Source organism: Erinaceus europaeus, chromosome 4 (assembly GCF_950295315.1).
Source record: "Erinaceus europaeus chromosome 4, mEriEur2.1, whole genome shotgun sequence".
Classification (NCBI taxonomy): domain Eukaryota; kingdom Metazoa; phylum Chordata; class Mammalia; order Eulipotyphla; family Erinaceidae; genus Erinaceus; species Erinaceus europaeus.
This window is the reverse complement of record NC_080165.1, coordinates 107,299,213-107,371,301: the sequence shown is the minus strand read 5'-3', so window position 1 is coordinate 107,371,301 and position 72,089 is coordinate 107,299,213. Positions and strand designations below refer to the sequence as shown.

The 72,089-nt window shown below is 37.7% G+C and overlaps 1 protein-coding gene across 1 annotated transcript; it reads right to left on the bottom strand.

The window, feature by feature from the left end:
• Window positions 1-34,028: 34,028 nt before the first annotated feature.
• HIVEP2 (HIVEP zinc finger 2) lies at window positions 34,029-58,581 on the bottom strand. The gene is made up of 6 exons (XM_007525871.3): window positions 53,017-58,581; window positions 52,115-52,269; window positions 47,446-47,621; window positions 43,662-43,763; window positions 41,758-42,653; window positions 34,029-36,475 (listed from the first exon to the last, which is right to left on the bottom strand). Exons 1-6 carry the CDS (start codon window positions 58,183-58,185, stop codon window positions 35,651-35,653), a joined length of 7,323 nt encoding a protein of 2,440 aa, XP_007525933.1. The 5' UTR covers window positions 58,186-58,581; the 3' UTR covers window positions 34,029-35,650.
• Window positions 58,582-72,089: the final 13,508 nt, after the last annotated feature.

Genomic DNA, 72,089 nt, shown 5'->3' with positions numbered 1-72,089 from the left:
GACTGCAGGAACCTCCCACTTCCTCTATAGAACCTATATTTTCCCTCAGTCCTAGAACCTCTAGGGTCCCCACCTCTAGGGTCACTTAACTCTTTTTTCAGCCACCAGGTTCCAGATGCTACCATGATGCCAACCAGACTTCTCTGAGCAGACAACCCCACCATTGTGTCCTGGAGCACCACTTCCCCAAAGCCCCACCCCACTAGGGAAGGAGAGAGACAGGCTGGGAGTATGGATCGATCTGTCACCACCCATGTTCAGAGGGGAAGCAATTACTGAAGTCAGACCTTCCACCTTCTGTACCTCATAATGACCCTGTGTCTATACTCCCAGAGGTATAAAGAATAAGAAAGCTATCAGGGGAGGGGATAGGATATGTAGTTCTGATGGTGGAAATTGTGTGGAGTTGTACCCCTCTTTTAAAAATTTTTTTAATTATCTTTATTTATTGGATAGAGACAGTCAAAAATTAAGCGGGAAGTGGGTGACAGAGAGGGAGAGAGACAGAGAGACACCTGCAGCCCGGCTTCACCACTCGCAAGGCTTTCCCCCTTCAGGTGGGGACTGGGGGCTTGAACCTGTGTCATTACACATTCTAACATGTGCACTCAACCAGGTATGCCACCACCCAGCCCCAGTTGTACCCCTCTTATCCTATGTTTTTGACAGTGTTTCCTTTTTATAAATAAAAATTAAAAATAAACTAAATATCTGTGGCAACAGCTATCTTGTAAATCAGCATTTCCCTGATAAAATGATATAAATAAACTTACAAAATCTATATCATAAAAATTTTTTTAAAAGCAAGAAAAGAAAATGAGAAGGGGCTGGGCAGTAGCATGCCCTGTGCATGTGCAAAGACCCAGGTTCAAGCGCCTCACAAGTGATGGAACTCTTCTGCAGGTCTCATTCTCTCTTGAAAAACCATTTTAAAAAGAAAAATGAAAATGAGAGGAAAGCTGAAAACAAAACTATTAAGATGTATGTAGGGAAGCTTTTAATTTAGGACAGATACACAGTACTGACTCCTCACATAATAGTTGAGGAAATTGTCAGGATTCTTAGCCAGGGTTAGCAGAACTGGAACAACCAGAATGCTGGTTGTTTGGTCAATGTTTACATATTGTGCTCCTCTGAGCACCAAGGATCGTTTGATATCTGTCAAGAGTGACAAAAGAAAGAGAACAAAGAGGTTTTTAGGCATTTCCTCAATTAATTCACTTCAACCATGATTCAGTTTACAATATGGAGTTTATGAGTCTGGTTTTGAGTGGTCTGGGAGTTGGCACACTGGATAGAGCACTGGACTTTCAAGCATGAGGTCCCAAGTTAAATCCCCAGAAGCACATATACCAGAGTGATATCTACTTATTTCTCTCTGCCTATCATCTTAATGAATAAATAAATAAAATATATTTTTTAAAGATTGGTTTTGAAGGAATAACTAGGACCAAAAGAATGTTTGGAAACTACTATCTTAGATCTTGTATCTCAGAAAATCATCACTGAAAAATTTCTGAAAAGTTTCCCCAATAATGGAGTCATTTGTTAAAGTTTCCAAGGATAATTTTGGTCATACTATAGAAAATGAGTTAAATGTAGATAGAAAGGGGTAAAAACTTTAGAATATTTCTTTGTAAGTGACATATATTTATGTATTTTATTACTTTCCAAAGTAATGACAAATAATTTGCCTAAATAGGACAAATAATAGAATAATAAAGATAAGTTTTACAACAAGTCCTTTTCAAAAGCTTGATATATATGTTTCAAGCTTTGGTTGTAGCCTGCATGAATTCCACAAATGTGTACTATTATGTTTCAAATGTGTGAATGATTTATCATTAGTAAAATTAAAATGCACCTGATGTCCTTGAATTTATCATAATTTCAGTCTTAACAATAGGCTGCCAGTCAATAGTGTTCTCATATTATAATATTTTTTCACTTAAAAAAAGGACTTTTAGCAGTGAAAATTTAAGGAAATTTAAGGGAATATGCCTTATGTAATAAATTTAGCTGTGCTGTTTAATATACAACAAAAGAGAGACTTTTGAGTATTTCTAGTTTATTTCTGGATCCCACAAAGCTTTTAAATATTATGATTTGAAGTCAACAAAACCTTCTGAACACAAGGAGGAGGACCTAGTGACAATAGATTGATATCCCCTACATTGTTTTTATATCTACAAATTCACTGAAAAAAATATTTTGAGAATATAGGGAGAAACAATGAAGACCTCTTAAACGATACCACAACTCTTAGAAATTGACACCCTATGAACATTTGAGTGCATGAACTTGTGTTGATACATTTTTCTAGTTTTGATGGTAAATGAAAGGATTTTCAAGAATTAAAATGAAAAGAATTGTTCCAAACTGGATTAACTGGGACTCCTCAAGTGAAGGCAAGCCCAGAACACCTGCCAACAGTTAAAGATTATGACCTACAGTTGTAACAAATTGCATAAGACTAACTTGGCAGCATTCCAGGTAACACCTCACTGAGAATTGCTACCAGGAAATTGCTATTTAAATGCCAAGGAAAAAAATAGATCTGAGTTGCAAGTTGCAGTCCCCTTTCTCGAGTACACAGTTTTATTTTTCATCCCTGTGTATGTGTGATATTTTGTATTTTAAGGTCCAAATTTTAAGCTGTTTAATAGCACTATCTTAGAATAAATACTAAAATCCCTTACCTCATGCAATTTTCAACATATTGCCTTCTGGAGAGGGGGAATAATGACAGTAGACAGGGAACAAAGCTGCAGTGGGAAAGCAAATATGAAATCACATTCCCATAGCCTGAGGATTTAAAACAATTTTCTCTAATTTCCATGTTCTTTCCTTTACCTCAATTTCCTCCCCATATGTGTAAACCTCAACTGACTTTCTCAAGTTATCAAAGGTCAGCATTTCAGTATCTATTGCACACCTAAAGAATCCTTTTTTCCCCTTTCTTGATAAGTGCATCATAGACCTTAATGGTGCCATAAGCAGAGGATATCAACAGCCATGCATACCATCTGGGGATTTGGTAAAGCAAAAGCTAGAGCTTGAACCATCTTAAATAAATCATGTTTACTGTGCTTCCTATTCCTGTAGTGCAGGAAGTGTTGATTCCACAGGCGTCCCCTGTGCTCCCAGAGATCAGGAAGGTTCTGCACTGTTTAGAGTTTTAGATAGGTCCTGGAATTTTGCATGTAATGTAAAATAAATATTCCAAGCCTAGGCAGACAGGAAGTTGTCCTTCATGAGCCATCACCCATTGGGAAATGTGGATAATTGATATTCCTCTCTAGACTTGATATAGTCTTTGTGTGCATGCATAGACAAACTTACATCTAAGATATTGCTACAGGAATTTATTCATGGGAGCAATGCCTATAGTAAATAAAGCAGATCAAACTGTGCTTGCTAAGTCTGCATAATAAAGCAGCCTGATATTTGACAGCTTGGAGTCTGGCTAGAGGTTCAAATGAATCAGTAGATAAATTATTAATCATTTTTGTGACTTGAAACACATCCCTACCCAGAAGCAAAGTAGGGTATAAGCAATAAGGTAGAGCCTGATAATAAGAGTTTTAATGCTTGTATTCTAGAATCTTTTGTTTGGTTGGTTGTCTATTAGGGGAGGGAATCTGAGGATATAGGCAGGTACATTTGGAAAAGATGGCATAAATAATCAGAAATGGGTAGATATAAACACTGAAATGCTTCTAAAATAATGTTCAATAGGGAAAAAAAAAAAAGGAGAAAGATGTTTCATTAAGAATGCAATGAAGGGGGCTGGGCAGTGGCACACCTGTTACAGTGTGTACATTATAATGTTCGAAGACCGGGATTCAAGTCCTCAGTCCCCATCTGCAGGAGGAAGCTTTACAAGTACTGAAGCAGTGCTGCAGATGTTTCTCTCTCTCCCCTCTCCCTCCCCATTATATCTCAATTTCTCTCTGTCACTATCCAAAATAAAACAAATAACAATAAAAAAGAATGTTTAGTATACAAACTGTATGTTTGTTAACATGAATTAAAGGACACATAAAGAAATAAGGGCCAGGAGAGAACTCACCCAGCACCTCATGGGAGAAAACACATCAAGAAACACACCCTACAAAGAGTGAAACAGTACTCAGATGTTTCTCTCTTAAATAAAAAGAATGAAAAAGTCAACCCAAGAGTGGTGAAATTATACATGTCAGGCCCCAGCACTGTTAAAATAAATAAGCAAATGAACAAGCAGCTGGGGAAGTAGCTCATTAGCAGAACACAAGGCTTACATTCATAAATTCATATTTGATCCTCAGCATCACATATGCTAGAGTGATGCCCTAATCATCTCTCATTAGTGAATTATTATTTTTTTAATTTTAGATAGTAACAGAGAGACAAAAAGACAGAGAGAGTGAAAGAGAACATAGAACCAAAGCTTCCTTCAGTGCAGTGTGGGCCTGGCTCAAACCTGAGTTCCAAACACAGCAAAGCAGTGTATGACCCAAGTAATGTATTTTGCTGACCAATTCTTTTTTTTTTTTTGGTGGGGGGGAGCAAAATTTTATTTTTTTTATTATTTAGATTTTTAAAATTATTTATAAAATGAAAACACTGACAAGAGCATAGAATAAAAGGGGTACAATTCCCGTCACCAGAGATCTATATCCCATCCCCTCCCCTGATAGCTTTCCTATTCTTTAACCCTCTGGGAGTATGGACCCAGGGTCATTATGGGGTGCAGAAGGTGGAAGGTCTGGCTTCTGTAATTGCTTCCCTGCTGAACATTGGTGCTGGTGGGTCAATCCATATTCCCAGCCTGTCTCTCTCTTTCCCTGGTGGGGTGGGGCTCTGGGGAAGTGGGGCTCCAGGACACATTGGTGGGGTTTCTTCCAGATAGTTATGACCATTTAGAATGAATGAAAGGAAGAATGAAAGGAAGGTATGCAGGGCTAGCGTGGGGGTGCTTCTTCCCTGGGTGCATGCTCTCTGGATTGGAGAGAACTCAACCCGACTCAACCTGGGCTACTACTCACTCATCACTCAGTGACATGGGAGATAGATGACTCAGGAACTTGTGGCAGTATGGTAATGCAAAAGTATCTGTTGATCAGAGAGCCAATGCTTTGATAGGATAAAACCAGAAGTGGAAAGTTAGAAACAGAAATGGCTAGGAAAGGGGATGGAGAAAGGCAAAAGCTCACTGGGAAGGTAGAAGCTTCCTTAGCAACTGTTGCAAGGGTTTTAACTGGTGGGATTAATGTTATCCTGCTAGCAGGGTGGGTCTCGAGGTAGAAAGAAGATAGATCAATGGGGTGGGTGGGGATCTTTCAGGCAAAACAATGATTATGCAAATAGGCCATAGTATCAGCAATGCAGGATGGAGCAGGGGTGGGCTGGCTTAATGCCTGACAAGGGTACTCTGTGTGGCCAACTTGATTAAGGAAGCTGGCTACCAGCTCACCTAGTAGAGCACACACCTTACCATTGGTAAGATTGGGACTTAAACCTTGGCACTACATGGGAGAGCAATACCAGGGGAAGTTTTATGAATGGTGCAGTTATTATGGTGCTTCCTTTCTATCCATTTCTCTCTCCCTCTGTCTCTATCAAAAATGAAATGATAAAAGTTACTGAACAAAATGTTAGGAGTAAGTCAATAAGAAATAAAGGATATAAAGACAATCTTGTATTTTTCAAACTAAGTTTTCTGTAAATTTGAAATTATTATTAAGTGAAGTTTTCTTAAAAACTTTTTACTGTCCTGCCAAATTTCTAAAGAAGTTTTCAATGCACTGAAAATGAATCCAGCTTTCTTGACTTCTCCTGCAGGGGTATAGCTGTCTCTGTTCTCTCCTCACTGTAGTCAGGCCTACTTAATCCCCATGAAGACTTCCACTTAGCTTACATGTGCTCTGCTCCTAGAACAGAACAACTTCATTTAGATATGAACTAGGTGGGCCAGTCGGTGGCACACCTGGTTAAGCACATATAGTACTAAGACAAGGACCTGCATAAGGATTCAGGTTCAAGAACCCACTCCCCACCTGCAAGGAGGACACTTCACAAGCAGGGAAGCAGGTTTGCATGTATCTGTCTTTCTCTCTCCATCTCTGTCTCCTTTCTCTCAATTTAATTCTGTCCTATCCAATAAAATGGAAAAATGACTACCAGGAGCAGTGGATTTATAGTGTCTGCACTGAGCCCCAGTGATAATCCTGGAAGCAAAGTACAAATCAAAAACAAAAAACAGATATGGATTTAGGAAGTGTGGGCAACTTCTATATTCTCTTTACTAATGTATATATGATATCTTAAATATTGCTTATCATGTGGTAAATTCTACATAAATATTTTTGAATCAATGAAGAAATAGTTAACTGTCACACTGTCCAAACCTTTGAAATTAAAATAATCTATTGGCTATTTGCCTCTCACTTATGTATGATTGCATATTTACATGTGCATAAAGACTTCTAGTTTGTAGCAAGAATTTTTTATGATAAATATTATGATGTTATAGGTAAGCATCAAATATTGATAGTTATTATAGAGAAGTACTAGTGGGTTAAGAGAAGCACTCTCTCTAATACTTCTAATGACTTCTAAATTGAATCAAACTCACCTAGTTATGGTGGAAAACAAATAAAATTACATAGCAGAAATAAGAAAAATTTTGGTAGTTGGTTCTTGGATTTCAAATGTCTAGTATGATACCTAAAAATGGCAAAGAATTCATAACTGCTTAACATATGTAAGAAATAGCCTATCATAGTTCCTAAGTAATTCAGGGAAAGTAAAAAAGGGTAAGGTTGGTTTTGCAACTCCATACATTAAAACACATTCTTTCTTTAAATAAAAGTAGAGTTCCTGATAATAATGGGTAAGCTTTTCCCAGAGGAATAGGAACAACTTTAGAAATAACAGTTACAGAATCTGCCTCAGGATAGTTGCCACCTTCTTAACATTTTTTGTTTTGCCTTTTTTTTTTTTTTTTTGTATTTTTGACACCTCTGGTTCAAATGATGACTCATATGGTATGATGACTCATACCATATGTTTCTACACAAGACATCCACTCTTTCTGTGTTTGTTAGGGCTAAGCACCAAAAAAGCACAATAAAGCAATTCCTGCCTATCAAAAATAAGAATGAAATTTCATTTACAGCAAAATTTAACCGGTTGAAAAAAATTTTGACAGGATTGGCAAACAGCTAGCCTAGTAGAGTGTACACTTATCATGCTTTGAGGACCAGGTTCAATCCCCTGAAACCCATCTGCAGGAGGGAAGCTTCACAAATTGTAAAGCAGTGCTATATGTCTCTTTCCTCTCTATCTCTCCATCCCTATTACCCTCTGTATCTCACCATCCATAAAAGATAAAGAAAGAAAGAAAGAAAAAAAGAAAGAAAGAAAGAAAGAAAGAAAGAAAGAAAGAAAGGAAGGGAGAAAGAAAGAAAGAAAGAAAGAAAGAAAGAAAGAAAGAAAGAACCATGAGCAATGGTAGAGCTGTGCAAGCATCAAGTTCCAGCAATAACCCTAGTGAGAAAATATGGGGCCTGGCAGTGGTACACCAGGTTAAGTGGCTAGTACAAAATAATAATAATAACAATGACAACAGTAATTAATATTGAAAGTATTTACTCTACCATGCAGTAATGGCCAGATTTTTTTTTTGATTTTTTTATTGGAGGGATTAATGTTTTATAGTCAACAGTAAAACACAGTAGTTTGTACATATATGGCATTTTTCTCAGTTTTCCACATAACAATTCAACCCCCTCTAGGCCCTCCTCTGCCATAAAGTTCCAGGACCCGAACCCTCCTCTCCACCCCGAGAGTCTTTTACTTTGGTGGAATATACAAAACCCAGTCCAATTTCTGCTTTGTGTTTTCTTATTTTTCAACTTCTTTTTTTAATTATTATTAGTGATTTAGTAATGATCAACAAGATTGGAAGGTAAGAGGGGTACAATTCATACAACTCCCACCACCCGAGATCCATATCCCATTGGAAGCTTCCCTATACTTACCTATTCTCTGGGAGTATGGAACGAAGATCTCTATGGGGTACAGAAGGTGAGAGGTCTGACTTCTGTAATTGCTTCACCATTGGACATGGGCATTGACAGGTCCATCCATATGTCCTGTCTCTACCTTTCGCTAGTGGGGTGGGGCTCTGGGGAGGTAGGGTCCCAGGATACATTGGTGAGGTCGTCTCTCCCAGGGAAGTCAGGATGGTGTCGTGGTAATATTTTTCAACTTCTGTCTGTGAAGTTGAGATCATCCATATTCATCCTTCTCTTTCTGACTTATCTCACAAAACATGATTCCTTCAAGCCCCATCCAAGATGAGGTAAATAAAGTGAAATCACCATTTTTAATATCTGAGTAGAATTCCATTGTGTATATATGCCACAACATAATCTGTTGTTGGACATCTAGGTTGCTTCCAGGTTTTGGCAATTATAAATTGTGCTGCTATGAACATAGGTATACCCAAATCTTTTGCGATAGGTGTAATTGGCTCCTTCAGATATATCCCCAGGAAAGGGATTGTAGAGTCATAGGGAATGTACACTTCTAGCCTTTTGAGAGTTCTCCAGACTGCTCTTCACAGGGGTTGGACCTATTTACATTCTCATTAGCAGTGCAGGAGGGTTCTTTTATCCCCACAACCTCTCCAGCATTTGTTGCTGCTACCTTTTCTGATGTATGACATTCTCATAGCAGTGAAGTGATATCTCATTGTCTTCATTTGCATTTCTTTGACAGTCAGTGATTTGGAGCATTTTTTCATATGTATGTTGGCCTTTTGGACCTCTTCTATGGTGAATAGTCTGTTCATATCCTCTCCCCATTTTTGGATGGGGTCCTTTGCTTTTCCTGTTGCTGAATTTGGTGAGCTCTTTATATATTTTGGTTATTAGCCTCTTGTCTGATGTATGGCATGTAAAGATCTTCTCCCATTTAGTAAGGGGTCTCTTGGTTTGGGTGGTGGTTTCTTTTGCTGTACAGAAACTTTTTGATTTGGTGTAGTCCCATTAGTTCATTTTTGTTTTAATCATCCAGTTGGATTTGTGTCATTGAAAATGTATTTATAATTTAGATGGAAAAGGGTACTACCAATATTTTCCTCTAATATTGCTCTAGTATCTGATAGTTTCTGGTCTAACATCCAAGTCCTTGATCCATTTGGAGTTTACTTTTGTTTCTGGTGACATTAAGTGATTCAATTTCATTCTTTTTCAAACCAATTTTCCCAACACCATTTGTTGTAGAGAGTCTCCTTTTCCAATTTAATAGTCTGGGCACCTATGTCAAAGATTAGATGTCCATAGGTGTGGGGGGCTTACTTCTGGGCTCTCAATTCTATTCCATTGGTCAGTGTGTCTATTTACTTTCCAGTATCATAATGGCCAGATTTATACATTCACAATTTACCCTAATTTCATAGTTAACCATATAAAGAGTTTAGTCATTTTTTAAAATGTTTACTTATTGATTGATTCATTTATTTGAGTGAGAGAAATACCGAGAAAAAGACCGTAACACTCTTCAGCCCTGGTTTATGGTGGTGTGCAGAACTAAACCTGGGACCTCAGAGTACTCAAGTATGAAAGTCTTTTGTGTAACTACTAATAACTATTATGCTGTTTCTCTAACCCAAGTGTCTAGTATTTTTCTGAAAAAATTTGTTCCTGTTTATTAAACATTTTTCCTGGTTTATATCTTACTATTTTCAGCCACTACATTCCAGATACTACTACAATCCTATGCTGACTCCCTAGGCAGATGTCCTTTTTAATATGTCCCAGAACCTAACCTCTCTAGAACCTTACCTACTAGTGAAAGACAGAGACAGGCTGGAGTACAGAATGGACAGCCAACATCCATGTCTAGCAGAGAAGCAATTACAGAAGCCAGAATTTCTTCCTTCTGCATATCAGAAAGAATTTTGGTCCATACTCCTAGAGGAAGGAAATGTTAGGAGATGACCAGAGGGTCTCAAACCACAGTTTCACAGAAAGTAGGAACCTCTGCATACTGTCACTAGGAGGGAAGAGAATCTGGAGAACATATATAGGCCCTGGGTCAGAATGATGGGGTAAACAGTTAATTTATTCATTGATTTTCTTCAAGTTTGGCATCTACTCACTGCCCCAATCAATCCAGCTTTCTAGCCCTATTCTCAGCTCTGACACCATCTTCCCAGACAATATGTTTTTAAAGTTTTTATTTATAAAATGGAAATATTGACAAGACCATAGGATAAGAGGGGTACAGTTCCACACAGTTCCCACCACCAGAACTCTGTACCCCATCCACTTCTTGATAGCTTTCCAGTTCTTTATCCCACTGGGAGTATGGACCCAGGATCATTATGGGGTTCAGAAGGTGGAAGGTCTGGCTTCTGTAATTGTTTCCCTGTTGAACATAGGTGTTGCAGGTTGATTCATACTTGCAGCCTGTCTCTCTCTTTCCCTAGTGGGGCGGGGCTCTGGGGAGGCAGGGCTCCAGGACACATTGGTGAAGTCCTCTGCCTAGTGAAGTTAAGTTGACATCATGGTAACACCTAAATCTGGTGACTGAAAAGAGTTTAATGTATAAAGCAGAACAAATTGTTGACTAATCATGAACCCAAAGACAAGAATGTTGGAGATAAAAATTTGGGTTCTCCATTTTGGAAGAAGCTAGTAGGACTATTTCAGGTATATTTCAAGGGGTCCATGACTTTACTAGTTTTTGCCTAAGTCTGACAGCTAACATGTAGGTGAACCCAAGATATTGTCTGAGAAGATGGTGTCATAGTTGGGAAAAGGACTAGAAAGCTGGATAAGGGAAGAGAGTAACTCCCAAATATGGGAAATATATCTATATTTAATATTTTATTTTATTTATTTATTCCCTTTTGTTGCCCTTGTTGTTTTATTGTTGTAGTTATTATTGTTGTTGTCGTTGTTGGATAGGACAGAGAGAAATGGAGAGAGGAGGGGAAGACAGAGAGGAGGAGAGAAAGATAGACACCTGCAAGCCTGCTTCACCGCCTGTGAAGCGACTCCCCTGCAGGTGGGGAGCCAGGGTTTGAACCGGGATCCTTATGCCGTTCCTTGTGCTTTGCGCCACCTGCGCTTAACCCGCGGAAATATATCTAAATACTGTTAAATATAAACCCCATCAATTTTATCTGGGGCCCATATTCAGTACAGGAGCCTGTGTAACCTTTGAATCCCTGTAGGTCTGAACTCACATTCTGTGGTAACAGCTAGGAACATTCCAGGCTGCACTAGTTTCAGGACCAGTCTTCCTCGAGTGATAGTGTATGTTGTGCAACCTCCCTTCGGAGAATGTCTACCATTGTTGATCCACATTGAGGGCAAGGTCCTATAGGGGCCCACAAAGGAGTCCATTATGTCATTCTTGATGTAGGTGACCAGTGACAGTAGAGAGAGGGATCTGTTAGAGGTCTATGGTAATCCCAGGACTCCCTGATGAAGGCCCCAGGTGGTCTGGTAGTGACCAAAGAGTCACCAGATGATATTTTTGTCTAACTCCATGTTAGCTAACAAACTCTAGCAAAAATTACAGAAGTCATGGAACATACCTAAAATAGACTCCCATCTTCCTTCCACCCTAAGTTACCTATTCTCATCTGCTCATTTTTGATCCCTGCATTATATCTTACTGCTTTTCAGCTACCAGTTTGCAGGTGCTGTCATGATTTCATCCTGACTTTCCTGGGCAGATGACAACATCATTGTGTCCTGTAACCTCACTTCTCCAGAACCCTACACAACTAGAGAAAGATGGAAACAGGGTGGGGGTATGGATGACCTGCCAGTGTCCATGTCCAAATGGAGAAGTAACTAAAGAAGCCAGAACTCACACCTTCAGCACCCCCAAAATAACTTTAGGCCATACTCTCAGCAGGAGAGAAATGAAAGGGGAAAGATGAAGAGAGGGCTCTGAACACCAACTCATCAGGACCAGGAGATAAGGAAAAAAGGAACGACATTCAGAAATAGTAATAGGTATAGGTGTGTTGGAAAGGAAGAAGGCAAGACCATGGGGGAAAAAATGGGCAAATAGATACAAAAATAGACAGTTAAAGAAATAATATTTAGCCTATATCTGTGACTTTGGGAGTACTACTGTAGGTTCCAATAAAGGGAATGAGGATACCAAACTCTGACTGTGGAGACAGTGCAGAATTATACCCCTGTTATAATTTTTTAAATCATTATTAAGTGATACATATAGTCAATCCAGATCTATACCTTGGGAGAATTTTACCATTGGAGGGTGATGGTAAGAGTGGTGTGGATTTATACACCTATTATCTTATAATCTTGTGCATCACTGTTAAATCTATAGTTTTCTTTCTTTTTTTTTTTTTTAGGAAATAAGTTTTTTTCTTTTTTTAATATTTTATTTTCCCTTTTGTTGCCCTTGTTGTTTTATTGTTGTTACTGATGTCATCGTTAGATAGAACAGAGAGAAATGGAGAAAGGAGGGGAATACAGAGAGGGGGAGAGAGAGACACCTGCAGACCTGCTTCACCACTTGCAAAGCGACTCCCCTGCAGGTGGGGAACCGGGGACTCGACAGGGGTCATTATGCCAGTCATTGCTTTTTGCGCCATATGCACTTAACCCGTTGTGCTACCGCCCAACTCCCAAATCTAGTTTTCTAAGTTCCATGCATTTTATTGAAACTGAAGTCTCTAAGAAATTCTCTTTGGATGTGATATTTTGTATGTTCAATATTTTGTGTTATGTACTTGCAAGTATGCATGGCAAGGACAAAGTCAGCTTAAATGTTAAAACTATTTAACAATTTTTTTCCAGATAGTGGCAGAGATGCAGAGTAAATGAAAGAGGCCACAGCACCAAAGATTCCTTCAGTGCAATGACCCTAGATAGCATACATTGCAAAGAAGCACACTATTCAAGTGAGCTTTTTAGTTGGCCCTCATTATTAATTTTTAACTTGAAATTGCCATTGTATAATGGTTTATGAATGTACATACGTGTTATTCTTAATCTCTTCAATGACAGAAAATCATTGACACCAGTTAATAGTTCCTAGTCTTACAAGAAACCTATATCTATTTAATCTCTTAAAACTGAGATACAATTTGTATACGGTAGATTTTTACATTTTAATGTACAATTCCATGATTTTTTGATAAAGTGTGAGTTGAATAAGAACCACCATCACAATCAAGATAGAAACAGACTCTTCCTTCTCTCCTCTCTCTCTGTCACTCCTCTCTCTGTCTTACACACACACACACACACACACACACACACACACACACTTCACTTTCCTCATGTTCCATTATGATTAAACCTCCTTTACACTTCTAGTTCCTGGAACCCTTTGGTCAGTCTTATCTTTGTATATGAACAGATTTATCAAATCTCAAACTTGTATCCCAAAAGAAGCAAGTCTTTGTTAGAATTCAAGTATCAAACAGAAGTTTTTATCTATGAAAAATAAGAAAAATTAAGTTACTGATACCCTTGCCTTTTATGATGGTTTCAGAATTGTCTGTTTATAATGCTACCAACAGACAGAAATCTTATTTAATAAAAAAATGATAGCTTATGTTACAGCCAGTAAGTAAAAATACCATTTTGGTGCCCATGTGAGAAAATGTCATTTTCATAGCAGTATTTAAATTATTAATTAGCTTATATTAAACTTCTAAAGTGATAGCTAATATCAGAGCATCATCAGACACTTGAAAACAACTCAAATTTGTGACTTTTAAAAATGTTATTATCTTTATTTATTGGATAGACAGTCTGAAATTGAGACAAAGGAGGAGAGAGACAGAGACACCTGCTTCACCAACACAAAGCTTTCCCCCTGAAGGTGGGAACCGGGGGGGCTTGAACCTGTATCCTTACGTATTGTAACATATGCACTCAACCAGGTGTATCACTCCCTGGCCCCACAACCCTAATTTGAATTCTGACTAATTGCTAGTAGTTTCCAAGAGTTCTAGTTTATAAAGAACCTGAAGCTTAACTGGACATATGAGGGGGCCCAGCACTGGGCACCTGGTTAAATGCACATATCACCATGTATGAGGACCCGGGTTTGAGACCTCACTCCCCACCTTCAGGGATGACACTTCAAGAGCAGTGAAGCAGGTCTTCAGGTGTCTATCTTTCTCTCTCCCTCTTGACCTTCCCTTCCTTTCTCAATTTCTGTGTCCTGTCAAATAAAATAAAATAAATTAAAATTTTAAAAAGGAAAAATGGCTGAAGGGAGCCATAGATATGATTTGTAGTGCTAGTTCTGAGCCCCAGCAATAACCCTAGTGGCAATAAAAAAGGACATATTAGTTATTAAAAAACTGTCTTATAAATTAAACATTTGGGGACTGGGTAGTGATGCACCTAGTTGAGCACACACACTACAGTGCACAAGGGCCCAGGTTCAAGCCTTTGATCTCAACTTGCAGGAGGAAAGCTCCACATGCTATGAAGCATAACTCCAGGTGTTTCTCTTTTTCTCTATTCCTCCCCTTGCCCCTGTCTATCCAAAAATAATTAAACAAAATAAACATTTGAAATGCATTATATTAAGTAATTCTTTTGATATTTTATTGGGAGGATTAATGGTTTTCAGTAAATGCAATTGTTGGTACATGTGTAAAATTTCTCAGTTTTCTGCAAAACTGCCTAGGTTCTCCTCCACCATATTGCACCAGGATATGAACCCCCACCCCATGCTCAAGTCCTTTACTTTTTTTTTTAAACTTTTTATTTAAGAAAGGATTAATGAACAAAAACATATGGTAGGAGGGGTATAACTCCACACAATTCCCACCACCCAATCCCCATAACCCACCCCCTCCCATGGTAGCTTTCCCATTCTCTAGCCCTCTGGGAGCATGGACCCAGGGTCGTTGAGGGTTGCAGAAGGTAGAAGGTCTGGCTTCTGTAATTGCTTCCCCGCTGAACATGGGCGTTGACTGGTCGGTTCATACTCCCAGTCTGCCTCTCTCTTTCCCTAGTAGGGTGTGTCTCTGGGGAAGCTAAGCTCCAGGACACATTGGTGGGGTCTTCAATCCAGGGAAGCCTGGCCAGCATCCTGGTGGCATCTGGAACCTGGTGATTGAATAGAGAGTTAACATATGAAGCCAAACAATTTGTTGAGCAATCATGGATCCCAGGCTTGGAATAGTGGAGAGGAAGTGTTAGGGAGGTACTCACTGCAAACTCTAGTGTACTTCTGCTTTCAGGTATATATTTTGCAGTAGTTTATGGATATGTGTGCACATAAGCTCTCTCTCACAGAAACTGGTGTATATCTAGATTATGGGACTTTGTTAGAAAGTGAACTACCTGATATGAAATTAGAGTGTACTATAAAAGGAAAGGTCTCACCCGAGTAATGAAGTTGAAGGGTTGTCATTCCACACGTGAAGTCTCTGGATACAGTCTGAGCTGAAGCATGTTGAGGTGGCAATCGTTGCTTTGGTTAGGTTGTGATCGGCGGATGCAATATTATTTGGTTTGGATTGGGAGATGCATACGGGAAAGTGGGCCCTATCCAAGGGTTCCAGGACTGGGGGAAGTAGGGGCTCTATAGTGAAGATGTGAGGTTCCTGCTGTCTTAGGGTTCAAAAAGACAATCTATAGTTAATATTATCATCTTGTGAAATACACCAAACCCAGTCCAAGTTCTGCTTTGTGTTTCCCCTTTCTGTTCTTATTTTTCAATTCTGTCTATGAGTGAGATTACCCTATATTTATCTTCCTATTTCTGGCTTACTTCGTTTAACATGATTCCTTCAAGAGTCCATAATCACATACTTGTTATCCCTATGCTATGAGATGAAACTGAGTTTTAAAGGGAATTAAATAACTTAGAGTTAATAAAGGGAGAGGATGAAATTGGGATTTGAATGAGTTGTGTGACACACACAAAAAAAGTAATCTTGTTTATTATTTCAAATTCAGAAGTACTGTTACCCAGTCTCTCTCTTTTGTTTTCTGGGAGGGAAACTGTGCTACATTTCCCAGCATACTTTGAAGTAAAATATGACCCAGTGACAGAGTTCTACTGCTAAAACCTGGGGGAAGTGATTTGCATAATTTTTAGTCCTGGATCATATAGCAGTCTCTTGTACAATCTATCTTGTGGGGTTTTTTTTCTTTCTAGATTAATTAATGGAGACTAGAAACCTTCTGCTGAAGATGGTGAAGTTATAAAATAAATGAGAATTAACTCCCCAAATCAAGGGACAATGGGCTCATTAGAATGAAATACCTAGTAGTAAATTTTTACTCTTTAGGTATCAAAAAGAAAAAATCGTGAAATTATGTGTATACTTCTATAACCATGTAAAATGAATCCCTTTAAAAAGGGTTCTGGTATGTTCACTGGCTACAATGCATATTTTACCATGCACAGGAACCTGTGTTATAAGTGCTATCTATAATGACTCTTCTCTTCCGGTCTTCTCTCTCTCTCTCTCTCTCTCTCATAGAAAATAAAAAATATCCCCACAGGAAGCAGTGGAATCATTCAGTCATAAAGTTTCCACTAAAATAAACATTATGACAGCAAGAAAGAAAAAGTAAAGACCATCCATAACTCAATGATTATATAAAAACTTGCAGCACATCACACCCAACTTACAAATTAGCTTACCAAATCCTTCACCTAAATCAACACTTCTAGGAATGTTACCTAATGACCTGGAAATAGTTCCCTCAGCAAGGAATAGATTTCTTGTGTACCAAACTATTGAAAAATGGGAATTATTTGCTTCAGCAGTTAAGCTCCCTCAATTTACCCAAGACTGCATTAAGATGAAACAAAGTTATTGGGGAGGGGATGGGACATGGAGATTGGGTGGTAGGAATTGTGTGGAGTTGTACCCCCCATCCTATGATTTTGTTAATGTCTCCTTTCTTAAATAAATAAATAAATAAATAAATAAATAAATAAAAATTTAAAAAGATGAAATGAAGTGCAGGCTTGAATTCATGTAATCAGATCCTCTGAGAAGAGACTGGAAGAATCCATATACTTCATGTTACCATTCCTTTCCTAGTCTTGAGTTAGAGGCAACTGTGGACTAAGACAAGCAGTAAGAATTTGATTTTAAACAAACATGCCTTGAAAACTCACTGGATATCCAATTTTAATTTAAAGAAATATTCCATCTGATTTTATCTAGGAAAATGGTCTGTTACTGTTCCTTCCAGGAATAGAATATCTTGTATCTTATAAACACTCACAAGCATTTCTTCCAATACCAATTCTAAATGCCACTTTTTCAAAAACATTCTCAAGTCTAGAGTCCACTCAAATGTGGAAGTTAAACCACTTCTTCTGGAAAAAAAAGTGGAATGGAGAAAAATGCAATGCCTTATCCTGGGGGCTCATTCTATGCTTTCCAAGGTCTACGTAACTTAGAGACTTTTTTTTACGGTTTTTATTTAGAGAATGGAAACACTGACAATACCATAGAATAAGAGAAGTACAATTTCACACAGTTCCCACCACCAGAACTCCATATCCCATTCCCTCCCCTGATAGCTTTCCTATTCTTTAACCCTCTAGAAGCATAGACCCAGGGTCATTATGGGATGCAGAAGGTGAAAGGTCTGGCTTCTGTAATTGCTTCCCTGCTGAACGTGGGCATTGACATGTTGATCCATACTCCCAGCCTGTCTTTCTCTTTCCCTAGTGGGGCAAGGATCTGGGGAAGTGGGGCTCCAGGACATATGATGGGGTCCTCTGCCCAGTGAAGTTAGGTGCATCAAAGTAGCATATGGAACCTGGTGGATGAAATAGAGTTAAGATAGAAAGCAGAGCAAATTGTTGACTAATCATGAACCTAAAGGCAAGAATATTGCAGATGGAAATTTGGGGTCTCTGTTTTGGAATTAGCTCATAGGTCTATTTTAGGTATATTCCAAGGCGTCCATGACTTTACTAGTTTTTGCTTGTGCCTGTGTCTTGGGGGATGGTGTTATAGTTGGAAAAAGGACTAGAAATCTGCATCAGGGAAAAAAGTATCTCCCAAATATGGGGACAGTATATAAATATTGTTAACTGTAAACTCCATCGACCTCATCTGGGGCCCATAGCACAGGAGCCTATGTAACCTCTGCATCCTTATAGGTCTGAGCTCACATTCTGTGGTCACAGCTAGGAACATTCCAGGCTGCACCAATTTCAGGACCCATCATCCTCAGGTGATAGGCTGAGTATGCTATCCAACCTCCCTTCAGAGAATGGAACATTCCCTGCCATTATTGATTCACATTAAGGGCCAGGTTCAATAGGGGCCTACGGGGGCGTCCATTATGTTTTTCCTGATGGAGATGACAGTGATGAGAGTGATCTTCTAGAGGTCTAGGCCCATCATGACTGTGGGAATCCTGGGACTCCCCAACTAGGGTCTCAGGTGATGGGGTGGCCTGGTAGTAACTAAAGAGTCATCATTAAAGTATGCCAGTCTCCTGCCCTTCTTCAGCTTTTGTAGTCCTTACTTTGTCTGGCAAGGTTAGCTTTGGGGTGGTTGAGGGATGTGTAATAGAAGGTAGGTGAGAAGGTTATCTTGGTCTAAGTAGAAACTTTTTTATTAGGTACTTCGTAGTGTCTTTTTTAGGTTTTTCTGCTTGCTTGCTGCATTTATTGACTCATTGCAAACTACTGTGCACTTTTGCTTTAAGATATATGTTTTCCCCAACTTCTGGATATATATGGTTGTTTTTTTTTTAACAACTGAAGAAACAAGGTATTTTACAGAAAGTAAAAAAATGAAAGTCAGTAGAAACTATCTTGAATATGTCTCTATCTCAAATGTTGTGTGATGACTAGTGTGTATAAACAAACAAAAAATCAGGATAAACTTCTTAGGATAAATTGAGAAAGAAGTAAATTGGCATTCTAAAAGACTATGACTTCTGCTCATTCTTCCCATCTTTTCCACCAGTAAGTACTTGTTTATGTTGCTGTTTATAGTTACTGTTTGGCCTCAAAACCTATATTTTAATTCTAAAATCTCACTCATGGATGAAGAATGTACAAAGGAGGTTTCTGTGGTGATGTTTGCATTTCAAAATTAAGGGTGCAGCAGAGTAATCTCTTTAACATCACATGAAAAGGAGGATGATTAATAGGAAGAGAAGTTCTTAGGAGAACAAGCTTAGAAGTATCTATTTTGGAATTTTCCATAGAATTTGTTTTTTGTTTGCTTTTCCAATTCAGAAATGGAGGACAGACATGTTAATTTATTATTGTTTCCAATGTTATAAGAACAAATAGGTTTTTTTTTTGTCTATGCTATTTGTTCTTTTTGAAGACTCCATTATTGGCTGTTTCAGTTTTGTTATATTGTGCTTAATTCTAGAAATGAAATGAACAGAAAAAGCTGTCTTACTCAGGTGATTAGTTAATTTTTATGTGAGAAAATTATTTTAAAACATTATGTTTTCTTTTAAAAGTTTCAAATTCACACATTTCTACTCTTTTCAATGTAGTATAGTATATATTATATTGCATAGTAAATGTAGTATAGCATAGTACACCATCTTTTGAGCATGAATCTTGGATTAGAAATTAAATCATATAACTTAGATAAAATGCAACCACAATGTATTGCTTAAATTTCAATTTAATTTTATTTAATAAAGAATAAAAATTTAAAGACTCAAATGGAGTACAGAAACACTTTTAATTTTTCTTTCATTTTTTAATCTCTCACAATTGTACCATTCATATTAAGACTTAACAAAAAAATTGGCAACTCATCTCTTAAATTTTTCCAAAGGATAAATGTAAGCACTTTCTTCAAAGGGGCACACCAGGATAAATAATGTAATTTCAATAATTAATAAAAACTGCATATGCTGATTGGGTATTAAATTTGGCTGCATATAACTAAACACATGATAGCAAAAATACACAAATATATAGAGAGAATCTTGTGTGTTTGGTTTGGATTGCGAAGGGAATGAAAAATTGTGCTCACTCTTATGAGTCAATCAGGTAGAGATCAAACTGAAGGCTTTTGAATGTAAATGTAAAGTGGTATTTGCATATTTTTTAAATTTTGAAATCAGGGTTTTATTTTATTTTTTAATATTTATTTATTTATTTTCCCTTTTGTTGCCCTTGTTGTTTTATTGTTGTAGTTGTTATTGTTGTTATTATTGATGTCGTTTTTAGATAGGACAGAGAGAAATGGAGACAGAAGGGGGAGAGAAAGATAGACACCTGCAGACCTGCTTCACCGCCTGTGAATTGATTCCCAGCAGGTGGGGAGCCAGGGGCTCTAACCCTGATCCTTACACCAGTCCTTGTGCTTCGCGCCACCTGAGCTTAACCCGCTGAGCTACCACCCGACTCCTGAATATTTGTTTTATAAGTTCATTTTTATTTATTAAATAAACACAATAGTGAGGTTTGCATGTGCTACAATAGTATGATAAAAATAGCAATGATCTTAGTGACTGATTCACTTAGATATGAACCTGATAATCTTAGTAAGAATTAATGCAACATATTAATAGAGAAATAATAGTAGCATTCTTAGCAAAATATAGATGTTTTTATATGCCAGTGTTGATTTTCAGACCCTATTCAAAGCAGAATATAAGACATGTCAAGTGTTCTGAGGTATATTCTCAGGTAGAAGATTCCAAATATTTAGATTTTATGATTTTGAGGATGAACTTTTTAGAATAAGCAAATCGATTATCTGTCTAATGAAATTCTGTTCATCTTCATCTACTTCTAGCTTCAAGAGGAAGTGGCTCTAAACAGGGACTTTATCACATTTACATGCCAGGGTATTTGGAAGTTTATGGAGGCTTTTTTTCCATCACATTATTTATATTTATTTATTTTGCCACCAAAGTTATCACTGAGACTAAGTGCCTGCAAAAAAAAATCCACTATTCTCAGTTGCCACTTAAAAAAAATTATTAGTGATTTAATACTGACCAGCAGGATTGTGGAATAAGAGTGGTGCAATTCCACACAATTTCCACAGAGTTCCACATCCCATCCCCCTCCATTGGAAGCTTCCTTATTTTTTATCCCTCTGGGAGTATGGACCAAAGATCTTTATGGGGAGCAGAAGGTGGAAGGTCTGACTCTGTAATTGCTTCTCCACTGGACATGAGCATTGAAAGGTTAATCCATACTCCCATCCTGTTTCTATCTTTCCCTAGGGGGGCAGAGCTGTCTACCCAGGGAAGTCTGGCTGGCATCATGGTAACATCTGCAACTTTGTGGCTGAAAAGCATTAAAATATAAAGCAGAACAAATTGTTTAATAATCAGGGACCCGAAGGTAAGAGTACAGCAGATAAAATTTGGGGTCTTCATATTGGAAGAAGCTAGGAAGTCTATTTTAGGTATAATTTAAGGGGCCCATGACTTTATCAATATTTTCCTGAACCCAATAGCTAATTTGCAGGTGGGCTGAAAGTATTTTTCCATCCCCCCTTTTTATGTGATAGGACAGAGATAAATTGTGAGGGGATAGGGAGATAGGCAGAGAGACACCTGCAACACTGCTTTACTAGTCATGAAGCTTTCCTCTATAGGTAGGGACAAGAGGCTTTACCCTGGGTCCTTGTGTATGGTAATGTGTACACTGTGTACATTACATATGCTAATGCTCTGCCCCTCCAACATTTTATAATAGGTTTAATCCTTCCTGCAATAAGTTGTGTGTCCTAGTTAGCTTTCTTTCTTTCTTAATTTCTTTCTTTCCTTCTTTCTTTCTTTCCTTTTTTCTTCCTTCCTTCCTTTCTTTCTTTCTTACTTTCTTTCTTTCTTTTTCTTCTTCCTTCCTTATCCTGAAATTAAGATACTTTATTACATTTCTTCATCGACCCTTTTTTCAGTTGAACATTGTTTTATGTGCAATATCATTAGTTCCACAAGGATAATCAAGAGTCACAGATATATTTTGGGGAAAATCCTTGATGGTGACTATTTTTCCTCTATGAGGGAATAATTCATGGCATGTGTGTCCAAGAGTTTAGCTACCTAGATCAAAGAGAAGTGGCAAAAAGGAGACTTCTTCACCCAGGTTTCTCACTTAAGAAACTATAGCTCAGAAATATTTCATTCATTTCTTTACTTTCTCAACTCCTTTCATTACTATGGTAGAAGAATCTAATGTCTCTTATGACTTGAATACAAAAGCCCTGGGTTTGGAGTTTGGGTAGAGTGTATAGGTTTCCAAACCCCTTGGTTGACTCTCTTTTCTACTTCCCTCTTGTCTATTTAAATGTGGTAAGAAAAAAAGAATCCCAAGGGGTTCAAGAACAGACAACTTTTTCCCAGACATTTCCATTTCCTATTCAGGCAATGTAGGTCAAGCCAGGACCCATCTAAGTGCCCCATTGAGTCCAGTTATGTCTCTTTCACAATGGAGTCGCTGGAGAGTTAGACTGAAACAGGAGGTGTGAGATCCATCAGTTTTTTAAAAATTATTCACAATCTCCTAATATTTTTTTTTAATTTTTTATTTAAGAAAGGATTAATGAACAAAAACATAAGGTAGGAGGGGTACAACTCCACACAATTCCCACCACCCAATCTCCATAACCCACCCCCTCCCATGATAGCTTTCCCATTCTTTAGCCCTCTGGGAGCATGGACCCAGGGTCGTTGAGGGTTGCAGAAGGTAGAAGGTCTGGCTTCTGTAATTGCTTCCCCGCTGAACATGGGCGTTGACTGGTCGGTCCATACTCCCAGTCTGCCTCTCTCTTTCCCTAGTAAGGTGTGTCTCTGGGAAGCTGAGCTCCAGGACACATTGGTGGGGTCTTCAATCCAGGGAAGCCTGGCCAGCATCCTGGTGGCATCTGGAACCTGGTGATTGAAAAGAGAGTTAACATACGAAGCCAAACAATTTGTTGAGCAATCATGGATCCCAAGCTTGGAATAGTGGAGAGGAACTGTTAGGGAGGTACTCACTGCAAACTCTAGTGTACTTCTGCTTTCAGGTATATATTTTGAGGTAGTTTATGGATACGTGTGCACATAAGCTCTCTTTCACAGAAACTGGTGTATATCTAGGTTATGGGACTTTGTTAGAAAGTGAACTACCTGATATGAAATTAGAGTGTACTATAAAAGGAAAGGTCTCACCCGAGTAATGAAGCTGAAGGGTTGTCATTCCACACGTGAAGTCTCTGGACACAGTCTGAGCTGAAGCATGTTGAGGTGGCAATCGTTGCATTGGTTAGGTTGTGATCGGTGGATGCAATATTATTTGGTTTGGATTGGGAGATGCATACGGGAAAGTGGGCCCTATCCAAGGGTTCCAGGACTGGGGGAAGTAGAGGCTCTATAGTGAAGATGTGAGGTTCCTGCTGTCTTAGGGTTCAAAAAGACAATCGATAGTTAATGTTATCATCACATTATTTGTTAATTGGGTTAACTTTGAAAAGTCCTTTTGTTATGGTTTGCTGTACAGTATCCAGTATCTTGTATATAGCTGTGCTATTGGATGCTTCTAATCTACTTGGTCTAGGCTTTTGAGAGAGTCTGCATATCAAATACACAGCCTATATATTAAAAGGATTCAGTTTGTGTTTTGAGAAACTTTGAGACGTACAATTGATTTCCCCCTCTCATATTAATTAACTACTGATTTATATGTCTACATTTTGCTAGGAGTGTACATAAACACCATTCCCACCACCAAAGGACTGTGACCCATCCCTCCTGCCCACTCCCACCCCCCACTGGCCTAGGAAGCTGCATGTCTACCCCTCACCACTGGGTTTTTACTTTAGTGCCCTACTTACAATTTGATCAGGTCCTGCTTTTAGCTTCCCTTTCAGATCTTCTTAATCACCTTCTGTTGATGAGTGGGATCATCCCATACTCATCTTTATCTTTCTGACTTATCTCACTTAACATAATTCCTTCTAGCTCTGTCCAAGATGAGTCAGAGAAGGTGGGTTCATTGTTTTTGATAGCTGCATAGTATTCCATTGTGTATATATAACACAGCTTTCTCAGCCACTCATCTGGTGGTGGGCACCTGGGTTGCTTCCAGGTTTTAGCTATTATGAATTGTGCTGCTATGAACATAGGAGTGCACACCTCTTTTGGTTGGGTGTTATGGAGTCCTTGGGGTATAACCCCAGGAGAGGAATTACTGGATCATATGGAAGGTCCATGTCTAGCCTTGTGAGAGTTTTCCAGACTGCTCTCCACAGAGGCTGTACCAATTTACATTCCCACCAGCAATGTAAAAGGGTTCCTCTGTCCCCACATCCTCTCCAGCATTTGTTGCTGCTGTCCTTTTTGATGTATGCCATTCTTACAGGAGTGAGGTGGTATCGTAGTGTTGTCTTAATTTGCATTTCTCTGACAATCAGCCACCTGGAGCAGTTTTTCATATGTTTGTTAGCCTTTTGTATCTCCTGTGAGGTGAATGTTTTGTTCATATCCTCTGCCCATTTTTCGATGGGGTCATTTGCTTTTTTGGTGCTAAGTTTGCTGAGCTCTTTATATATTTTGGTGATTAGTTTCTTGTCTGATGTCTGGCATGTGAAGATCTTCTCCCATTCTGTGAGAGGTCTCTCTGTTTGTTTAATAGTTTCTTTGGATGTGCAGAAGCTTTTCAATTTGATGTAGTCCCATTGGTTTGTTTCTGCTTTAGTCTTCCTTGCAATTGGGTTTGATTCATCAAAGATGTCCTTGAGGTGTAGGTGGGAAAGTGTTTTACCAATGTTTTCCTCTAAGTATTTGATTGTTTCTGGTCTGACATCTAGGTCTTTGATCCATTTGGAGTTGATTTTTGTTTCTGGTGAGATAAAGTGGTTCAATTTCATTCTTCTGCATGTTTCAACCCAGTTTGCCCAGCACCATTTATTGAAGAGAGCCTCCTTTTTCCACTTAATCCTTTGGGCCCCCTTATCAAAGATTATATGCCCATAGGTGTTGGGATTTATTTCTGGGCTTTCAATTCTGTTCCACTGGTCTGTGTGCCTATTTTTGTTCCAGTACCATGCTGTTTTGATGATGATGGCTTTATAATATAGTTTAAGGTCTGGGAGTGTGATGCCTCCATTTCTGTTTCTTTTCCTTAAGATGGTTTTAGCAATTCTAGGTGTTTTCAGGTTCCAGATAAATGATTGTAGTGTTTGTTCTATTCTCTTAAAGAAGCTTGGTGGAACTTTGATGGGTTTTGCATTAAATTTGTATATGGCTCTGGGGAGAATATTCATTTTGATGATATTTATTCTTCCAATCCATGAGCATGGGATATCTTTCCATTTCTTGGTATCAGTTTCTATTTCCTTGAGTAGCGACTCATAGTTTTCAGCATCCAAGTCTTTCACTTCTTTGGTCAACTTTATTCCTAGGTATTTGATTGATTTTGCTGAAACAGTAAATGGGAGTGATTTCTGGATGTCTTCTTCTTCAGATTTAGTGTTTGCATAAAGAAATGCCACTGATTTTTGTACATTGATTTTGTAGCCTGATACCTTGCTATATTGCCTAATAACTTCCAGTAATTTTCTACTGGATTCTTCAGGTATTTCTATGTATACTATCATATCATCTGCAAATAGTGAGAGCTTGACTTCTTCCCTTCCAATCTGTATTCCTTTGATTTCTTTCTCTTGCCTGATTGCTATGGCAAGAACTGCCAATACTATGTTGAAGAGTAACGGGTACAGTGGACAGCCCTGTCTAGTCCCTGATCTGAGGGGGAATGCTTTCAGCTTCTGTCCATTGAGTATGATGTTGGCTGTAGGTTTGCTATATATAGACTCCACTATCTTGAGGAATTTCCCATCTATTCCCATTTTTTTAGAGTTTTGAGCATGAATGGTTGTTGGATTTTGTCAAAGGCTTTCTCTGCATCTATTGAGATAATCATGTGGTTTTTGGCTTTGCTTTTATTGATGTGGTGAATGACATTGATTGACTTATGGATGTTGAACCAGCCTTGCATTCCTGGGATGAATCCCACTTGGTCATGATGAACAATCTTTTTGATATGTTGCTGTATCTGGTTGGCCAAGATCTTGTTTAATATTTTGGCATCTATGTTCATCAGAGATATTGATCTGTAGTTTTCCATTTTTGTTCTGTCCCTATCAGCTTTTGGTATCAGGGTGATGTTGGCTTCATAAAAGGTGGAAGGGAGTATTCCTGTTTCTTCAATCTATGGTATAGCTTAAGAACTATGGGCATTAACTGTTTCCTGAAAGTTTTGTAGAATTCGTTTGTGAAGCCATCTGGTCCAGGACTTTTGTTGTTGGGGAGATTCTTAATAATGGTTTCAATTTCTTTGTCTGTGATTTAGATTTTGTAGTTCTTCTTGGTTCAGTTTTGGAAGTGCATAGGTTTCTAGGAATTGTTCCATTTCTTCCAGATTCTCTAGCTTGGTGGCATATAGTTCTTTATAGAAGTTTTGCAGGATTCTCTGGATTTCTGTGGTGTCAGTTGTGATATCTCCTGCATCGTTTACAATTCTATTAATTTGAGTCTTCTCTCTTTTTTGTTTGGTGAGTCTGGCTAGGGGTTTGTCAATTTTGTTTAATCTTTCAAAGAACCAACATTTGGCTTCATTGATCTTTTGTATGGCTCTTTTATTTTCGATGTTGTTTATTTCTGCTCTAACTTTAGTGATTTCTGTCCTTCTGGTTGCTTTAGGGTTCCTTTGTTCCTCTTCCTCTAAGTCCTTGAGGTGTGCAGTAAAGTCGTTCATTTGAGCTTCTTCTTGGTGTTTAATATGTGATTGTATGGCTATAAGTTTCCCTCTCAGTACTGCTTTAGCTGTGTCCGAAATATTTTGATAGGTTGTGTCTTCATTTTCATTAGTTTCCAGGAACATTTGAATTTCCTGTTTGAGTGAGACTCTGACCCAGTGGTTCTTAAGGAGCATGTTGTTTAGTTTCCAAATTCTGTGTCTTTTAATAATTTTCCGTTTGTTGTTAAACCCATCAGTTTTTGAAGATGTGGTGTATTCTCCAATTTACATTTTTAGTAAGGATTTCTATCAACAGGAAAAGAAGTTAGCTATTGTGACTTTTTTTGGATCCACACAATGATCCCAATTCAAGCCCCTGGCTCCCCACTTGCGTGGGAGGGGGGGAGGGGTGGCTTCACAAGCAGTGAAGCAGTTCTGCAAATATCGTTTTCTCCCCCTCTCTATCATCCCCTTCTCTCTCAGTTTCTCTGTTCTATCCTATAAAATGGAAAAAATAGCCTTCAGGAGCAGTGGATTTGTAGTGTCAGTACCAAGCCCCAGTGGTAACCCCGGAAGAAAAAAAAAACAGATAAAAATATATTAACAAAATTCTTAATGGATATTTGATGTCAATACTGAATACAAATTTTATAATGGTATATGTTTTGCTCTATTGTTGTCCACTGCTAGTTTCAAGAACAGAGTCTGCATTGTGATAGGGTCCCAAAATTTGTCAAATAAAAGAATGCAGGTAGAATTATGTGGTTGAACTTATACCAAGTGTAGCCATGCTACAAACTGTGTTGCATAATTCAGGAAACACTACCTTTGTGGGTTGTGAAATTTAAAAATAAGTGTAATTAAATAAAATTTAAAATATAGTCTCTTGATCGTACTCACAGTTTAAGCTCTCAATCAACACAAATAGCTAGAGGTGATTGTATTATAAAGTACAATTATACATTCTGCTTATCATTGTAGAAAGTTCTAAAATACAACAGTCTGTTCTTCTACTTGCCAGCTATATAAACCTAAACAAATTACTTTCTTTCATTTTATGCACATAAAATGAGTAAACAGACAAAAACACTTAATTCGGGACTAGCACATATTTTTTTTCTGATAATAATCATAAAGCACAAAATACATTTTCATTGGGGTACTATATTAAAATGCAAGGGGCTTTATTCCTGGTCCAAGTACAATGTGTATAATTTTTTCCTATATGGCACAGAGTAAGAATAAGTTGACTCAAGTAAAACAATTTTAAGTCAACATCTGTTCTTAAATCATATTCCCAGAATTGAAGTACTATGTGACGTTATTACTATTATTTTTGTTATCACTGACGTTTCACCAGTATGAGTTTTTTTTAAAGACAGAAAAATGGAGGGGGGAAAGATACTACAATAATGTAGCTTCCTTTAGTTCATTAGGGTTATGTACATGATCAAACCTGGATTATGTACATGATGAATCAGGTGTGCTATTTGGTAAGCTATGAGGTATGCTATCTTATAATCAGACCCAGTACCCATGACTGATTCTCTCTAAGAATAAATATGTTCAAAATTTCCATGGGCTTTGTCACATATGTGTGGATCCAGATTCCAAATGACTTTGTTAGGCAGATCAAGATTTCAAAATACACCCCCAACTCTTCATCTGCACTATTCCAGCTTTTAGGTCCATGATTGGTCAACAATTTGGTTGGTTTTGTATGTTAACTCTCTTTTCAACCACCAGATTCCAGATGCCAGCATGATGCTGACAGACAACCCCACCTATTTGTCCTGGAGCTACGCTTCCCCAGAGCCCTTCCCCACTAGGGAGACAAGCTGGGAGTATGGATCAACCTGTCAATGCCCATGTTCAGCGGGGAAGCAATTACAAAAGCCAGACCTTCAACTTCTGCATCCCACAATGACCTTGGGTCCATATTCCCAGAGCGTTATAGAATAGGAAAGCTATCAGGGGAGGGGATGGGATACAGAGTTCTGGTGGTGGGAATTGTGTGACGTTGTACCCTTCTTATCCTATGGTTTAGTCAATGTTTTCATTTTATAAATAAAAAATAAAAAAAAAGATTTCGAAATACTTTGATATATGAGTATAGCTAATGCTTATAGTTAACCAAGTAACTCTACACTTGTTCCCATTGGATAACTCCTATCATATCTTCTTAAATGTTTTTTTTCATAACACATATCTCCATGATATGTGTCAGCACACACTACCAACTTAAGGCCTGCTCCACTACTGTGTACTGGGTCTCCAGTGTCGTCTCTACTAGCTCCCATTTCTTCTCCTCTTTCCTAGGCATTTTTAATAGAACAGTTATAAATTTTATAATATCTTACTACTAGCATGATTCTTAATGAATCACTAAAATGTATCGCTAGCATTCTATTTTTGCTTAAATGAAATGTTTTTCATGTCAAATCATAATTATTAAATTTTTATTTCAAAAAGATAATAAAACTTGGAATGTACTTGAAACATAAACCATTCCAGGGTTTTATAGTGTAATTCTAAATACTCATTTAACTATTTAGTGAATAAAAATGACTGCTCATTTTTTTGGAAAATTTTATTGCTGGTTTGCAAGATATGCGGAATATAGCTCCTCCTTAATTTTACCACCAAATTTTTATGCCTCTGGCTCCACCCCCCACCAAATACCACCATAGTTCTCCTGAGGTCTTAGGAATAGATTGATTTCTGTTTTTTCACAAGTAATTGAGTTTCAATTCTCTATATTCTGCATACGTGAGACCATCTAGTAGTAGTCGTTTACTTCCTTACTTATTTTACTCAGCACAGTCACTTCCATTTCCATCCGTTTTGCCCCAAAGGACACGTCTTGCATGCCAATTCATTTTATTAATTTCTAAATATGATCCTATTTGTTGCTAAATGATGGGAGTATACACATATAACGATCAATAGATACTCTTAGAAAATTTGGGGTTGGCATTTTTTAAATTCCAAATAAAAGATTGTCTATTGGACCAGAAAAGTCATTTAGCATGTAGATAAGAAGAGATGAAATATTTACTGTTAAGAAATTCTAGTTAGCATCTACTATTCTTAGAAAAGAACATTAGTTTACAGCTATTATTGCCTACTGTTGTTAAGAGCTTTAGTTTACATCTCTTAGAGTTTTAAAGAGGCTTTTAATTTGATCTTTAAACATTTGTCTTTAAAAATCAAGTTTAGCTTCCATCTACTAGTTAAAAAATAAACTTTGTGGACTTGGACACAGCCACTGGCGTGAGCTCCAACAAAGCAGCAGCCTGTGACTGGGGATTCTCTGGATAGGGTAGGACACTGGGCCATCAGCAGGAGGGTGAATAAGGGATCCTAAGGGTGATACCACTCTTGGGTTAGGAAACAGAGGACAGGAGGAAAAAGAAAGAAAATCTTTTGATTATTTCTGAAGCTCACCTTCCCCCCACCCCCCCCCCAGAACCTGCCCCCAGGGGTGGGACAGCCATTCCTACCAGGCTCCCCAGAGCCCTTCCCCAATAATAAAGAGAAAGACAGGCTGGGAGTATGGATCGATCTGTCAACGCCCATGTTCAGCGGGGAAGCAATTACAGAAGCCAGACCTTCAACCTTCTGCATCTCACAAGGTCCATACTCTCAGAAGGTTAAAGAATAGGAAAGTTATCAGGGGAGGGGTTGGAGTACAGAATTCTGGTGGTGGGAATTGTGTGAAGTTGTACCCCTCTTATCCTATCATCTAGTCAATGTTTCCTTTTTATAAATAAATTTTTTAAAAAAATAAAGTAGCTATAAACAGCATCAGATATGAGGTTAATATGCAAAATGCATAAATAAGTCATAAAACTCAACAAAAACATATAAAACTGGATTCAAAAAGGATATGACTAGATATTTTCTCCAGAGAAGACATCCAGGTACATGGCCATCAAACAAGTGATAAGATGTTTCTCTCTCATTATAAGGGAAATATAATTCAAAAGAATAATGAGATACTACCTCATGAAATATTACCTAACTTTCTACATCCCACAATGATCTTGGGTCCATATTCGCAGAGGCTTAAAGAATAGAAAGCTACCAGTGGATGGGATGGTGTACGGAGTTCTAGTGGCTGGAATTGTGCGAAGCTGTTACCCCTCTTATCCTATGGTTTTGTCAATGTTTCCTTTTTTTAAATAAAAAAATAGACAAATAAGCATAAAAATGAAAAATCAAGAAATATTTAAACAATAAAACAAAAGTCTGTCATTTACAACAGCATGTGTAGACCTAAGGGTGAGGGGTGAAGTAAGTCAGAAGGAGAGTGACAACAAACATTGTTATATAAGATACATATATATATATATATATATCATATAAGAGGAAATTGACCTCTCTTCTCCACCATTGGAGAAAGTGATTTGATAAACACCTTCTCCTCTAATAAGCCAATAGATATTTTAAAATAAAGTTTACATTTTTTGTTTCCTTAAAATTTGTGTACTATTGATTTTTTTTTAAAGTCAAGTTTATTTTTAAGAAGCAAAAACAGTCCTTTTTCCTCTTTTTCAGTCTGGGTGAGTGACTGCATGCAACCCAGGTTCAAGGTCCTAGACCACATACATAGGAGGTACAATGGTAAAAGAGGGTGGTGCTCTGATACTGCGGAGTCTCTTCCTCTTTCTCTAATCTCTCTCTCTCTAAAAAAAAGTGGCTATGAACAATGAAGTCATGTATATGTGAGGTCCTGGACAGACAGACAGATACACACACACACACACACACACACACACACACACCACACAATCGCCTAAAATAATGCCCTTTAACAGTTGCTATACCTGTTACTCAAAGAAAAAGCTGCCTGACCAAACTTGAGTTTCAGAAGTCTCTATATACTAAAAAACAAACAAACAAACAAAACAATGGGGAACATTTTCATGCTCTATAAGTTGCCAAGAGGCTGATAGAGAGGGACAAGGGGCTATACTTTGGCAAAGCTGATACAACTGTATTTAGCAACATGTTCTAACCTAACAGATAAACAGAGAAATGGAGGAAGAGAGAGAGAGATACTAAAGCACAAACCATCACCCCATGCAGTGCAGGTCAGACTAGAACATGGCACATATCAAAGTAAGTGCCTTCTGAAGTGAGTTATCTTGTCAGTCTCCCTCCTGCCCTTTGGAAGTCACCAAACTGTCTCTTCAAGCTTATGTATGCCCTGAGTGATTCTGTCCAATTAAACTCTTGAATTATGACTAAGGGACAATAATTTACAAGCCAATTTCTGACTAGGATTTTCTTCAAGACTGAATTTATTCTGAATTGCTTAAAGGAACTCATTCCATCACCTGCATCTAATACAGGCACACTTTATTTGTTGCTTGGTGTACCATCTTTCCATTGTCCAAGTGAAAAACTCACTCACGACTAGCAAGATAGCTCACCTAGGAAGGTGTCTCATTTGCCATGCACATTAACCAGGTTTGAGCCCAATCTCCATTGCACTGGAGGAAGCTTCTTCCTGGCATCTTTCCCTCTATCTTTTTATCCTCTCTATCTGAAAATATACTAGAACAGTGAAGTCTTGGAAATGACAATAACAACTTCAATCATTTTTTTCCCTCTATCTTTCATCCTTACCTCTTAGTCATTAGTTATTATCAATTCCTTTTCATTAAACAAAACATTCTTTCTTTCTCTGGATTGTTGTCCTTGTTTGCATTGAAATGACACAATTCACAATTTTCCCAAAGGTTCCTCAGTCTCTATTCTCTTTTCCTCAAATCCATTATCTTCACTGCTGCCACAGTGATTGCTTTCTAAATGACAAAACTAATAAAAGCACTTTCTTGCTTGGATTCTTTCTTGGTTCCTCATACTTACAGAGCCAGCTGAGCTTCTTAGGTGGTGATTAGAAAATGGACTTTGATGGATTTTCTAGCTTAACCATTTACCACCTGCCCTTGGATGCCAGCTACACCTTGCTTTTTACCCATCATTCTCTAAATACCCCGGATTATTTAGTATCACTTTTTGTGCATTTCTTTTTTTCTTTTCTTTTTTTCCCCCTCTGTCTTCTTCCTTCCTTTCTTTTCTGCCCTTCTTTTACTAGAGTATAAGCTCCACACAGGCAAGGATTTTAGCTGTTTAGCGCAGTACTGTATACTTGTCACATAGATCCTGGCTGCTTGTGCTGGCCTTTAATTCACCTTAGTAAAACATATTTTAGAAAGACAGTCTGGCTCATAAAAAAAAAAAATAGAAAATTTTCTAGGACCTGGGCAGTAGCACAGTGGGTTGAGTGCACATGGCATGTAGTGCAAGGCCCAGCACAGGAATCCCTGTTCCAGCCCCCAACTCCCCATTTACAAGGGGGTCACTTCACAGGTGGTAAAGCAGGCCTGCAGGTGTCTATCTTTCTCTCCCCGTCTTCCTCTCCTGTCTCGATTTCTCTGTCCTGCCCAGTAACAACAGCAATAACAACAACAAGGGCAACAAAGTGGGGGTAAAGGATGGCCTCCAGGAGCAGCAGATTTGTAGTGCAGGCAGGAACCCCAGTGATAGCGAAGGAGGCAAAAAAAAAGAAAGAAAAATTTCAAATTCACCAATTTGAGATTTTTATAAAAGAAATGCTGATAAATTTTTACCTCCAGTGAGATTATTTTCAATATTGAAAAATTCTGGGGCCAGGTGGTGGCGCACCTGGTTAAGGTAATGTATTACAACACACAAGGACCCAGGTTCGAGCCTCTGGTCCCCACCTGCAGGGGGAAAGCTTTACGAGTGGTGAAGCAGGGCTGTAGGTGTCTCTCTGTCTCTCTCCCTCTCTATCTATCCCTTCCCTCTTGATTTCTGGCTGTCTCTATCCAATAAATAAAGATAATAAATTAAAAAAAATTCTATGCTTTTATAATCACAAAAAACCAGTTCATTATGTTTTATGTTTATTTTAGTTCAGTTTGCCTTCAGTCACCTTGGGGAAAAAAGTTTCCCCAGTGAAAATACCAATTATATGTGCACACTGAGAGGGAGGCAAAATAGAAAATGGTAAAACTTTCTTTGACTCTTTCCTGATACAATGGATGCAGTCCACACTCGTGCTCATGTTAACAATACTATGTCTGGTACTCACCTTGGGGGCCATTTTCTGTTCTAATCGGATGACTTTCTTTTCACTGTTAAAAGTATTTGTACTCAGCTCACCTTGGGATAGGCAAATCCTGGCAATAAAAGGCCCACATCGTATGATGGTAGTATCAAAACTTCTCTAGACACAAAATTTGGAAATTAAAATGTAAAATAACACATAAAAAATAGACACCTCAGCATATCATTGTATATTTATTTCTCTTTTTAAAGAACACTCCTTAATGTAATTCAATATACAAACTTGTTTTCACAGAATTATAATCCACTATATAGCACAAACATAACCCAGATTATGTGTGAGTGCACATACATGTACGTGTGTGTGTACATGATGTCCCTCCCCCCATTTCTTTCATTCTCTGGACCTACAAAGGCTCTGCCCACCTTCAACACTAGCCAAAGTCCATTCTGAATGTTATATGCAAAAGACATTATCCTCTCACAAGCTCTTCTCCCTGGAAAGTTTCTTTTCCTCGTTCCCCCTGAGATAGCCAGGAGTATGACACTTAACCCTCTTCAAAAGGGCAAAGTGAACCTCCCGGAAGCTGATGCCAACCCTGTTACCATGTGGACTGACTAACAGGAAGGGCTAGTGAGCTGGTCTCCATATACTCCTTCCCAAGTTCCATACATAAACCTAAACACAACCCCTTTGTAGTAGCCTTAGTTCTAATCACCATCTTGTGCAGCAAGAACCAGGGAAATTTCTAAGCCCAAATATTCATCAAGGGCAGTGCACAGCACTGCCTGCCAAGCCACCGGGCCGGCCGATAACCAAGCTCTGCAAAGTCCCATGTGCTTTGTCACTTTAATTTTTAAAGACACCCTAGCATAGGTCTGTGGCAACCTAGTGTCTAACTGAGTTACATAAAACTGTACCAGTGATGCACTTGTACATATTTACATGGGGCGGAATGTTTTCCCATATTTTTAGATGAGTATATAGATCAACATGTTCACATAAGACCAAATACTTTTAATATTATTTATAGCTGATTTATAAAGCTTTGAAAAAACTCACAATAGCACATTGTTTAGTTTAATGCTTTACGGTACTATCAGTTTAAAATCACAATCAGCAATTAAGTTATAGTCAATCCAGCAAACAAGAGACAAAAAAATTTACAAGAGTTAAGAACTGACTGGTACATCCTTGATCTTTTTTAAACTAATGCATAAGTGCAGAATAAGATACTCTAGTTTAAATATCTGGTTTACAATATACATTTTTGTTCTATGACGCAACAGTAAATCCCATGCTTCACATAGAAAAGCAATCCACAACATTAAGAAAAAATGTACAATTTATGAAACAAAGTAAATAAATATTAGTATTACAGAATAAGAGCTGTACATAAAAGCTGTTCAGTTTTTAATCATATAAAAATATGTTTTAGTGCAACCTCACATATATAGATGCTGTTTTGCTTTACATCATTTAGATCCAAGTGTCCAAAAAAGGAAAGAAATTACATTTATTACAAAGCAGATACACAAATTCTAAAATATGTACAAATTACTGCTAAAAAATGCTTATAAGAATATAAGCAAAGTAAAGAAAAGGCACAAACATCTGTACAATTTTAAAAGTACCAGACCCAATAGGTTAATTTCAAATTTCATTTTGGTCAGGCTCATGATGACTTGTTAATTTACCTAACTCTTTTGATATAACAAAAGTATATATAATAGCAAACTACTATAACTTAGGACAGGCATGCTATAAACTTGGTTACCTCTATTTCTAGAAAGAAAAACAAAATGGGAAGATATGGAAAAGAAAGTCTCCATGCATTTTTGATCAATGTAGCTGACTCTTTTCTGCTGAAGGCTCTTTGCTTTCCTCTGTGCCTGAAAGTAATTCTTGGCTGCTGTGTAAGCCTGACTGTTTGTCATCCATACAACTCTTACTGTAAAATGTGGAGTGAGCTAATGTAGTCTGTGATGTACCAAAATTGTCCTTTTCACCATCATGTAAGTCAGGGTGGGTAGCTGAGGTACAGGGATGACCTGGCTCAGGTCCACTAAAGTGCCTAATACTAGCATGTGCACTTTCCAAGGGTTTCTGGGGGGGGTCCTGCACCCGAGAGGACTGGTCTGCCCCAAGTAGAGCAGCCTCTTCTGTGGCAATCCGAAGAGAGGCAATGGCTTTTGTACAAGTCTGTATGTTTTCTTCTTGTTCCCTCTCTGTCGAATTTAGACTGTCTTCTGAAGTGCTCTGTTTCATCAATAGCCGAGGAGAGGAAGGTGCACTATGTGGAACAGATGACTGCAAAATATGAGGCGAACACTTCTCATGCTGTTTAGAAAGAACATAGGGATCTTTAGCAAAGGATTCCCCTGAAGATCCTCTCTTCTCAGAGCCCTCCATTGGCAGAGGCAAAGTGGGTGGAGGATGTAAACTGGAAGGGGCCGGTGGCGGCATGGAGTGAACCATTTGGATCCCACCAACTGGCACCATAGGGATAGGAGCTCGCACTTGTTGCTGGGAGTGGAGTGGAAGATGACTGAAGACATAGTCAGTAGGACCCTCAGGGAAAAGGCTGGAGCCTGGATGTTCATAAGCACCTTCTTGGTCTCCATAGAGACTGAAGTATGGAACCTGAGGTAATCCTCTTCTTAAATTCTACAAAGGGAAACAGAGTGCAGGATTTAGGATCCACTACTCTTTATGTGTTGGTATGCTTCTAATTCTGCTTCTAAAAACCCCTTCTGTTTCATTTGGTTTAATCCCCCCTGCTTAACACTATTCTATTTACATAACTAAGCACCAGCATGCCTGCATGGCATTGGTTTAATCCCCACTGGTTCATGATGTCTTTTTGCTCCATCCCCTCTTGTAGTACACCCTGATTTGCACCAGTCACTTTTCACTCCACCCTCTCTGCGTCACATCCTGTTTCCACCCTACTTGGCGAGTATATATAGGATTGTCTTTTTAGTTTAGTTTTTAGTTTAGTTTTAGCATAGCTTGGTTTAGATTGTGCTGCATCCTGCATGAATAAAGAGATACTATGTACAGCTCAACCATGAGTCCCGGGTCGTCTGTCTCTGCTCGCAAAGCCAGCCCGACATTCAGTCAAGCCATTTCATCAACTCATATACTCAAAACACTTCAAAACTACTGAATTCCTTTGTCATAGTTTTAATTTTTCAAAAATTTCTCTGTTACTTATTATAATCCACTAATAAAGCTGTTGGTCTGTGAAAAGTTCCTTTAGTTTTTAAACACCACTGTAATAAAATATTTAATGAGTTTTCCTCTAGATATAGACATATTTTAGCTCTACTGCCTTTGTAAGATACAATGAAAAGAAAATGATGGATAGATACCACAGAAAGTGTACCAAGTAATAAGAGATTTTTAAATTCAAAAGAAAGTACAACAATTACCATCTGCTTACATAGTAGGCAGATTCCTAATATTTTTCTTAAATTACATCCATGGGAACTAATTTCTCCCACAGAACAGATGACAAAATAGTGGTGCTACAGAAACTGGTTCCTCCAATGTATAAGACATTGGCATAAAAGAATGCATATCTGTTTAAGACACTCCAGATAAAGGAACAAGTTCTTCATCAAACAACAAATCAAGTTCAGTTTTTGTAAGGACATCGTCACATAAGTAGTTAGTATTAAGTAATTTCAAATAGCAACAACACATATTCATTCAACAATATGGAATTTGGAGGAGCAAAGATGTTTGTGCTTTAATTTCTCTATATTGCTATTTCTATCCAACTATCTTTTTGTCAATTAATAAATTAAAGGTACTTCAAATTTTGATCCAGAATTCCAGAATTCTGACATACTTCAAATTTTGGGATAGGTTCCCAATTCCAAATATGGATAATTTATCCTCTGTAATTGCTTTTTCCCCCTAACAAAACACAAATTTAAAACTGAACCAATGACATTGTCAGGTTTTAATGAGATTACTGGGCTTCAATTTCTGGAACCCATTCTTTTAGAAGATGATCATTAAAAAGGGAGTTTGTTCACTGAATTTTAACTTAAAAAATTAAAAGCAAAGAGGTAGAAAACTGTAAAAGCATAATTGCAATAGAGGTGAGGAACAAAAACAAAATTTTTAATTCACTGCAATACAATTTTAGTTCTAAAATTTGAGGTGTGCTGTGCGCCATTAATGGCTAATTCTATTTAGATTAAGAACCCACTCTGAGAAAGACACATTATGGAACTTTTCTGCTACTGTAGGAGAAAACTTGCAATCACCAATACATAATCACAAGGACCACATGAACTATTTGAAGAGAGTGTTCTATGGCATGAAATACATTGAAGTGATAAAAGAATTCCCTCAAACACAAAGTAAATTTGGATTGATTTGACATATTTTACCAAAGCAAGAAGGAAGGAGGGTTTAAGGAGGGCTGGAGGGATAAGGGACTTTGAAGTCCTGGTGTATGAAATAGAAAAGAACGTAAGTTGAGGTGACAGTGCTTTGCATACATCTATCATGGCAAGATTAAAAATTAGAATTAATTTTGAAATTACTTTAATTTTTGTATACATCTATCATGACTAGATTAGAAATCCACACTTTCTTCATCTTCCTAATAAGCTCCCAATATAATTTTTCTATGTTAGATTTTAGTTTATCTGCAACTCCACTGGGCCTTATCATTGAAATATGGTGAACCAACTCCTATTTCACATTTTATTGTTGTTGCTGCTGTTATCCCTTGGGATTCACTTCTCTGAGTCCACTCCCCCCAACCTCTACACAAACACAGAGAGGGAAAGACAGAATAAGAGAGATAGAGGGAATGAGGGACACCACAGAACCAAAGCTTCTCCCAGTCAGTACACTTTTCTTTGTCTCTTTATTATGAACCTACCAAATCTTTGAAAATTGAAAAGTTTTTATTTAAAAAAACAATGAAGCCAAAAACCATAAAATTTTCATTGTGTCTATATACTATAATTCACTAGCCCCCTAGTAAAGTATAATTAAACAAAAATAAAAAACAAAAATATTTTTATTCTCGTCCTTGAAACATACATAATAAACAATGAAATTTTTTAAAAATCCTACTGAATGAATAAAAACATCCATCACCTCTCAAAATTAACCAAACTTAGTGCAAAATACTAAGGTAGTATATCCCAGAGATTGCATATTGTTGCACCCCCCCCCCCAAAAAAAAATGCCTCCCCCAGTCTGGTCTCTGGGATCTATCAGACTGAATCAAGATAATGAATGTGCCATTCTAGGTTCAAGATCCTTACCAGATCTGGTCACTATGAGCCCTTGGTCAATGTTAAACAACAAGACAAAGTACCACTAATATAATTTTTATTTGTTTAGGCATTTTCCACAGGTTTTTTTTTTATTATTGATGGTATGGTGGATGTTTTTATTTATTTTTATTTTTTAATTGTATTATCTATTATTGGGTAGAGACACAGAGAAGTTGAGAGGTGAAGGGGAAATAGAGAGGGAGAGACTGACAGACACCTGCATCTTTGCTTCACTACTTTTGAAGCTTTCCCCCTGCAGGTGGGGACCAGGGGCTTGAACCTGGATCCTTGCACACTGTAATGTGTGCACTTAACCAGGTGCGCCACCACCTGCCCCACCCCCCACATAGTGTTTTCATACATTATTTAGGAAACATAAAGCACTAGCTAATAAGGAAATCAGGAGAAAAACATATTGTCAGTTCTATTTGGCTCTTGTACTACACACCTCACTCACATATTATGGACAGATGAAAACCCTGTATCCTTCAAAAAAGGTGTAATAAAACACAAAATGGGAAGTGTTTGAGATCAACTGCTTCTGCTTTGAAGAGGAGTGCCCTATTATTCCCTCATGTACATAAGAAAAGCATCACAAGAAAAGAGAATGAGACTGGGTAAAATTTTGATTAAAGGTTTGAGATTTGAGTTTCATAAGTGGTAAAATTTAATAAATCTATTAAATATTCAACTGAACCATGAGGTAAAAAAAACATATTAATACCAACTCAGTCATTAATAAAAAAACAAACTCCTTCCAACAATAACTTTCTTAAAATATATTTGAAAATTCTATGAACTGCCTTAATTCACTCTTTCAATTCTTTTGATCAAATTGCTTTTATGATGATTTATGTCTATGTTTTGTTGGGCCTTGTGCATGAGTGATATAACTCCCCTGGGCCAATTTTCCCTTTGCTGCTTTTTTTTTTTCAGAAAGTGAGGGAGGTTGAGAGAGAAAATGAGAGAGGCAGGAGAGAAAGAATGACAGATATAGAGTGAAGAGAGTCACCAGAGCACCACTGTCATCCATGAGACTGTCCTACTGCCCTCTATGGTACTCCCCTGTGGTATCAGGCTTCAACCCCAGAGCACAATGTGGGATCTACTAAGTGAGATACCTTTAGTCCCCCCTCTATCATCTTTTAATAACAATAATGTATTAGTATAAAGAACTTAATTTTTGTGACTGCAACTGTCTGAATATGTTTATCCTCTCATAAATTAGCATAAAATATTCTACCCAATCCCCTTTAAAAAGATATTCATGAAAAAAAAAGGTCTAGCTAACACTAAACAAACATATTGAAGGACCTGATTTTGTTATAGCTATTTTTCCTAATGTCTCAGTATCAAAGAACATACTGGTGAGGTTAAGTGAGAACTTTTGTCTCAGTCCACCTGGCCAATGCTAAAACAAGAGATCCTGATATTATATACTGTCAGCATCATGGGTCTTTACTTAAGAAGGTATTTATATACCAGCTGCAATATTCAGGTATATGAGGGACTTATAGCTCTCTATGCTGCATTGGAATAAATTTAAGAAGAACACTTTCTTTTCCCCACTTTTTACAACAATCTATGGAACTGATTATCTTTTATTTTCAGCTTGGCAAACAATATATCCTGATGGTAACCATGTTTCTTTAGTGCTAAATTATGAAGGCTAGGTCAGTGGCAAGTTTAGCAAAAAAGGTTTTAGGGCAGGTGGGTGACAGGGAGCTTTCCTGAAGTTCCCTTGGTTTTTACTTGGGATGGTGAAAAGATATGGAGGAAGATGTTTCCACAGCAGTGAGAAGACAGAACTATGAGGTGATCATGTTTCCTTTGACTATGAAATCAGTGTTGATCCAAGTGACAGGAATTCAGAGGAAACTAAAAAAATTCTACTCACACTGAAATAGACATGAGGTTTATGATGCCAAGGTATAAGATGGGTACTTTTCTATGGATTTGTATTCAACCTATTGCCTAATTATAATCTATGGTTGCTGTGAGTGTTATCTTAATTTACAATGAGGCTATACTATAGCAATCTCCTCTGACATTTTATCTCTTAGTTCTCCCAACTGCCCAATCTTGGGCGTACTAGCTCACTGAAAAGTGCACTCAGTAGCAAGGGGTAGTGGTAACAGCAAATGAAGCATTCGACTTACAAACATATCTGGGTGGTGGGGGGGGGACTATCCCAGTCCTTCAGTAATTTCACAGATCCATCACTGTGAGCGAAGTAGTGAATTTATTATATATATATATATATATATATATATATATATATATTAAGAAAAAACACTTAAATCAAATCTAATGATTGACTCAGAATCTTTACTGCAAAATGAGTGATATAACTGACACCTAAATGTTCTTGAAAATATCTGTCTATACAGTAATACTACTCCAAAGATTTCACTTTTGCTATTTGTTGGAAGGTTTTAGATGATGTCTAGAGCTAGTTAAACTCAGAAAACATTTAGAAAGGCCTTGTGACGGACAATAGCATATGATAAGAATTCCAGGAACGAATTCACTCCTCTCCATGATACACATGCTATAATGTTAAATGGTACACTGCTGTGTTTTCAAGAAGCTCCAATGTACTTTGACATATATTAGAAAGAGAGAGTTAATGATACTTACAGGAGGCCCCAATACAATTGGCTCTGCTTGCAAATACTGCCCCATGGACAATGGCGGGTTGTGGTATAAAGCCCTTCTAGGAGATGGTGCTCTAATGCTGGTCATGTATCTTCTCTCTCTTCTGGGAGAGAGGTCTCTTCTTGCTGAGATATCTTTTCCAGGTGATACTGGCCTTCTTGGGGACAGATGCCTTCTTGGCGAAATATCTCTTTGTGACATCTCTCTTCTCAATGCAGCTTCCTTTCTTGGTGAAAGATGTCTCAAGGGTGAGAGATCTCTCCTAGGTGATAAGTGTCTTCTGGGTGATAAATCTCCTTTGGGTATCAGATACCTCTTTGGTGAATTATCCTGACAGGGTGAAGAATCATATCCTGGTGAGGAATGGCGGCTTGAAGGTGAGAAGTCCCTTGGAGAGGAGTTTGGTTCCGAAGACAGCATGTATTCTTCATCCATACAACTAGGTATGTCTAACTTGTCTTTGTCTGGTTCCGAATCTGTACTTTTACTCTGGAATAACCTCTGGTATTCTGTCATCTGGGTATCTTCACAGGAATTACTTGGTGTCATAAGCTGAGTAACCTGAATACTTGGCAAAGTAACCAAATAGCTGATCAATGAAGAATGACCCAAAGAAGTATCTGAAGGAACTCCATGGGGTACAGTGCCAACATTCACAGGCAAGGAAGAGAATCTAGGAGGCTGTGGACTAGTGCTTCTTGATCTTGTTTTTGGTGTCAAATCTCCCTGGTCATCAAAGTCATCATCATCTTCATCATCATCATCATTATCATCTCCATCCTCACCATCTGACTCTTCAGCATCTGAGAACTGGTGATCAGTTGAAATGCTGGACATGCTATGTTTCTCAGCTCCTTTGTGCAAATCTTCCATTGTTTCTGAGAGAATTGAAAAAAGATATTGGTAGTTAAGACTCAAATATCAAGGTTTGGAACTAGAGTAAGTCTAATATCTTTCCAAAAGTCTTCCTTAAGTCACCACCATGCCCCTCACTACCCCCAACCCTGAATTTTCCATTTCTGAATACCTTTAACACTCATCAGGCACTTATCTCTATGACTCTGCACTGATTTCTGCCCTTTTATGTACCTATCTGGTTTCATCCCCACTCTACAAGAAGGATTCCAGAGTAGAACCTTATATCTCAAGCCATCACAATACTCAGAAAATCCTCAACAAATGAATATGTAGAGTTAATGAGGATGCTGGAGGAGAAGGAAACTCAATAAGCTGCTTCTACAGGTAAATCAGTATATGGTACATTTTCAGGGGTTTGGCTTACCCTCAGATTTTCTACTCAGTTTAATGATTTTTGTTTGTTTGTTTTTTTCTACTAGACCTTACTTTTAGAGGTAGGGCCTCATGCATGAAGTATAATGGCTCCAGGCCATATTTTCATTCAGAGAGAGAGACATCAAGGCACTGGAGTTTTCTCTAATGTTATGGCATCCTCTGTGTGGTAGCAGGGTTCAAACCTGGGCTGAGCACATGGCACAGTGAACTATTTCTCTAGCTCTAGGCTTTCTCTCAACAGGAAAAATAACATTCTAAAGTCAAATTTTATTTTTTTCATCAAATTTAGATCATGTCTCATTAAATAATATCACATAGAAATATAGACGGACAGCACAGTGCAAGTACAGTTAGATTTCCTTTATGAGAAGTTTATGATAGAACACTTCAAAGTAAGGCCCTTTTCCCAACTTTAGTCTGAAATGCACTAATTTCCTCTCAGTAGGTCTCAAGTAATTCAATGTGTCAGACTTCTTTTTTTCTGTATTTAGGTTTTAATTTAAAAAATGTGATCACTTTTAATTTACTTATTATTATTTTGACCACAAAGTTCCAACATGCATAGTGAGGAAGTTAACTAAATATTGAAATACCTGCTTCCTCAGTTTCTGTATCATCCACTGATGTCATTGAGACACCCAACTCCAGGCATTTTTTCATGTGTGCTTTAGATTTCATATGCTTTGTTAGGTTTCCTAGAAAACACAGTAAAAAAAAAAAAACCCAAAAACTCAGAAATTAATTGGTTACCAAACTGTGGTTATTGCTCCAAAATTCAGAGTCAAATGCATAACAAAGGTTTATCTCTACCCACCCACCCCCCCTCAATTTAAGAGGAAAATCTGGTTTCTGAAGATAATTTAGATGTGGGGTTATCTCAGGTGCTCTTCATGCTAGAAGATTTAAAAGTAGTTTGCTAGTTAGAAGGGAAGCCTAGACATTCCTAGTGGAAAAGAGATCTGATAATATCAGTGGTCCAAATTGCCCAGCACCCTAGGATTCTATATAAACATAGTGACACAAGGTAGACTACATTTTAAAAACCTTTAAAATGAGATATTATCATCAACATATACACTGGGTCCTGTATCATCTGGCACTGATCAGGTATAGATAAAATTTGCAGTATTCCTCCTTGACAGTAGACCAAAAAAAAAAAAATTGAAGTTACATTAAGGATAACCTTGTAAATTAATCTAAAGATCCACAAAACAAACAAACAAACAAACAAAAACCTTAGCTATCTACTTATAAGGAGCATTATTCTCTATATTTAGCATCTGTTTGTCACAGGTTAGCAAACTTTATGATAAAACTTTCTGAAGTTGTACAGCTCTAATATTTCCTTTTTACTTATAATTCCTATGATCCAAGAAAAAAATTATGTCAAGTATAAAGATATAGATCACATATAATTACATTTGCATGTGTGTGTATGTACACTTGCATTTCTCTAGGTTTATACAGTTTCTATATGGAATGTGAGAAATTATTATGAAAACACAAATCCAATTAATTTTGATTTGGGATCTAGGACAATAAACGTATATATTATTCTATACAACTTTTTAAGAGACCCATGAAGTCATTCATTTGTAAGGGTCATATGGCTTACTATTATTTCACAATAATAAAACCTAATACTTTTGCATATTATTTATATACTATAAATTTTATATGTAACTTGGGAAGTCTAAATACAGACACATCTCTATGTCTCTGCTTCTCTCTTAAAAATTATGTCTGCGGGGCCGGGCGATGGCATACCTGGCTAAGAGCACATGTTACAGTGCACAAGGACCCGGGTTCGAGCTCCTGTTCCCCACCTGCAGAGGGAAAGCTTTGCAAGTTTTGAAGCAGTGCTGCAGGTCTCTCTCTGTCTCTCCCTCTCTATCACCCCCTTCCCTCTAGATTTCTGGCTGTCTCTATCCAATAAATAAAATAAAAGTAATTTTAAAAAACTAAAAAAAAGAACCCTTATAAGAAAAATTATGTCTGCAATTTTTCTATACATCCTAACTTTTTACAGTAGATCATCAAAAATTCTAAAATCTGCAAATTAAATTTTAATTTAATTTCTGCAAAGATACAAGTAATTTGCTTATGCAGATGGGTGTAGATATTAGATTTGTTAAGATGATTTATTTCAATGTCAATATGATTTGTTTTATATTTTTCTGCGTACCTGCTTTAAGCAGGAGGGTAGGCTTCAAGCTCTTTCAAAAATTGTAGTTAGAAATATGACTTTGAAACAACTCATTCCGGGTTTGGTTTATTGTAATCTTGACCTTCTGAGAGGTTACAGTAAGGAGAGGAATGGCATTTTTTTTTTTTTTTTTGCCTCCAGGGTTATTGCTGGGGCTTGGTGCCTGCACTGTGCTCTTATTGTGTATTGTTGTTGTTATTATTGTTGTTGTTGTCATTGTTGGATAGAACAGAGAGAAATCGAGAGAAGACGGGAAGACAGAGAGGGGGAGAGATAGATAGACACCTGCACACCTGCTTCACCACCTGTGAAGTGACCCCCCTGCAGGTGGGGAGCCAGGGGCTCAAACCAGGATCCCTACCCCAGTCCTTGAGCTTCGTGCCACGTGAGCTTAACACATTATGCCGCAGCCCAGCCCCTGAAAAGACCCTAAAGGAGAGGCACAGGTCTAGAAGAACTGGTCCTACAAATTGCGACTAAGGGACAGACATTTTGGACAGAAATAAAAACTGATGCAAGGTTTCCCAGGATTTTAAGATTCTGAATATTTGTGAATTTTTCAAAAAAGTGGCATGGAGTCCAAGAATAAATCATTTCCTGCTAAAACTCCAGTACGGTGGTTCATAGTCAGATTTAGTGATCTCTTTTTTGTGTGTGTAGTGTTTTTTCACCCAGCATTTATAGTTATATCCACAGTTAACTCCTATGGCCAAGGATGACACATCAGCTACCAAGTTTGGCATATTTGCTGTAAAAATACAGATAATATTTTCTTATCTTATGGGGGGTCTCTTTTAATGAAACATTTCTTACTTTTTAAAAATTGAATGACTTTTAATAGATAATTTCTTTATTTGTTGGATAGAGACAGCGAGAAACTAAGAGGGGAAGAGAAGATGGGGAAGGAGAGAAAAAGACACCTACAACTGCTTCATTGCTTATGAAGTTTCCCTACTTCATAACATCAGGCCAGGGGTATGAATGTGGGTCCTTGATCATGGTAAATAACACATGAGTCCTACCAAGTGCCCTACCTCCTGGCCGCTAGTGAAATTCTTTATAAAACAGTTGGCTGTACAAAAGTGGATAGTGTTTAAAAGATCTGACGGCAGTCTCTTTTGAAATGCAAGTAAACACTCACCCACCCCACCTCACCAGTGTTTTTTTTTTTTTCTGGTTTCAAAGGAGTAAGCATGGAAACATACTTCAAACTACATATTATACTTCTAAAAAATCAACAACACAATAGAATTTTGATTACAAAAAAATAGGTACACATTTCTCTACCAAAGATAACTTTATTTCATATTTATTTTTCTAGAAGAAAAGTGGAGTAGACTAAGTGACATGTAAATTTAAAATTAAAACATTGGAAAAATATGAAACAAGTAGAAAAATGAATGTCTTCATAAGTCAAACCACCTCTAATTTACTACTGTTTTTATTCTGAGAACACTGGGTTTATGAATATTTTCATGATTTTGTAAAATGTAAAAATGTAATCAAAGAAATCTTCCTGTGTAAAATATTTTTATATAAACCAATGTTAAAACATTCTTAAAAAACAGAAAAACTATCAGCTCAAGGCAAGTCCTAGTTTTATGAAATTAACAGTCATGGCCTGAGAGTAAGACATTGACTCTGTGCTGATAAACACACAGAACACAAGCTATCAAACAACTATGCATAATTAATGCAACAATGGATGGAGGAACCCACCTGGGAGTCTGTGGATCTCTACATTATTTATAATCTTGAAACCAACCATAGGCACATGGTTTCTTCCCTGCTGCTGTCTTACTTTACTAATGCCACTACAGCATACATTTTCTCCCTGCAGTATTTCAATCCTAGTGCAAAGATTATCTAGACCACATAACATTTCCAACATGAAGTAATAGCTACTCAGGCAATTCTTAGCCACTTCCTTTGGAGACAATTGGCCTGGACCTAAGTCTATACCACTTACTTGAGTCATAAAAGGAGCCTCACTGTCTCATGTACAGCCTTTGATCACTTAGTAGCAGAGGGGGAGAGAAATATATTTCATCGGGTCATATTTTTATAAACAAAACCATCTATTGTCAATTAGAGTTAGTTATAAAATGATATAGAGAACTCAAAATAGTCATGAAAATGTTTGTTCTTTGAAGAAAAATTTTGGCTTGTACCTTTTGTTTTGAAGGCAAAGTTACATAGTTTGCATACATAAGGCCGTACATCAGTATGAGTGCGGATATGCTTTTTGAGCATACTTGGCTTCTTACAGCGAATTCCACATTCTTCACAAATGTACTTTCCACGTCCACGTCCTCTGACATACACATAATCTTCATTTGATTTATACCTGTTAAAAGCAAAGGAAGGATCCAGTGAAATTTCATAATATTTGAGTCATGTCATTCTAACAAATCTAATCCTAGTCATTTGAAGGAAAATTTGAATGAAGTTATTTTACAATTACTTAGTTTTACATCTACAAAGTCTGTGATGTTTGTGCAGTAAATGCCTAAAGAATTAGAAAATATTTGTGGCATAGTAAGAAAAAATGTAATTATTTCTTCATGGAGTTCAAAATGGAATTGGCTGTTTTACTAAGTATAAATATATGGATTTGGCATAGACATTCAAATGGACTTACAGAAGCCTCAAAATGTCACAGAACTGTCCTTTACTAACTTTCAATTCTAAAAAAATTTTTGCCCAACACACTTCCAAAAAATTATTTCAACATATTCAAAACATCATGCAATATTTGTTAACATTATCTAAGATGTGAATGCACATATCTAGCCCTTTAAATTTGCTAAAGTAAATATGATCGATAACATTGCCAATTTCTCTTCTACTTTCATAGTATTGGCACAAGAGTGCAGAGAAATTTATAACTTATGCAGGTTGAGTACCACCAACTGCTGTCTACAGATTTGATTTGTTTTTCCTAAAGACAATGAATCTGCACTACGGTAGTACCTAAATTTTAGGTAGATGGTACTTTTTTTTTTTTTTTAATGAAAGCTAGGGATTCCATTTTCAATTAGAATTACATTTGTTTGTACAATGAGTTCACTGAGAGGTTTGGAAGAATTTTTGAGGTTATCTAGTTTAGTCAAAGCAATCTTAAGGTGTTCATTGTAATAATCTGCAGAAGAAACCTACTCAGTGACTAACCACCATATTTTGTTTAAATACAATTAAGCATGATAGACCATAGAGCAGAATAGCATTCTACTGAATAATTCAGTGGATATAATCTCACATATAACATCCAGGTTAGAATTATGGACCTAATTTCATTCTTGGAAAGATAATTCTTTTTTTTTTTTTTTTTTTGTATCCAGGGTTATTGCTGGGGCTTGGTGCCTGCACTACGAATCCACTGCTCTTGGAGACTATTTTTTCCCTTTTGTTGCCCTTTGTTGTTTATCATTGTTGTTGTAGATAGGACAGAGAGAAATCAAGAGTGGACGGGAAGGCAGAGAGGGGGAGAGAAAGATAAGACACCTGCAGATCTGCTTCAACACTTGTGAAGTGACCCCCCTGCAGGTGGGGAGCTGGGGGCTCAAACCATGATCCTTATGCCAGTCCTTGCACTTTCTGCCATGTGCGCCTAACCAGCTGTGCAACCACCCGCTCCCTGAAAAGATAATTCTTTTGAGAGGTTCTTTTATGATTTCAGGAGGCAAACTGAAACATTCAAAAAGCATAGCAAAGATATTTTGTCCTAGCTAGCCCATCAACATGAATAACAGCAAGATCAACTTCAATTATCTAATCTACTAGAAGATTTTTAAGGGGAAAAAAAAAATCCATCTACATATCTAAATACCAACTCTGTGTGAGTGCTACTAAATCTGAACAGTGCAGACATTTTTTTCACTACCAAGCCAGGTAAGAATCAAGTAGTATCACAGACTGAGTAATCAATTTTGTATACCTTGAGCTGCTTTAAACGTTTTCCTTGTTCACAATAACCAACATACTGAATTGAATAAGACAAATAACTTTATAGAGAGTTTGTTTTCTCCAAGAAAGGTTACATTAAACTCACTGAAGCACATTATCTCAACTGATAAAAAAAATGTGATCTTCAAATAAAACAATTTTATTTTATTTATTTATTTTTTTACTGACACCAGGTCTATCACTGGAGTTCAGCACTAAGAAGTCACTGCTCCTAGTGGCCATTTTTCCTTCTTTTCCCTTTCCCTTTCCTCTTCTCATACTCCTTCCCCTTCTCCACCTTCCACCTCCCCCTCCCCTCCCCTCCCCTCTCCTCTCCCTTTCCCTCCTCTCTTCTTTTCTCCCTCCTTTCCCTTCCCTTTCCTTCCCTTCCCTTTCCTTCCCTTCCCTTCCCTTCCTTCCCCTTTTCCTCACCTCCCCTCCCTTTTTATTTTATTGAATAAGAGAGAGAAATTGAGAAGGGAGCAGGACATAAGGAGGAAGAGAGAAATATAGACCCCCGCAGACCTGCTTTACCATATCCACCTTGCCGGTAGGGAGTAGGAGCTCAAACCTGGGTCCTGTGCCTGATAATCTGGCTTAACTAAGTGTATCACCACCTGGTTCAACAACTTCAACAACTTTATTTTTTATTGTCATAGCTAATTAACTTGCTTCCATAATAAAAATACAGCCAAATTCTATAGCAAATATAACCATATATTTGTATAGAAAAAAACATACCCTTGAATCAATTTAACCTGGGTGTAAATGGATTTTAGACAACTAAAAGACATATCTTATTAAATTGATAAATTTAAATATAAAGCAAATGCATACACTTAAGAATTTGGCCAGTGATACTCTTTCTTGTAAGTGAGCATTTAGTAATCACCAAAATAGAAAGTGGTAAGTACAGAATTTGGAATGAACACCTGGCCTCTACCAGAAAGAATGTGGTCACAATTTACATGACTCATATGAAAGGAGGAAGAAATGAAATGTAGGTACAGTCCTTTTGGATCATCAAAATACATCAATAAAATGTTCACATACGCTTTTTCACTTGTGTCCTTCGTTAGTGGAGATGGATTCCCCAAAGCATACAGAAACCGTGAAGGTCTAATCTAGTACAAGAGCACTGCTATGAAGGACTGCTGAATATAAGAATGTTGATTCAGTCACAGGGACCTTTCAGTCTCTGAGGAAAGATGAAACCTGTATTTCTCTCATTTATGTTAAAAAACAAAACAAAACACAGATAATTTCACAATAAAATTGGTTTTAGTGGAGAAAGTACTAGACATCCATCCAAAGGGATACAAACCTAAAAGGAAATCAACTTTAATTCCTCATCTCCAATTGGTCAATCTATGTGAGAAATCAATATTCCATATTACTAAACAGAAAACATTTTATAATCAGACAGGTAACATCATTTTGTCTGCCAGATCTAATCAGAGTACGTGAATGCTTCTGGAAATGTGTGCATTCCAGATCTGTACATAATGTCCTTCTTCCTTAATGTGGTTAAAACACACACACACACACACACACACACACACACACACACACACACACATATATATGATTTTTAAAAAAATCCTATAGAGGTCTGGGTTAAGTGCACATAGTACTAAGAGCAAGGACCAGCACAAGAATCAAGCCTCAGCTCCCCACCTGCAGGGGAAATGCTTCATAAGCAGTAAAGCAGCTCTGCAGGTGTCTATATTTCTCTCTCCCTCTCTACTGACCCATTCTCTCTCAGTTCTATTGAATAAAATAGGAAAAAATGGCTATCAGGAGCAGTGGATTCCAGCACCATGCCCCAGAAATAACTCTAGAGGGGAAAAAAAAAAACCTGTGTGACTTCTATGTGACTGTCTTGAGGATATTTTTCATTTCTTTCTTTTTTATTTCTATTGAGGTCTGAAACTAGGCATTAAACATAAGTTCAGTTTTTCCTAACTATATAGGTAACAAAATTCATTGAACCATTTTACTTGAATTTCTACATCTTAGAATTTAACATTTAAAAATACATTTCTGGGAGTCGGGCTGTAGCGCAGCGGGTTAAGCACAGGTGGCGCAAAGCACAAGGACCGGCATAAGGATCCCAGTTCGAACCCCGGCTCCTCACCTGCAGGGGAGTTGCTTCACAGGCGGTGAAGCAGGTCTGCAGGTGTCTATCTTTCTCTCCTCCTCTCTGTCTTCCCCTCCTCTCTCCATTTCTCTCTGTCCTATCCAACAACAACAACAACAATAATAACTACAACAATAAAACAACAAGGGCAACAAAAGGGAATAAATAAATAAAATAAATATAAAAAAAATACATTTCTAAGTACAGATAAATTGTCACAGATAAGAGGAGTCTGGAGAGATAAAACAACTACAAGCAGTCCTGACTTAGAGCCTGAAGCAGAAAAAGGACATTGATGGAATTTGTATAATTTCATTAAAGCCTGGCTTAGTTTATAGTAAAACAAATTCACTAGTTCCTATAAATATATGTATGTGCATGACTGAGCTTTTGTAAGCACAGAATAAAAATGTTCATTAATAAAATAACAAATGTCCATAGAGTAATATTTAAGAATGGACAAACTTAGATGACATCAAGAGTCTGCCAATTTATTTGAGTTCATACTGAATTAGAGTCATGGAAATTTAAGGCAGAGGCTCATACCAGATATAATAGGGAAATTTTCACTAAAGGGAAGTCATGAAAGCAAGGGCAGGAACTCATTACCTATTATCTGCTAGACTTCACAAATATGAACAGAAAAGAAATTCAATTTATGCTTCCAACCAGAGTAAATATTTTTCCCATTTACTCAGTACAATTCACTCTGACTTATAAATGAACATTTTATATTTGCATTTAAGTTTCCTTACCCTCCTTCAAAGATTTTAATTCGGATTGGCTCTGTCTGTTTGGATCCAATATCTTTATCTCCATGAATATCTCCTTTCCCTCTTTCCTTTAAGATATTCCCCACTAATTTCCTTTCTAGTTTACTGCCAAACAAAAAGGGTGCATCGGGTTTCATCTGTAGGACAAAAGGAATGAATCATTTCATGTGCTTCTCAAAGGCAAAGTAGAAACCCTCATATCTCATTCTTTTATAACCTTTGAAAATTAATTTGCATTTCATGGTAAAAAGCCATGGGCTTGTTACATTAAAGACAAGAGGTATACAATCAGAAAAGAATGACAGCTCCTACAGAGTAAATTCAACATTTCTTAAAAAGAAACCTTCCTGGTCTTTCCTTCAGCATGCAATTCCAATTCTAAATCCCCTATTTCAGAATTTCTTTAATTTCTTAGATCAAAAGAAATTTTGAGAGTGGGGGTAGAAAGTATAATGGTTATGCAAAGAGACTCTCATGCCTGAGGCTTCGAAAATCTCAGGTTTAACTCCCACCCCACCCCGATCCCATTTTAAGCTAGAGCTCATCAGTGCACTTTGGTAAAAAAAAAAAAAAGAAAAAGAAAAAATGTTGAGTTGTTAGAATTATATCACAGGTGAGACAGAAGAAGAAATCTAAGGAGCTATGATAGTTCCTACGATAGAATTTCATGGAACCAACATGAGGGAGATACTTTGAAATTTCCCCTGAATCTTTCATACTAAGTGCACTGTCAATAGTTTTCTCTCCCTCAAAGTGAAAATAGTAGTGCAGCAGAGACCTCCTAACTCCTGACCTTCATTTCACTTGAATTTTGTAGCCCATATGTCTTCTGCTTAGCAGTAAAATCTACAACAGCAAACACTTTCAGAAACAATATCCATTACCTGAGCAAATTGCTTCCAAGTACTTGATGACGTAAGCTTGCCGGTTCCAGGTCTGTGCATAGCAGCCAAAGTATAAATTTCTGTGGTGATTTTTTGCTTGGATCTTAGAAGAGCTAGTGTGGTCTTGGTGTTCAATCCTGATGGGTTTGGATTACAGGAACTAATGCACCATGAAGCATAAACTGAAGACTTGAAGGTGGCCTGTTGTACATAATTAGGTTTTGTATAATTTAGAAAGCACCAACTCACAGTAGTAGTTGTCCGAAGACTAGGGAACTGAAGAATTTGCTGGAAATCTGCCACATCAGTGAAAAGGAGGGTTGAGTTTGCCACTTTCCCGCTGGGGCCTGAGGCCATGTGCACCAGCATACCAACAGGTGGCTTCTGGCCCTTTCTTTGTTCTTCAAGGTGACTGTCTCCTGGTAGTAATGAAGAACTCTGTGGGCTCATGCTCATATCAGATGCTGTTTCATCAACATCTAATTCATCTGAGGACTCTTTGCTTTCAGAAGGTCCACTGGACTTCTGTCCAAGAAGGGGCGCTCTAGAACCAGATGGGAATGACTCCCTCAAGGGTGTGCTAGCTGAAGGGTGGTCTTGAGATGAGGAGGGAGATAGTGAAGAGAATGAAGATGATCCTGACTGTAAACCATCTTTTGGCTCAGAAGCACATCCTTGTCGAACCAGTTGGGGTTTCTGTGGGCGAGAGAGATTCTTTTTGATGTCTGAGTTGGTTAGCTCCACAGCACTAAGTTCTTCAACAATTTGTCCATACATCTTTTCATCTTTGACCCTTTTCTGTTGCTTTGTTTCCATGAAGAGCTCTAAGCTGCTGGCTGGAGAAAGCATCCGTTTGCTGCCTCCCAGGGTAGCCACACTGTCAGAGGTGGAAGGTAAACACAAGGGGATTGTGGATTCTAAACCAAGGGGTAAGGTCTGAGGTACTTTCCAGATGGGGTATTTTTCCAAGCCTGCATGCTGACCCAGTACCTGGGCAATATTAAACCCTATCCCTTGCTTGGCTGCATTGGTTACAAGGGTTCTTTGAGTCACATTCTCATCAACTTTACATATGACAATTGCAGGGCTATTCTGCCCAAGTATCTGAGAAATGCTTGTGTACATGACACTTCCATAGGACGGCACATGAGTCTGGATCCTAACTGGAACCACTGTTCCTGGTAAGGACTGTAAAGACCCAGGATTTGCTGAGGTGAAATCTTCTTGAACCACCTGTTCTGAGGGAGTATCAGTTGACTTAGCACTCTGGTCTGATGGAAACTTTGGAAGAAGATTCTTTGAGTGTAGCCCTGCTGTTCCTGAGTAACAGGGATAAGTTTGCTCTTTTGCATGTGCATAATCAGCAGATTTCTTTCCAGTGTGCTCTGCAACATGCTCTAAGGGATAGGGAGGATGAATTTCTGCCTGGAAAGAAGGCTCGCCATAGCTCTTCTGAGGGTGTTGAGCAAGGGGATGTGGGAAGTGTGCCTGCCACCAGGGAGGCTGCTGAGCTGGTAAATGAACCATACAGACAGTTGGATATTGAAACTGAAACAAGGCATTCTGGATGGGAGAAAATGGAATAGACTCTTGATGTGGAAATAAATGTGGATGTTCAGACAAATGTTTGCTTGTGATATAGGACGTTGGTGGTATCAAGGGGCTTCTCAGAGATTCCTGACTATCCATGTGCATGATCTGTTGTTGGGCCAGGTGGAGTGGACCTGAGCCCATTGGGGTACAAGGCCCCACAACCTGCTTCCCTGGATCCTCTGGCTGAAGAGGAGGGAGTACAGAGCATGGGGTGTGGTGCCAAGTGGACCTGAGGCCAGCATGCAGCTGTTCCATCTGCTCCTGCTTCACGCCCGGATCTGTACCAGCCTCACCCTGGGTGATCTCTGGAGAGCCACTGAAGGAAGCCTGCCGCACCAGAAAGCATTTCTTCCTCTCCCGTGATGGGGACAAAGTGGAGGATGTCACCCCTGATCCTGGAGCATGGGATAGATTCCCATAATCAAATGATTTGCTCCGAATTTCTGGGACTTCAGTTGGGTGAGGACAAGGCATCTGCTCTGATGAGCAACGACGCATTTCTTTTTGGTGATGGTGGCCTGGAACAGACAAGGAGTAAGAACCAGCAGGGACCGTCAAAAACTCTGAATGTTTTCCAAACTCATCCTGCTTATGAGATGCACCAAGCTTAACAGTTTCTTCTCTTTCAAAAGACATTGAGAAACTGGAGCTATGGGACAAGTTGCTTTCTTGACTGGGGCTGCGAGAGAGGCCTGTTCCAGTGGACTCAAAGCTGGACTCCCCTGAAGAGTGTTCCATATCTGCAAGTCGCAGGCGTTTCTTTTTGGGAGGTAACTTCTCTGCGGGGAGCTGAGAGAGAGTCTCACTTCTCTGGGGCCACTGAAATTCCTCCACAGGTTTTTCTGGCTCTTTATTTTGTGTTTCTTTCTCTTTCTCTGGTTTGTCAGGCTCCTCAGTTACTCGAATCTCTGGGACCTGAATATTGTGCTGGCGAACCAGCCTGGGCTGAGCATGATAGGACTGCTGCTGAACCTGCTGAGAAGGGGATGGTCTCCCCCCACTTTCTGCACTGTCTCCCAGTGGAGCCCACTCTGGACTCACGGGCACTTCTGAAATCTCACTGTCACAGGTTTCAGAAGGCGAAGAGGTTTTATCCTGTGTGCTTCCCACGAGCTCAGCTGACTCAGACCTTTCGAATGAATTGGGTCGGCTCAGTGAGTTTGTGTGCTGAATCACAGAAATCACATTTCCAGGAGGTTTCCTTCCCCCTACATCTGACACCTTGTCAGATTCAGTGCCCGAAGGTGACTCCTCTGACCCAAGAGATGTACTCCCAGATTGCAGTTGGGGTCGGCATGGGTCAAAGCGCTCAGCATGTCCATGAGATGGGTTCTCATACCCAGGTATGGGGAATCCACTTCTCACTCCTTCTGGCATCTGCAGTTTGGGATCATACTCTGAAGCTGTTATGCCCACAGGTGTGCTGACTATACTGCTGCAAATCATGGGTGTGTCCTCCTCATCACCTACACTCTTTTCTTTCCGGCGTTTTCTATTTTCACAGGTAATTCCAAACATGGTTGGCACTCCCTGTAATGGCACCGAGGGATCCATAAGATATTCCCCACCATGTTTTAAAGCACTTAGGCAAGATATGTCTCTATAGCTTTGTTTAGGTGTTTCAGGGTCTTCCCACTTCTTATAGGGTTTCCGGCAGACATCATAATCATATCCAACTCTGTCCCCAGGAATCAATTTCTTTTCCTTCAAGGATGATCCTGTAACAGTCTTTGACATCCTGCCATGGTGTTCTGCTTCCATGTGCCCCTCCTGCACTGAAGGCAACTCAAATGCTGCTTGTCTTCTCAACATGCGCTGAGGGGGGATCCCTACTGTCCCTGGATAGAACACATCATCAGACCCAGCCATCCTTTCATCAAATGAGTGACTTCCTCTTAAAGATGGAGGAATAGTTAAGTTAGTTGCTGAAGAAGTTGGCATTGAATTGCTTCTAATAAGGGGTGAAGAATCTATAGGAGCCTCTAAGAGAACTGGGTTGCTGCCTTGGAAATTTGTTGGATAAAGTTTTCCTTCATTCCTGATTGGTGAGGGGATACTCTGGGATTGTCTTGACTCATTGTTGAATTTAGTAGATTTTAGCATGCCTGTTTGACTGGGGTCGACTTCTCCCTTGCTTGGAAGCAACTGAGAAACTGGATCCTCAAACATCTTAACATCTAACCTGGTGTTTCCATGAGGTAATGATTCCATCATGCCTCTCCTACCCATTGTCATGCGCTCTTGGCTTGTGGCTGTAACACTGAGTGTATTTCTTGGACTAAGTCGACAGTATTTTCCAAAGATGATTTCTTCATATGACTTTGCATTTGTGTTTGGAGGACTTATTTGCTGCTCTGCACTTTCTGAGCGAGAGAAGTAACCAGAGTCAGTGCTTCCTTTACTGTGCGGGCTCAGAAGGTTTAGAGATGGCTCAGAATCTTGTCCTTTTTTCTCTGACAGTCTTAGCGCAAGTTTTTGTTTAACTGTATGAGAGTCATCAACCTTAGCATTTAAAGATGGATTTGGTAGTATATCAGAGCCAATATACTGAGAGCTTTCACTAGATAAAGGAACCCCACTTTTAGGAATAATCAAAATCGGCACCTTCATTGGCCCTCCCAGTGATTCTTCTAATGACCCATGATAGCCAGCTCTGCTGGTGATATCCAATGGGATTGGTGGGCCAGGACTCATTTTGTCAGAGGCCTCCACAAATAAAGAACTCTCTTCATCTGTGTCTGTACTCTGTTCACCATCTGAATGTATTTCTGCTTCTACATCAATAAAACCAGCCTCCAGGTCCAATTTAGATACAGCTGACTCTGTGAAAGGGACTAATCCTGCCTTAATTGCATGGGCATGTGACTTCCTGTGCTTGTACAAATTGCTTTTTGTTTTGAAAGAGAAACCACAAGGTATACAAGGATATGGCCGCTCACCAGTATGGGACCTGATGTGTTTCTTCAGTACACTTGGTTTGGCACATGCCCTGCTGCAGTATGGGCAAATGTACTTGCCAGGTTTTTTGGGTTTGTGCTCTTTCTTGTGAGCATCTTCAGACAGTTCGATACTTTTCTGGGAATATTGGCTATAAGCAGGGTTGAGACCTGAAATCTTTTTTCTAGGGTAACCACCAGTGTGGCCAGGTATAGAAAAAGAAAATAAGTCCTCAGAGGCAACAGATGGCAAAGGGCCAGGGTAAAGCCATGGAGGGCCTTCGAGGCTCTGATGTGGCTTGTTGCTGTGCATGACCCCCTGTGGCAATGAGTGTTGAGGGAAAGAAAGTGAATGTTGGCATGAATAAGGACTAGGACAGTGCAGTGGGTATTGCTTCTCTGTGATTTGCTGTGCCACTTCACTGGGCGAGGCTAGGTTCCCAGAACCAAACAGTTGTGCTGATGCTGTGTTTCCAATTTGCTCAGGATCAATTTGTGTTTGCTGCTGTCCTTCTTGACTGCCAAAAGTGCTCATCTTAATAATAGCTGATTGTTCTTGTCTCCATCTACCTGAAGTTTTATCAGTTTCTCCAGACCTTGAGGTAGCTTTTTGTCCTAGAGCTGTGTCCCCAGTGTCCATTTTGTTACACAAGGTCTTAAGTACTAGTTCACTTATATGCTGTCTAGTCTCATGGAGTGTCTTCAAATCTGTGATTTTTAAAGCTTGCTTGCTTCCATGTTCTAATGTGTGTGCAAACTTGCTCAGAACTTCTTCTCTTTGAAACTTTCCACACCCACCCGTAGTCAATGGACCTTAGATGGTAGTGTCCTTGAACAAAGTTATAACACAGTTCTATCCATTGTAAAAATGCCCATTCAAAAGCTAAGTGCAAATCTGTGAAGATCTCTTATGGCATTTGAATATTCTCAATTAGGATGAAATTAGGATGCTGAATAGTTTTGGAGAAATTATGCTCATCAACTAGAGGAAAGTTCAATTGCCAGTTTCACTAAGGTAAAATGATCTGAAAGAAAACACAAAAAGACTGTCACAATAGCTATCAAGTAAGAAACCAAAATTTTTCATAAATAACAAATCAGAAATTGGATAAACAAAGTGATTTTTAAAATTTTTGGTATTATATTTATTTATTGGACAGAGACAGCCAGAAACCAAGAGGGAAAGGGGTGATAGAGGGGGAGAGACAGAGAGACACCTGCAGCCCTGCTTCACCACTCGCAATGCTTTTCCCCTACAGGTGAGGACAAAGTGATTTTTATACCAAGAAATCTTTAAAACTTTAGAACTGGTATATGAATTTCACAATTAAAGGGTGTTAGGTTAAATGCTGAGATCCAAGGCATAAGTACAAATCTCTTTGATGCACTGATTTTGATCATCCCTTTAAACACTCCTTAATTTTGGTTAAAAAAGTATTCAAAGAAAAGTTTTCCCCAGAGTTTATCTATAAAATCATGAAATTACAGACTGGGGAAACAGCATAATGGTCATGCAAAAGACTTTCATGTCTAAGGCTCCATGCTCCCAAGTTCAGTCCTCAGCACCATTATAAGTCAGAGCTGAGCAGTGCTCTGGTATTTCTGTGTCTTTCTCTCTGTATCTCTCTCATTAAAATAAAATATACTTCACTCCTGTGAGAATGTCATACATCAGAAAAGGTAGCAACAACAAATGCTGGAGAGGTTGTGAAGACAAAGGAACCCTCCTGCACTGCTGGTGAGAATGTAAGTTGGTCCAACCCCTGTGGAGAACAGTCTGGAGAACTCTCAGAAGGCTAGAAAAGGGATCTACACTATAACCCTGTAATTCCTCTCCTGGGGACATATCCTAAGGAACCAAGCACACCCATCTGAAAAGATTTGTGTATACCTCTGTTTATAGCAGCAGAATTTGGAATAGCCAAAACCTGGAAGCAACCCAGGTGTCCAACAACAGGTGAATGGCTCAGTAAGTTGTGGTGTATATATACAATGGGATACTACTCAGTTATTTAAAATGGTAAATTCACCTTCTTTACCCCACTCTATATGTAGCTTGAAGAAATCATGTTAAGTAAGATAAGTCAGAAAGAGAAGGATGAATATGGATCATCTTACTCATAGACAGAAGTTGAAAAACAAGATCAGAAGGAAATACACTAAGGAGAACTTGGATTAGAGCTACTGAACCAAAATAAAGACTCTGGGGCCCAGGGGAGGGTCTGGGTCAGGATCATGATGGCAGAGGAGGACCTAGTGGGGGTTGAATTGTTATGTGGAAAAATGGGAAATGTTATGCATGTTCAAACTGTTATATTTTATTGTCAACTGTAAACCATTAAACCCCCAATAAAGAAATAAAAAACTTGAATGATGGGGCTGGGTGGTGGCGCACCTGGTTGAGCACACATTATAGTGCACAAGGGCCTGGGTTCGAGCCTCCGGTCCCCACCTGCAAGGGGAAGGCTTTACAAGTGGTGAAGCAGGTTTATAGGTGTCTCTCTGTCTTTCTCCTCTCTATCTCCCCCCTTCCTCTCAATTTCTGGTTGTCTCTATCCAATAAATAAATAAAGATAAAAAATTTTTTTTAAAAAAGCCTGAATGATAATTGAGCCAGGTATTCTTGATGAAAAGTCTTTTCCATTTTATACTTTATTGAATTTATTTGTTAATACTAAATAAATACTTTGGTAATAAAAATAAATAAAATCATAAGATTAAAACAAAAAACTTTCACTAAAATAAATGTAGAGAAATTTCAACCAAATGTTATGACTTAAATATTAAGTGTTCTACATATTTACATGTTTATTCAAATAATCACAGTATACAATGTCACAGGTTAATATAAAGCATACCATATTATAGCTATAATAATATACATTAATATAAAATGTTAATATGAAATACATATTTTTTAAAGATAGTGGCTGAGAGACAGAAAGAGAGTGAAAGAGACCATAGTCCCTAAGTTATATGCGCTATGTGATTGGGTCTGGGTTTAAATCTGGGACGAGCCCAACTATCCAATCAAGCTGTTTTTTTGGTTTAAAATACAGATATAATTTAAAGCTTTAAAACAGTCACTAATGGAAACGGACTACTCAAAAGTTATCACAGAACTATGGAGAAAGCAGGAGGCTGCATCTCTATAAAACCTTTATAAGGGCTAGGTGGTTGGCACAATGAACAAGGACCTTGGCTCAAACCCCTGGTTCCCACCTACAAAAGAGAAGCTTAAAAGATTGAAGTGCTGCAGGAGTTTGTCTTTCTCTTCCTCTTTCTCTCCCTCTGTTTCAATTTCTCTCTGTCCTTATCCAAAATAAATAAATAAATAGATTTTTAAAACTTATAGAATATGGAAAACAAAACATGTTTGGAGAGCAGTTAAAAATACAATGATTACCTGAATGGGAAATAGCTCTTATGGGCATGATTGTCTTGATGGTTCCTGAATAGGAAATAAATCCAGTTAGGAAAAATCATTTCATTAAACTAAAACACTACTGTATATGAATGCCAATCTAAAATTCACTCTATGTTAGGCTCACAATGCTATGTCCCTTTAAAAAACTGCAAGTAACTGCCTTATAATGCACTACACTGAAGTAGTAAACCTTAAATTGACATTGTCCAAAAATAACTTCAAAAGAAAAAGTATAAAAAACCTTCAGAGTAATATTTTCTAAGTTATAAGATTACTATGAAAATATCTTAGATTTTTGACACAATGAGCATGGGTCAAAATCCCTAGATGTTAAAAAGCTGGAAAGTGTGTGTGTGTGTGTGTGTGGCTTTAATTTTTCATTGAACCTTATTATAGGTACAAAATACTTCAAGGAAATATTCCTAGCTATGACCACAGAATGTGACCTCAGACCTACAGGGATGCAGATGTTACACAGGTTCCTGTGTTGAATATGGTCTCCACATCAAATTGATGGGCTTTACAGTTAATGATATTTATATACTTTCCCCATATTTGGGAACCACTCTCTTCCCTGATCCAGCTTTCTAGCCCCATTTCCAACTCTGACACCATCTCCCCACACAGCTGTCGGGCCCAGGCAAAAATTAGTAAAGTCAGGGACCCTTTAGAATATGTCTAAAATAGACCTACTAGCTTTTTCCAAAATGGAGACCCCCAAAACTCAGCTGCTATATTCATACCTTTAGATTCCTGATTATTAAATTTGTTCTGCTTTATGTTTTACTGCTTTTCAGTCACCAAGTTGCAGATGCTACCATGACACCAACCTGACTTCCCTAGGAAAATGACCTTACCAAAGTGTCCTGGAACCTCATCTCTCCAGAGCCCTGTACCATTAGGGAAAGATAGAAATAGGCTGGGAGTATGGATCGACCTGCCAACACCCATGTTCAGTGGGAAAGCAATTACAGAAGACAGACCTTACACCTTCTGCACCTCATGATGATTCTGGGTCCTCGTTCCCAGAGGGATTAAGAATAGGAAATCTTTCAATGGAGGGAATGGGATACCAAATGCTGGTGGTAGGAATTATGTGGAATTGTACCCCTCTTAGCCTATAGAAATTAGTAACTACTTAAGTAGTTACTAGTATTTATAATTTTATTTATAAACTAAACTAAAATAAAAATATCAAGACCACAGGATAATTCTTTTACAGAATTTTTATTGTCCTTGCACTATGTGCGCTTAACCCGGTGCGCCACTGCTCCACCCCAGAATTTTTATTGTCATATGGATATACTTCCACATTTCCCCAAGATAAGTATCAGTACATTTTACCCTCAATCAAACCATCATCATATTTCCACCATAAGGAACTAGGTCCCCAACAACCCCTCAGTGCTCCTCCCTCTCCCCGAGTTCCCAAAATATGTTGCAATAAACTATGGTCCATTGAATATATCTACTTTTTGCCTTATACACTTGGAAATTTTTCTCTTTCTTAATGTGAACATTTTTACTTTTAAAAAAATGTTGGATAATAAAAAGATGTCATTATGCAAGTGAATTATAGTTGCCCAAACTAAAAATTCAAGTGCCAATCTTAACAATTTATTCCCTACTACAGAATGCTACTATAGTGATGATGACAGTAGTTGTACTTAAAGAAAAATAACATTGGAATTCCCACAGAAACAATTATTATCTCCATCAACACCCCCCAAATGTTTATGGTAAATAAAAATTGTTTTATCCTGGGAGCTGAAAAACATTTGCAGTACAAACTATTTATCTAAAAGTTAACATAACTTTGGGAGTGTTCAATAGTGTCTGTGATGCTTGTTCTCTTTAATTTACATGTAGGAAAACTAATTTAAAAATCATAAGGCTTTAAGGTTTAATCTAAGACATGGTAATTATATATGTGTACACAAATATATATATATATATATGTATGAATATGAGATTAGGTGATATTTTAGCTTAATCACATAAATTTACCAACAATGGCACAATTTCTTAAATTTACACCTCAGGGCACACAATGCCATAATGTGTATAAATGTATGTTTCTACAAGTGGAAACAATATCTCTAAAACATTAAAAACCAGTGTTAATAAAGATTAAGCATATAGCTTGTTTTTATTACTTAAAAGTATGCAAGTATTTAAAGATACCTTTTTTGGACCTCACCATACCATTCTAGAGTATCGAGTATACCATTGCCTATATCTGCAATTTGAGTTTAATTTTCTCAATATCTATCTTCTTGTAATTATAAAGATCTATAGCATTATGATCGCAGTACATTATTTCTCTGTAATTGTAAAAATTTATTTCATTTTCTATATCCTCTAATCATATGTTAAAATTAAATCTCAAGTTTTTCTAATCAGTTGATACATCAAAAAACATAATGTTAGAGCAATCCTCAAATATAAACAAAGCAGTCAATTATTACTTCCTCAGATTTCACTATATGGTAACTAAACAGAAACAAAACGATTTTTGGAAACCATTGCCTCAAAAGAGAGATATTCCAAACAGTTTCAGACTCATATAAAAAAAAATTCTCTATGACTTTGAATACTACAAAAGAGGTAAAGTATTCTGCTGGAGGATATGACTTGTAGATCTCCTGTGGATGAAACTCTATTATATAAGATCCTTAAATTAGTGAAGACAGGCAGGCTCAGCCCACTTTTCAGAGGGTAGCATTGAAAAATACATTGCCCTCTGCAATCCAACTAAAGAAGCTGAGCAAAACAAAAAGTTATTACATGGAAAAGCTGACTTTATTATTATTATTTTTTTATTATTATTATAAAAGCATGTCCACTTTTTTTGGCCACTCTTCATAGCTCCACTCAAATGAATTTGGCACCCAGCTACATGAATCCCTTAGGCCCTGAAAGGAAAGGCAAAGAAACAGCCTCCCTTATAGACCTCCACAGAGGTCTCTTCAGGATAACAGCTGGGTGGGATTGGCAGGAAGGCAGCCTTGCTCTCTAGATGAATAGAGGTCTACAGTCTCAAGGGTTGTCAATCTGGGATAATTTTCTCTAAGCACTATCTTAGAAATAAATTTTTCCCCAGGAAATTAATCATTACTTGAATAATGGCAAAAGTCAAGTGAGCATTAAATAATAACATCTTAAGTAATAGTGGTATAAAATACCAAGCAACAAACACTTCTCCTGTCACTAAGGTTTTAATAATAAATATTTAAAAAATTAAAAATTAAAATAACTATTTGGGCTTTTGTTGAGTACTGGTGATGTTACACTTCTAAACACAATGTCTTAGGGTCATAACTACCAAACTGTATTACAGAGACTAATTCCATATCTTTTCTTTTGAAAGGCCATAGATAAGTTACAAAATACTTTAAGAAATATATAATTATCTAAGGTCACTGCTACATTAACAGTGATGGTCACTCCCACATGAGTACTGGAAACCATGATTAGTGCTAGAGTTCAACTGAATACAAACGTATATCCACAGGGTGATTAAAAAAGGGTACCTTCCTTAGAGCCAAATTTACTATAAATGCTCTTTTTATTAGTAAAAGTTCCCATAACAACACAAAGTTCTTCCTAAAATGAGCAAGTTACAATATTAGGCAGATATTGTGTGGCATAGCAAATCCTGCCCAACAATTCAGAGAACTTGTGGAGAAAAGTAAACAGAGTGTGATAATCACCCTCTAACTTGACAAATTAAAACCTAATCTGATTCAATATTTAAATTTTATTTTTTCAAGTGTAGCTACAGGGAGACCAGATTGTAGATACTGGTATAGTTTTGTACTTATGCTAGATATATAATGACTTCTTTTGACTCTAGTATTCTAGATTGCCATAAATTTTATGATTCTTTGAATCTTTATAGCTGTGATTTTACTTTTCTAATAGAATGTTTTCCTACTGTATAGCCAAAGTTGTAGGGTTTTCTAAGTAGAATTTTACCCAAAAATAAACAAGTTCATTTTTTAAAATAGCCTCCAAAGTGAGACTATCTCAACTAAAGAAATTATAATTATCACTGGTCTGTTATGAAAAATAAACTTAGAACACTATAATTCCATATACATTGCCTCTAGATTTGATGACAAGGTCCATTTATAGATTGGCATAGACTGTGGTCTTAAAACAATAAAATAAAATAGTTTTAGTTATTAACCTGTTATCCTTATTATCAAAATACTGCATCACAAATGTCCTTGCTTTCCACAGTGCCAACTCTCTCCACAGGAACTTCTGGGAATCTAAAAGATGAATGAGAAGATTTTTTTTTTTTATTACAACTGTAGTGAACTGAATAAGCATGCTAGTTCTTCATTCTTGAGAAAAGGAAACATGGATCTGGATCTCTCACAATTTTTTTTTCAAGAAAAAAAACCCTTATTTTTATCTTTTTACAAAATTAAAATCATTTGAGTAACTATTTGCACTAAGAGTATTGCCTATAGTATAAAAAGTAGAGACAGTTAAAAAAAATACAACAGTTAGAACTGAAAGTATTGAAAGTAGAAATCATGCCATTGTACTCTGTGATACAGTATCGTTTTGAAGCTGAGATTCCTACAACTCTTAAATGCATTAACAACCAAACTCCACAGGATGCAATCTCAGATAACCTCATAGCAAATTCTTTTCTACAATTTGTTTTAGCACCATCATGCTCCGTGCTAAAATTTATTTCTGAAATAGGAAGCCAAAACCAAGCAAAGTAAAATCTGGAGACAAAACAAACTCTGGTAACTAATAAAGAAAGGATCCTTCTCATAATGTAGAATTAAACTTTATCAAGTGTGAGCCAAAGAAATGCATGGCAGGTTAGTCAAATCACTTTATCCAAGTAGATTAATCAATGACTCAACTTAAGATGGTTTACTACATAGTACAAAAGATCCAAAAAATATTACAATGCTATCCACAGATGGCTATTGTTCATTTTTTTTTAAAGCACTGCTCTTCCACAGAAATTACTGTCTTACAGGAAAGGGTAGCATATCAAGATATCACAGTTTGAATATATATGAGCCAGCACTGCTACATGTGAGCATTTGAAGTATTTAAAGAAAATAGTTTGGTTTAATTTTCCTCCTCCTTTCTGCACATCACTGCAGTAGCACTTCAGGACACCCTGTGCACTTTGAGACATGAATCATTATAAGCAAGTAAGCCCACTTGGTTCCTCAAAAGACACAAAAGGCACAAAAATAGGTTTTGCAATTGAAGCAAGAACCACGTCAGCAGCCAGATGAATGTGGGTGGTCAGATAAGATTCTGTTGCTGCAAAGGGCAAATTATTAAGCAAATGTTAAGTTTTTTTTTTTTTTCCCCAACTTTGTTCTTGCCTCAAGTCAACCATTTGCTGGCACTTAAAATGACACTTGACAAGTTCTACTATTCTAAAAATTGAAAGCTTCATCAGAGCTGAAAAGAAGGATTGATTAAACACTGGGGGAATAATGGCAGCATCCTTTTTTAATTATTATCATTTTTTATTGCCACCAGAGTTATCACTGTGGCTCCATGCCAGCACTATGAATCCACTGCTCCAGGTGGCCATTTTCTCCATTTTTTTCCTATCTATTTTACTTGACAGTACAGAGAGAAACTGAGAAGGGAGAGGAGATAGGGAGAGAAAGATAGACACTTGCAGAAATTGCTTCACTACTAGTGAAGCATCCCTCCTGCATGTGAAGACCAGGGTGATATATGCGCTTAACCAGGTACACCACCATGCCACCTGCAGCATCCTTTAATGGAAAGAAAGACACATATCTCCTAAAACAAAACTAATTATGCTTTTTAAAAACAAATTAAATTGAACCTCTTAAAAATCAAGTTAAATTGCTTCAAACCAAAGTGTAAGTTTGCAATATAAATCTAGACTAAATCATGGCATCCCTAAGGAAAAAATATTGAATTATTTTCACCCCAAGTAAAATCCACTCAAGACATAAATGATCCAGGGTTTCAAGCTATAGCTAATTTTAGGATGCTGTAAATTACAGTATTCAGTTCCTACACATGACTGGCAGCCTCACAGTCATTAAACTAAGAGATAAGAGGAGAAGGAGAACAATCCTCAGAAGACTAGCACTGAGACCTACCAGCTGTGTTGCTATTAAAGACAGGCAACCCAACCATTCCTAAACACAGAAATTATCACCCCTACCAACAGCCTCAACCCCTCAGACAAGCTGTAAAAGGGGCAATGTTACCAATTCTACTGCTGCTATGAATATTATCATTAATCTTACTGTTATTTTTGTCATCATTTGAGTCTTAGAATTCTGGGAAGACTTTTTCAAATATAAAGACAGAGAAAAAGAGGCAGAGAGACTACAACACCAAAGCTTCCTTAAATGTGGTGGGGCTGGGCTAGAACCTGGGTTGCACACATGGCAAAGAAACACAGTGAGCTCTGTTGTCAGCAGTGTTACCAATTCTAAATTGGATTTTCCAGTCTTTCTGGAACTATGACTATTGGAAATGAAGAAAGAAACACTTATCTCATGACATGCCCATATATCTGGAATTTTAAATTAAAGAAGATGCCTTAAAACAGAACTCAAAACTGCTCCCACTGCATGGATTACAATTCATGACCTTGCTAGTGTTTAGTTTTTCACTTGAAGAGCCAAACACAAAACAAAATTAAACTAAAAATGGTAATAAAACATTTAGCATTTTACTTTAAAGGAATTTATTAGGTTTTGTGTGGTTTTAGAGCAAAGAAATAAATAATTTATCACAGAAGTCAGGACATCAATTTCAACAATTTTACATACAATACTTTTGTGTCAAGTTAGAATAAGTAATATCTTCATGAAGGAAGTAGTTATTGTTGCTATTACATGATAAACATTGAAGTTGAGATAACCTCAGAAAATTATTTTTGTGTTATTTTTGAATTATTGTGTGTATGTTTCTCATCAAACACACACACACAAAACCCTTTCCTCATAGATCTTAAGAATGTAATTGTATAATTCATGCTATCTTCTCCTAGAAATCAACATTCATATAATTCAACAAAGAAATAAAAGATATTTTTACTACTTTACCTTTACATTTTAGCAACTAGATAAAACATAATTTCTCATGTAATAGGGCCTTAATATATTTTAAAATATTTATTCCATTTTGTTGCCCTAGTTGTTTTATTGTTGTAGTTATTATTGTTGTCATTGTTGTTGGATAGGCCAGAGAGAAATTGAGAGAGGAGGGTAAGACAGAGAGGGGAGAGAAAGATAGACACCTGCAGACCTGCTTCACCACCTGTGAAGTGACTCCCCTGCAGGTGGGGAGCCGGGGCCTCCAACCAGGATCCTTACACTGCTCCTTGCACTTTGTGCCACATGCGTTAACCCGCTGTGCTACTGCTGGACTCCCATGGCCTTAATATTTAATAAGACTAGCAAGTTCAGAAAACAGTATTAACTTATCTTGTTGAATATTCCCAGGTCAGACAAAATTCATTTCCAAATATGAGGTGAAAATTATCTTTCACATTACCAACAAAGTACAGACTGATTTTTCTGTTGGCTTACATATGTACTGGAAATACATTTAGAAATATTTTACAATACTTTATCTTGTGTTTGAGGAAAGTTTGAGTGTTTATTGATTCTATAGTGGTTTTTTTAGTCTTTCTACTTTGAAAGTGGTTTTTCTAGTCTTTCTACTTTGAAATTAGATTGACAGGCAGACACCCAGGTTCTATGGGCATCTGGTAACATGGATAGATAAACATTTACAAAGCATCTATTGTTGGATAAGATTATTTATTTTAATGCTTTATTCCACATTATTTTATAGCAAATTATAGTTTACCGGTTTAGTATGATTGGCTGATGAATTTTCAAAAGGCAAATGAGGCGAATACACACACACACACACACACACACACACTTAACTATAAGTTTAGATTTTTAGAAAAAGTTTCAATATGAAGGTAAAGGTTAGAGTTTGATTAGTAAAGAAAAAGAGGTTAAATAGATACAAGGTGGAAAGAGAATACATGGTAATTTTGGGATACAGAACAGTTCATTACTGGGTAAACAATGTAGAAAGCTTTGAAAAGTACAAAATTCGCCTCATTTGCCATTTTGTCTAAGGATCTAGTTCTGGAAACTACCTATAAAAATGATTCCAAAGCTACCTTTGACTTATTACTATTTTTCAGCATGAAATCAATATTGGAACACAGAAAAGATGCAAAAACATAAAGTATTATACAAATAAAAAACTATAGGAAAGGGGGGAGCAAGTACTTTGAATCAATGATTTTAAGTGAAACCTTCTAACTAGGGTTTCTAACTCATGTATCAAACATTTAAACAGTTATTGAATGCCTACTGTTTGCCAGTAAGTAAGCTAAGTTTACAGATAGGAGGAGGAGGATAAATAGAAAGGAAGGGAGGGAGGGAGGAAGGGAGGGAGGAAGGAAGGAAGGAAGGAAGGAAGGAAGGAAGGAAGGAAGGAAGGAAGGAAGGAAGGAAGGAAGGAAGGAAGGAAGGAAGAGGAGACTGAGTGGTGGTGTACCTGGTTGAGCACAAACGTTATCATATATGCAAGGATCTAGACTGAAGTCCCTGGTCCCCACCTGGTAAAGCAGTGTTGCAGGTGTTTCTTTGTCTCTCCCTATGTCTCCTTTTTCTCTCTGTCTCTATACAACTAATAATTAATCCATGGGAAAAGTAAGCCTTGCACTCAAATGCTCAGAGCTGGTGAGGGGAGACATTAGTGAACAAATAAGTTCAACCAATAGTTTCACATAGTTTGACCTAAACATCAACACGGTATAGAGAGATTACAAAAGATGGAATAGTCAGTTCTATTAAAATAATATAGAAAATAATTTAGAAAGGCAAAGATAGATTTCAGGGGAAAAAACATGTATGTCAACATAGTAAAGTACAGTTCTATTTTTAATGAATTTATTTATTTATTTAAATGAGAGAGATAGAGAGACCAGAGCACTGCTCAGCTTTGGCTTATGGTGGTGCTAGGAAATAAACTTAGGAGCTCAAAGTTGCAAGTATGAAAGGTGTGTGTGTGTGTGTGTGTGTGTGTGTGTGTGTGTGTGTGTGTGTGTGTGTGTGTGTGTCTTTGTGTAACTTATGCTATCTGCCCAGTCCTGAAAGTACACAGTTCTCATGTCAGACTTAGAGATAAATACATTTTTCTGATGAAAGGCAATTTTAAAATTCTACTATACCAGTTCCTCTACAGTTGTCTATACTTTACTCTTATAAAAATGTTAGTTTGTGTGGTTACTTAAAGTATAAGGTGATCTAGTTAATATAGTCTTATGGTTATGTAAAGACCACAGAGAAAATAATTCCTGTTTTAACAAAATCTGCTAGTGATTATTTTCTGAAGTGCATTAGCCTACTCCTCGAGTTAATTACAGTCTCCTAAACATAATTTAATCTTTCTCTGATGATTCAGGATTGTATAGTGCCCTCCAGTCTTTGCTAGGCATCTGGGCTGTGATTGTTGGGTACTGGCAATGCAAACTTTTTCCCACATGTGCTCTTAAACACATATGTTTTCCAAGATCAGGGTTGTAAATGAGATTTGTTTTCTTGATCACATATTTGACATCAAATAAATCAAATAAGTCATATCTGGTTGACTTATTTTAAGAATATATATATAATGGTTTCTATCACCATTTTTTTACCTTATTCAAAATCATGTAAGAAATTTTAGTACTGTGAAAAGTATTAGAAATCATTAAATCCATCTGTCAATTCAGAGATGAAAAAGTTGAAAATCAAAAAGTCAAAAGGCTTTCTTCAGTACTCAGAGACCATCATGATGTATCTGGGCTATCAATTATGATTTTAAAAACTAAAGCAAATTATTTTCCACTATTTATATTATGTCTTTTTTTTTTTTTTACACAAGAGCTCATGAATGGTGGTGTAGAGGATTGAACCTGGGACTTTGGAGCCTCAGCTATAGGAATCTCTCTCTTTGCATAAGCATTATGCTATCTACTCCCACCCTATATTATACCCTTTTATTAAACATTTATTAAATTTGATCCTATTTCAGAAAACAAATGAATAAAGGACTAAGAACTAAAGAATGAATGATATTTCAACTAGAATAAAGACATTATGCATATATTAAAGATAATCAAGGGAACAGAAAATAGCAGTAGTTAAAATCCTAAAGCTCCACTGAACTGCCTACCACTTTTAATAAAAATTAAATTCAATTAAAATTTTAATTTTTTTCGAAATAAATGATACCAATGTTAGGTACCAAATCATGAACCTATGGAGATATGAGAACCCCACCTCTAACATTACTTTTCCTGCAGAAGGTACACTGTTCTGTTTCTGTAAAAGAGTCAATCAGATGCTTTGTTTAATTTAAAAATCTTGGAGTTTTCTTATTTCCAATATATTCCACATTATTCTTTTTCTTTCCCACCCTTTCAACTATTACTCTATCCTTAATGTTACTATGGTTACTAAAGGACTGCATCTTGGGGCAGAGAAATAGCTTACTTAGTGTATGGCTAAACCATGTGAGTGGCACAGATTGGACTCTGGCCTCCACCACATTGAAAGAAGCTTGGGTATTTTTAATTTTTGCCTGGGCCAGACATCTAACATGCAGGTAGGCTAAAAGGGAGGATTATGTCAGAGTTGGAAATAGGACCAGAAAGCTAGATTAGGGCAGTGAAGGAAAATATGGGAAAAGTATATACATACCTTAACTGTAAATCCCATTGATCTGACCCAGGGCCCATGTGTATTCATATTTAGCACAGGAGCCTATGTAACTTCTGCATCCCTTCTAGGCTGCATTCATTGCAGGACCTGTCTTCCTGGAGTGGCAGAATATGTTGACACATGCTTCAATCAAAGAGTCGGGCAATTTCTACCATTGTTATTCTACATTGAGGGCAATGTCCTGTAGAGGCCTACAAGAGAGTTTCTGATACTCCTGATGGAGATGAACAGTGATGGTGTAGAGAGGGATCTGTTAGAGGTTTAGGCCCATCATATCTGTGTGGGAATCCCAGGATTCCCTGACTAGGGTACCAGATGATGGGGTGGCAAATAAGT

Excerpts from the sequence above, each read along its gene's own strand:
- HIVEP2 (XM_007525871.3), bottom strand. The coding sequence starts at position 58,185 with ATGGACACTGGGGACACAGCTCTAGGACAAAAAGCTACCTCAAGGTCT. Across the intron at positions 52,270-53,016 it reads CTTGGAAGCAATTTGCTCAG|ATGAAACCCGATGCACCCTT; the intron begins GTAATGGATATT and ends TTTGTCCTACAG. Across the intron at positions 43,764-47,445 it reads CTTTGCCTTCAAAACAAAAG|GAAACCTAACAAAGCATATG; the intron begins GTACAAGCCAAA and ends TGTGTTTTCTAG.